Raw genomic sequence first — 70,339 nt, forward strand, 5'->3', positions numbered from 1 at the left:
CCTTCATGAGTAAATTTGCAGAGGACATTAAGCTGGGAGCTTGTGTTGATCTATTGGAAGGAAGGAGGGCTCTGCAGAGAGACTTAGATCAGTTGGATGAATGGGCAGAGTCCAGCAGCATGAAGTTTAATCAGTCCAAGTGATGACTTCCACATTTTGGCCACAAAAGTCCCCTACAACGTTCCAAGCTGGGGACAGTATGGCTGGGCAGTGCTCAGGCAGAAAGGGCCCTGGGGGTGCTGGTGACAGCCGGTTGAACATGAGCCAGCAGTGTGCCCTGGTGGCCAAGAAGGCCAATGGCATCCTGGCCTGGATCAGGAATGGTGTGGCCAGCAGGAGCAGGGAGCTCATTCTGCCCCTGTACTGGGCACTGCAGAGGCTGCACCTTGAGTGCTGTGTCCAGCTCTGGGCCCTCAGCTTAGCAATGACGTTGAGATGCTGGAGCACATCCAGAGGAGGGCAGCAAGGCTGGTGAGGGGTTTGGAACACAAGCCCTGTGAGGAACGTTTGAAGGAGCTGGGGCTGTTTAGCCTGGAGAAGAGAAGGCTCAGGGGTGACCTTATGGCTCTCTACAGCTTCCTGCAGGGAGGTTGGAGCCAGGTGGGTCGGTCTCTTCCACAGGGCAGCACTGACAGAACCAGAGGACACAGTCTCAAGCTACAGCAGGGAAGGGATAGGTTGGATATTAGGGAAAAATTTTTCACCAAAGGAATAATGAAGCACTGGAATGCTCTTCCCAGGGAGGTGGTAGAATCACCATCTCTGGATGTGTTTAAAAAAGCCTGGACATGGCACTTGGTGCTGCAGTTGAGGTGTCAGGGCATAGGTTGGACTCGATGATCTGAGAGGTCTCTTCCGGCCTCATTATTCTGTGATTCTGTGATTCTGTGTGTGTCCATGGCAATATCACAGGTACTCCTGGGCAAAGTCTCTGAAGCTGCTTTTACTTAACTCAGCAGTGTCTGTCAGAAGGAGAGGACAGAAATGGGGTGAAGTACCTGCTAGAAGGAATTTTGGCTTCACTGATAATTCTGACAAAACTTTTATTGATTTTGGTGGACTGCAGTTATCTGTGTCTTTAAGCCCATCTATTTGGTGATGTCTGAAGGAGGTTTGGAATATTTCCTTGTATTTGTTTCTCCTATGTGCTCTGTAATGCCTTTTGATACATACATAGAGGATGCACAAAGATTTAAACTTGGGCTCCTGATCATATCTAAGCTTATATCACCATCTGTAGAAAAATATTACTCTTGTGATGTTTCTAAGAGATAAATACATTATCTACAACAGTATTAATTACATATTATATCCTATTAATTAGATAGTATTTGAGATTAAATTGTGGAACCTGTTTTAATAGAATCCAGAAACAATGAATGAATTGTTCTCAAAACTCTACAAAGAGGCTGAGAAGATCAAGCAGTGGAAACTGACTGTGGAAAGTGAACTAAACCAGAAAGAAAGAAAACTCCAAGAGAATAGAAAGATTATTGAAGCACAGAAGAAAGCCATTCAAGAACTGCAGGCCAGTATTGTACAGTGTACATTGAATAGATGAAGTTCAGTGCTTCCTGATTCAGTATGACACTATTTTGATACAGTTAAATATTAAAGACTGTTGCAGTTTGGTTTGTGCCTTGAGAAAATGATTATTTTGAGAAGTTGCAGGCACCTGTCCTGTGTGAGGGTGGGTATGAAGAATATACCTGTAAGTGTCTCTGTTGCTGGTAAATTATTGTTCATTAATTATTACATCTTTCATGCAAAAGATGACTCAGCATGTAATACCAGATAAAACAGATTTCTGTCTACTGATGCCCCAAATTACTTTTTCATGAGGGATTTGAGAAGTCAAAGTGCATTTCTAATAAATTTTTCAATAACAATGTCTTTTTGCATTTGTTCCCTATGAAATCAGTTTGAAAATGAAAAACTCCATTTGAAACTGAAAGATGAGATATGTGAAAATAAAGATCTCTTGAAAGAGTAAGTAATAGAACCAAGTATATATTTTTGTGGTGGAAATAATCAGTTTCCATGTGGGCAGTTTTATGTAGCTGTTAAATTTTCAAGGTCATTTCCATTGTTACTCCTTAGGTACACAAAGCACTGTGCACTCCTGTGCAAACATGACATTTTTCCCTCCTTTAGAGCTGCTGCTTCGAGACATCTGTGTAATCTGCTCAAGGAAACCTGCACTCGCTTTACAGAGAAGACCAGCAAATGTAAATGCTTTTTTAGTTTTTATTTATCAGAGTAAATGTGCTTCTAGCTTGCTCTAAATTCACAAATAGAAGAAAGAAGAAGAAATTTCTCGTGCTGTTCAGAAAAGTTCTCCAGTTGAGATCGACTGGATGTGGCTCTCAGAATGAGAAGTGAATTTTAAGTGGCTCACAAAATTGGAAGTGAAGCCCCAGGTCTAACAGACCTGTGGTTTGTAATGCTGAATGCAGAGGGCTTTAGAAGGCAGTGAGATTGCTTGCTGCAAGGTTACCAGCCTGGGAGCTCTTTGGGTGCCCAAACAGTGCTCCAGGTTTGAGGCAGTGCCCACAGCCCCGATTGGCACTGGAGCCACTGCAGGGCAGGGCAGGGCTCCTCAAGGCTGCTCAGCCCATTGAAGCTTTGCAGCCCCAGCCACACTCTGGGAATATATTCAGACATAGGAAGTGACACTTCATGCCTGGTTTTAGGCAGTAGAATCTACTCTAAATTCCCAGCACTCTGGAACAAATTTCCAAAGCTGACATTTCCTGTTTTCAGCCATCACATATTTATTGGGAAAAAAGGTCTGAACCCCAAGGTATAATGAGTAACTGGAATTCTTCTCATGAAACTGAACAAGCCAATACAGTTGGATAACTTAATGAAGTTTAAATTATTGAGGTTTTAAAATACGTTCTTGACTGGAAATCCTACTTTATATGCAACTTAGAATTGGTATTATAATCATTAGAATTTTACTAACTTGATCGTGGATACTTAAGAAGTGTCTATTTCTTTTTAGCCTTAATTCTAAAAACACTTGTATATAGATGTACTGTTCTTTTTTGATAGCTGTTTCTTTTACTGTTCACTTTTTAATTGTTTTCTTAGGAAAAAATAGTATCAATTACAAAAGTGAAAGGAAAGAAGGAAAATATGGACATGGAGTGTTGCAATTTTATAATGACAGCTCTGTGGTTATAGGTATCTGCTGATAGGAAGAAATTCAGTGCTAAACCCTAGATTACAGTTTATAAAGTCAAACAGTTTTGATACATTATTATTAAATGGCATTAATACTATAATAATTAATATGGTCACATAAACTGATCCAGAATTACACTTTTCACAGAAAAAATATCTTAGGAAGGAAATTTAAAAGTTGAGCTTGCTTAATGTTTCATTGAAATACACATTTTCCCTAGATTCTGTAACTTTTGGCAGCGTGTTTCATAATGACTTATTTAATAAGAATGGAGTTGATAATTCCTTTTTAAATTTATTATGCTGATTAAGTATAATGACCTGGACAGCTGGCATTCTTGTTCAAAAGAAAAACTTTCTCATATGTTCTTGCTTTGATAGATGAACAGGAAAAGGAAGCAACAATACAATTGTATGAGGAACTTCACAGCAACATAGAAGTAAGTGAGCAAGCTTGATGAAAGGAATGTGAGTTATGTGAGCTGAGCTGAGTTCCATGTTTATATTGGGATACTGTTTGTATCTATCATGTGTGGGTCTCATGTCATGTGTGATGCAGGAAGTTGGGTTTTCAATCCCTTTTCAAGAGTTATTTTTGCGTTATATCAAACACATTCAATGGAGAAGGTGCAGCAGTGTGTGGGATGTAGATCCTGTGGTCTGGGTGATATGTGCTGTGGTCTGGGTGATGTGTGCTTAGTGCTGGGTCACTGCCACAACTTCTGGCTTCTCTTTGGGCTCTGTTTCACCTCCCTGCTGGTTCCTCAGAATGGCTGAGGTGGGCAGCAGCCCCTGGAGAAGTTCCAGGGTTTCCGATATTGAACTTCAAATATTAAATTTTGTTTTTAGAGAATGGCAGTGGCATTTGAAGAGCTTTGTGTGCAAGCAGAGAACGACAGATTGGAAATTAGTTTCAAATGTGAGAATTCTGTTTACTGAGTTTATGCAGCTGGCTCAGTTTTGTACTTCATAGCTTGTGTTACACATGCAGTGTCAGGGCAGAGAAATGTGAAGGGCTGGAATGGTGACCAGCTCACACTGAGACACTGGGACCCTTCTTTTATTCATGCTGCCTTTGTTCACTGCCTGGCCCCTTCTGTTGCTGTTCCACTGGGCCAAAGCTGGAACTTTATTTCTCAAACAGTCACTCAAAATTGAAGTTTTTTCTGTGAAGTACAGTCTAGAGATCAATACTTACTTCCCATAGTTTGTTTATTTAAATGACAATGCACTAGTGTATAGCTGCAGAAACTTTAGCTAAATGCTCTCTCTGTGTATGTATACTCTGGTGTGTTCCTGTTTCATTTTTCACATGCACTTTTCTGTTTGTATTTTGATTATAAAATCAAACATTGCCTCAACAATTACTCTGGGGAAACAAATGGTACAGCTGTACAATTCCAAGCAATCTTAAAGTGGAAGTTGTATTGAACTTGGAGTACATTTCAGCTAGAATGTTAAATATGGATGTTACTGTATCTCCAAAGGAAAAGAAGAAGCAGAAAAAGTGGACAAGTTTGAGAAAGATTGCAAACTGGAAGTGTTTTGCGGAGAAAAGAAGAAACCTCACAACTTTATAAAAGTTGTAAAGCCCGGTATGTTTATTTTACGACGCGCGCCGGACGCAAGTCCCCCAACAAGGCATGCATGCCTCTGAAGACCTCAGGTCGCCTTTTATCCCCCTCCCAAATGCATATGCATACAGTTTCACAATAAGTTCATACATATTCATTCCGCGTGACATTTAGCACTAGTTCTTCTTTATCAGAGGAATTCCTAGGTCTGGGGCAGATCGACCTTGCGGTAATTTCTGTTTTTCTTTCTCTGTCTCCTTGCTGTCTCGGCATGTGGCCTTTTCTTCAGCTTTGGCCCTACAGACCTCTCACCTCTTCCAGGCACTTCACCTAATTCAGAATGGATCCCCACTTCGTCTCATTCCCCCCTTTCCTAGGAAATAAGTAAATTCTTTTACTTAATGAAAACTTTCACAACAGTAAGTGTCTTTTAGTGCTTCACCGTGTGCTTTTGACAAAGATGTTAGTACAGCTATTTGTTGTAGCATTCTCCAGTACCAAATTAACAATATAATAGATAGTCCTAAACTTATCCCAACTAATATTAGTAAGACTACAATGGGGTGACACAACTTATTAAAGATTCTATTCGCAGTTGGTGACCACCCAAAGATCACATCCAATAACCTTAACAAAATTACATATACAGAGATTAGAATGGTTTCTACTAGACAGAATAACATCATTGCTATCAATTTGTACAGCAGCACAAGCAGTTCTCAAGCATACCCCCTTTTCCAGTATATACAAGCACAGTTTTCTGGTCAGTGACTGGATGGACTTTGAAGGGACAAATACTCTGTTCAGTGTCCAAACACACATCCTGAGCATTAATAGTATTGCTTTCGCAAATGAATCCCATCTGTTCTCTAGTAATGCAGGATTCTAAGTTTACTGTCTGCCACTTTCCATTCATCTTTCGTGCCCATACTCTGTGTTCTGAAGGATAGAGTATTGTTTTTTCATGGTTTGATCCTAGAGCAATGATGGGATGGACAACATAAACAGTGGCATTATGTATGGTAAGCACAAAGGCAGTTGCCACATTAGAAACAGGATCATAGGTGAAATTCACCATAGTCTGCCAGGATTGAAACTTCCTTTCAATATCAATTGCATTATCCCACACAATTTCTTGAATTTTAGCTGGAAAATTACCTTCACCCCTTTCCCATATGATCAGAGCTGCTGTTGCTTGTATCCATAACTGTGCTTGTATACAACTGAAAGCTAAAGACACATTATCTTGTACTATACTAAGTGTTTCTACTATCAACTTGTGGTCTTGGTCCCCGGCCTTTTCATACTTCCTTACTTTGGCAGTACTTTTGAAATCTGTCACTGGCTAGTTCCTAATGCCAATAGAGATTACTATAAAGGCTGCTTCAATTTTGTTAGGCTACCTGCTGCAGTGGCCAGTTTATTCACCAGTATTTCTGAATCAATTCCATTTAAAACTCCTAATTTTGTCCCTAATATGCCAGTTAGATGTTTGTTATGGGGAACAGGAACTGCTTTCTGTTTATGACCATCCCTCCCTGCCAGAGGGATGTGCTGGGCTCACACTGCAAATTCAGACACACTTCACAAGTGTATCTGACAGAGGTTTAGGTCATATTTGAGGCAGATGTTTGTTCTGAAATGTAGAGACCTCAGGAATCTCCTTCCCCCTCCAGAGCACCTGATTTCCCAGATGTGTGGCAAGCAGGAATGTCCCTCTTGGTCTACGAAACTTCACCCACCTTGCCCCTAGCTTCAGGTCCAAGCCTCAAGTAAATAATGAAGGGGAAGTCTGAGAGAAGAGCCTAAATTCATTGCAGTGCCTCAGAAGAAACTGGGATCAGGTTTCTGCTACTTGAAACACTCAGCACAAAAGTGATGCTCACTTAGGTTATCACAGACTTCCTGGTGTTCATATACACCAGGGGAGGTTCAGACACTAATTACATCTGGTCTCTCATAAGCTACCCTATTGATGACCTGGCACCCTTCTTTGATTTCTTCTCCTCTGATTCCTTGAAGAGTCCACAGTTCCTGTTCTTGCCATTCTTGCTCCTCACATATCTGATTCTCGTGGATTACTACAGTAGATATGTTTAAATCTTTTATCTCAGAAGGTTTTCCTATGGATCCAGTATACTGATTAAATGCCAGGGACCAAGGCCATTTAGCATTACTTTGAACAGAGGTACTCTCAAGTTCTGAAACTTCAGTTATGATTACACACAATACAACTCTACAAACTAAAATATGAGCTACTCCCGACCGCAATATACTCATTTTGCCCGAGTAAGTTTTAATCTCAGTTCATTGTCTCCTGGCGTCACTCCTTAAGGGGTTTCTGGGCCATCTTCACCCGAGAGTGATGGATCCAGGCATTCTGCTCCTTGATTTTGATTGCAGTGAAGGTGGTGAGAAGTACTCGCAGTGGTCTGTCCCACTGCGGTTCCAAAGTCTTCTCTGTAAGAGACTTAACATATACATCATCCCCAGGCTATCTAACTCCCTGCTCCGAGTTCCAGCCACATGTTTCTCAATTACTCTGAGCTGTTTGCTTAATTCCACCATGTAGGTGGACATTCTGGACATTCCCTTTGTGTTCTATATGGTCTTCTATAAGGCATTCCAAAAGGACTCAGCATTCCTTTAGCTCAAGGTTTAGTTTGAATTTGCAATAGTGCTAGTGGAAGAGCTTGGGCTAGGGTAGATTAACTTCTTGCCCCAGTCCTATGATTTGCTGCTTAATCAAATGATTCATTCTCTCCACCTGGCCGCTTGATTGGGGGTGGTATGGGGTGTGAAGTTCCTAATCTGTGCCCAGATGGCTACTAATCTGTTGCACTATTTTGGAAATGAAATCTGATTCTTTATCTGAGGATATCGTGGCTGGAACTCTGAAGCGTGGTATTATTCCTTATAAAAATAATCTGGTCACCTCTTGAGCTTTGACAGTTCTGGTGGGGAATGTTTCTGGCCACCCTGAAAATGTATCTATCAATACCAGTAAATACTGATACCCCCCTTTCCTTGGGAGTTCTGAAAAGTTAATTTGCCACTGCTGTACAGGCCCATGGCCTCTCCCAGTCTGACCGAGTTTTGGCTGGGGGCTATTTTGGGGTTAGTCTGGAGGCAAGGATCACATTGTCGGCTTACCTGAGTGATAGTGGCATATAAATTCCTGACAACGATACAACGACTGTTTCAATCAGATTTGTGTAATGCACTCTGTATCACTCGCAGCCTTGGTAATTTCGAAAAAGGAGCCACACTCTATAAAAGGCTTCTAAGTAGTTAGGCCCTAGTGTGTTTTCTAGTGCCCTTCCTTCACTAGTAACCACGAAAATGGGAAGGGATTACTAGCTCTCTTTCAATGGTAGCCCACCCCTTGCAGTTGTACGTCTCTTTTGATTAGTATTATTGTATTATGGCTTACCTTCGAGGAAAATCTGTACCTCACCCTTTGCTGCTTTCTTTGCCTCTCCATCCGCCAGCTCATTTCTTTCCTCCAATTTTAAGCTCACTCTCTAGTGTGCCTTAATATGTCTTTTCAGGTAGCTGAACTGCTTCTAGCAGCTGGATTGTCTCTTCTTTCCCTGTGAGGTCAGCAGTCCCCTCTCTTTCCAGATGGCTCCATGTGCATGTGTGACTCCAAATGCATTCCTTGGGTCTGTGTAGATGGTTATTCTCCTCCCTTTTGCCCTTTCCAGGGCACGGGTCGGGGCAATTATCTCAGCCTTCTGCGCAGAGGTACCTGTTGGTAAGGGTCCAGACTCAATTACCTCTCTGCAGGCAGTCACTGTGAATTTTGCAATGTCGCTTTCCTGTCAGTGAACCAGGTCTCTGCATCGTCCGGAGGAGTGTCCCTTAAGTCTGGGCGGCTGGAGTAGGTAGCTTCAATGGTCTCCAGGCAATCATGGTGTACTTCTTCTCCTTGATTCCACTGAGAAAAGAAGCTGGGTTGACAATATTAGTCACCACTATCTCTACATCGTCTTGCTCTATCATGATGGCCTGGCATTTCAGAAACCTCTGTGGTGAGAGCCAGTGGCCACCCTTTACTTCCAGTACTGCGGACACTGTGTGGGACACTAGCACAGTCATTTTTGTCCCAGGGTAAACTTGCATGCCTCTTGAATATTCAGCACAACTGCTGCTACAGCTCTGAGGCAACCTGGCCATCCTTTGGCTGTTGCATCTAGTTGCTTAGAGAAGTAAGCAACTGCCCTTCAGTAAGGGTCCAAGTCCTGAGCCAGTATTCCCTGGGCAATTCCTTGCTTGGGAAAAAGAGAAAGAATGGTTTACTTACATCTGGAAGTTTCAAAGCTGGAACTGACATGAGGGCACTCTCTCTAGCTGGCGAAAGGCCCATGTGGTGTCTTGTGTCCACTGGAGATCTCTGTTTCCATTGGCAATAAGAGCATAGAGGGGTCTGGCGAGCAGTCCATAATTATAAACCCACAGCTGGCACCACCCTGCCATGCATAAGAAGGTTCGGAGCTCCTTCGTTGTCTGGGGTTTCAGGGTTTGGCATAGGGCTTCCCTGCCTTAAAGTCTGCTGCTCAGCACTCACTTCTTACCCCAGGTAGATTACCTTCTGTTTCACTACCTGTGCCTTTTTCTTTGAGACTCTGCGTCCTTGGAGTCCTAGGAAATTCAAAAGGCTTACCGTCCAGGCTTCTCTCGCTTCCCTCATCCGAGTGGCTACTAGAAGATCGTCCACGTACTGCAACAGCCTCCTTTCCTCTTGTGGAGCTTCCCGGGACTCTGGGTCTTTGCAAGCTGTTCTCCAATCGGAGTGGGGAATCTTGAAGCCTTCAGGCACATGGACTATGTGAGCTTGAGTTTGAATGCAAAAATTTTCTGGCTGGCTTCGTGGATAGGGAGGCAAAAGAAGGCATCTCTTAGGCCTAAAACAGTGAACCAGGTTAGCTCAGGTGTTAAACAAGTTAGTAAGGTATATGGATTTGCTACCACAGGGTATAAATTCTGTGTTATCTTATTGACAGCCCTTAGTCCAGTACTATCAATTATTGGGCTGATTCCTTCCTTATCTTCCTTTTGAGGGTACTATTCAGTTCTCACTAGTTGTGTTCTTTCCTTAAACTTGATGCTCATGGGGGAGCATCTTTCACTCTCCCTGGTACAACAGAGGCCCATACCCTTGAAAACATTTATTTACTTATTCTAATATCTCCTTACTAATGTCTCTCTTAATTTCAGTGTCTGTTAATGTTAAGCCTAACATCTTTGTATCATTTGCCTCCAGAATAACCTTTCTCATTTGAGAATGTTTAGCAAATTGAGCGAATTGTACAAAAGCTTTTAGGTACACATAGTACTCATATTACTTTAAAGGTTTGCACAAGGATGCCAGGATGCCTTCTCAGACTGGCCAGTTGTTCAGTTGTTCCCCACACTGCAACATAAACATTCTCCACAGGTACTAAAGTTTTATTTAAAACTGAATATATGGCTATTGTGTCGACAAAAATTCTTCCCTTTTGGGGAGGTCATCTTTACCCTTCCTCCCTTACCTTGGGAGGAGCCTTTAGCAAATCATATGTACTCATTTTGTGAACTGTGATTGCTTTGCATTTCAGCACGATAATCCTTGCCTGATTTCTTACGTTGCTATCTTATGCTGCATGCTGAACAACATGTTTGATTTGCTTTCTCTTTGCCTTGCTTTCCCTTTTCAAGAAATCTGGGTGATTCCTTAAAACACAAAGACATTTCAGCATACAAAACTCTATCCCGTTTATCCTCCTATTTTAAAACAGTACTAACAGCAATGAAGTATTATAAATCTTTTTATTTTCTGAGCTGCTCCTACTGGCAGCCTTCTCCCAGTGAGCCCCTCCCAAAAGGGGCTAATTTAGGAACCTCTTTGCTCTGGTCAGTTCTCATTATTTATTTCTCCTTGCCCTATCTCGCTTCCACTCAAACCTTTTTACAGACCTTCACAGTAGTTTCTCAGTTTTCCTCCTATACACACAGCTCCAGGTGGCAGGTATCAGATGTGGTTCCCACACACACAAGTTCTAAGACTTTAGGTTCTGAATCCGCTTGACCAGAAACCTCTAATTTACATGTGCCCTAACACTTATAAGAACAGCAAAACCAGTGTTTCTCATAAACACCGCACTGCAATAATAACTGCACATCCAGCTTTTGCTCACAGGCCAATCCCGTGTTCCCTGGGGAGACGGGGCAGCCAGAGCTGTCCCTGTGCCCAGGGGACAGCCACTGTCACCTCACACAGCATGCTAATCAAAAACGTGATATAGACACTATATTCTGATCAGACAAAATATCAGTCTTTTCTAGTTCTTTCCTTGCACAATCTAATTAAGCCCTGTGCCTACTTACACTTGTTTTACTGCTTTGCAAAAAGGCTGTGCTAGTCACAGCCGAAACCCTGATATGCCCACAGACAAAAACACTCGCACCCGCACCCCCCCTTTATCTCAAAATCCCTAGAGCCAAGGCTTGAATTGCTGTGAGGGGGGGGAATTCTTGGAATTCCTTTAACTCTATTGTAATTAAGCATAAATCACGGTACTATAGTTCTCCTATGTAAAATGCCACTCTTGTTGCAACAAAATCTTAAAATCTCCACAAACACTACTATACAATCTGAGAATCAAATTACCACAATGCAGCGGAAGAAAATCACCACACAAAACCACTTGGAAAGGGCATATCTCTCAAAGTGCTCATTTTTGTCAACACAACATAGCATACCATAATTCAGCATTTACTCATATCAATTTTCTTGGACACAATCAAAATCAAACATCCAAGGCAAAGGAACTCTCTGAGCTCATACTCATACTCACGGTTAAAATGTACCAGATCTACACAAATCACTACATTTAAACACGATAAGTACCATCACTGACATTCTTCCACTCCCTTCTCTGTGGGGCACTTCTGTCCCTGCCCCCGCAGCCTGTTGCAGCCGGCGCTTCAGGCCTCACTCTGCTGCTTCTAACATGGGTAGTACTGACCCCCCCGCACTGTAGATTTATTCTCTTTTATACACCATACACTTATACACTTGCACGATTAGAAACACAGTGCACCGACCACACAATGCACACATTAACCATACAGTAACACAGTGTCCGGACATCACACACATGCAAACAAAACACACACGGGCTCAACAGTTCTGCTCTATCAGAACTATGAACCCCCAACACACATACATGGGTTCACCCGGCTCACCCCCAGAGCCTCTAGCAGTTCTGCTCTATCAGAACTATGAATCCCCAACACACATACACGGGTTCACCCGGCTCACCCCCAGAGCCACTAGCGGTCTGCTCTATCAGAACGATGAACCCCATCTCTAATACAGCTGCTCTATCAGCTGAACCCAGATGTCTCTGGGTGGTTTACTCCCTTGCTCTCCTTTCCCTTCCCCAGGGCCCCTCAGTACATACCGTATCTTCCTCCGCAGGCCAGCAGGTCCTTGTCTGTCCTCGCAGGTGGCAAGTTGAGATGAGCGGAGCCCCACCAGGAAAAAATCCTAGGGCGCGCCTTGGAGGTCCGTCTATCCCCCCTGCCCCTGCGGGGACAGAGAACTCCTGGCTTGGCTCGCCATAATGTTTTGCGGAGAAAAGAAGAAACCTCACAACTTTATAAAAGTTGTAAAGCCCGGTATGTTTATTTTACGACGCGCGCCGGACGCAAGACCCCAACAAGGCATGCGTGCCTCTGAAGACCTCAGGTCGCCTTTTATCCCCCTCCCAAATGCATATGCATACAGTTTCACAATAAGTTCATACATATTCATTCCGCGTGACATTTAGCACTAGTTCTTCTTTATCAGAGGAATTCCTAGGTCTGGGGCAGATCGACCTTGCGGTAATTTCTGTTTTTCTTTCTCTGTCTCCTTGCTGTCTCGGCATGCGGCCTTTTCTTCAGCTTTGGCCCTACAGACCTCTCACCTCTTCCAGGCACTTCACCTAATTCAGAATGGATCCCCACTTCGTCTCAGAAGTCAGTCAAAAGGAAAAGCAGGTTTGCTCATTTTACCATCTAATATGTAGAGCTTTGTTTGTGCCTAAAGGGGCAATGCAAGAGCCAAGAGGTGTTTCTGGGTATTAGTAAAAAAGACAAAATAACATCTGAAGCTGCATTTAAGTCAAATTCTGCTAAGTTTAGTGATGTTTCAGTCCCTTTAGTCTACTGGAATATATGGTTTGATTTTGAATTGGAGAACTTTTTTGTTTAGAGTAATGTGACTTGATCAATATTTAGCTAAGATTATATCTAGCAAATATTTTCTATCTGTCTGTCTGTCTGTCTATCTATCTAATCTAACTTGAATGACAGCAAAATGTCTGCTTATCATACCTGGGTACAAATGAAAATTAATATCTGTCCCTTCTCCAGACTTCATGATGATATTTCTTGCACTTTTCTAGATTTCAGCTCTTACCATACAGAGAGATGAAAAAGATGATGTCATAAAAGACATCAAGGCTCAGCTGCAGACGTCACAAAATAAGATTGCTGACTTAATGGAAGCAAAATGTAAGAGTTCTGCCTGCTGTGTTTAAATGTAATTGCTTATAGAATTTAAATGCGATTGTTTATGATTGTTTATTAATTATATGTAATTGTTTATAGAAGCATAGGAAACAGGGCTATGATAGTCTTATTCTGTTGCTGGTTGGTAGCAGAATTTTGGGGCCTTGAAGGCCTTATTTTTGTTTGGAACAGGAGCTGCTCATGTGGGAGCAGGACTGGCAGGGCAGTTTTTAGGGTGAGTCAAGCAGTGAGAGTTTTTGAAAATTGCAAGGGGAAAATATGTTGCTTCAGTTTTGCAAATGTACAATCAGGCAGATGTCACTGAGGAAACTTCTCAGAAGTTGATTTTCAATATTTTTAAGCCATCTATATTCAAATTTCATCTATTATTTTTTAGTATATGATGTCAGTACCATTGGTCTTTGTTACGTTCTTTAAATGTGTGTAATTTTCCATTTTTAGCAGCATTTTTAGTAAATAATCCTATTTTTTAAAATATAAACATTTTTTTTGTTTAGTACATAATGAAGAAATGTAAAGGAATCCCAGGGCAGTAAAGAACATTTGAGGGCAGAGCTGGAAGAGGCTAAAATTTCATTGCAAAAGGCAGAGGTACCCCTTGCTTATAGTTTTACAGTACAAATAGACTAGATGAGTATTTGCATAAATAATGTAATAGATACTTTGGACATGAAACAGCTGTAGCTGTTTGTTGCAAAACATGTTTAGAAATGATATCATGTCTGGAAGGTTCAAAAGAACTTGGAAACTGAATTCCAGACTACAGTGAAAACATTAATTTAGGTCACTGGAGGAAAGGAAGAGCAGGAGGAAGAATGTAAAAAAATGAAGGCTTTGCTTGCAGCCCTGACAGAGGAGTTTGAGACTTCTGTTGCCAATTTGAAAAGCTTGCTTCAAGAAGAGCAAAATAGGTAAATTAATGAGTTTAAATTCCAAGAGTGATCTTACAGGTTGCAGTCTATGACGAAATCAATAACAATTGGGAATGAAGCTGAAATTTTTTTCACACAGTGGTCTAAATGCAGAGAATTTAATGTATTTTTTTTTGTTTGTGATAGTTGATACTGTATAAAAAGTAATCTTTTGCCCCCTCCAACTTTCATAATTCTCTTTTTAAGAAATACAGATTTCTGTAGGTATATATTTGTTTACTTTTATGTCTACTGTTCTGAGGTTGTAAAAGTGAAATTTGATGTGTGTTGCAGGCAGATCTATCAGCTGCCTGGTGAAAAGTAAATGTTCTTAAAGTGCTTGTGGTAAGACTTTGTCTTATTGTCCTGTAAGTTTCAAATGCAGTGCTTTGTACTCTACATTTGGGATTTTTAATTTACCATTTCCTTAGATTAAAGAAATCTGAAGACGATTCAAAGCTGCTTACCTTGGAGCTCCAGAATAAATCTGCTGAACTGGGTAAGGCTTGTAGAAAGGCAGAAAATGAGCTAGGCAGTAATAAAAATGTTTTCTGCTCTTTTCTGGAAATGGACTGTCTCTGGTAGTTGGAGAAATGATTTTACAGTGCCTGTACCTGTCAGGAATGCCTGGATTTATTTTTACTCAGCTGACCCCTTTTCTTTGGGGGTCATTGGTGCTGGCAGCAGCCACAGGGCAGTGCTGTGCACAGCTCCAATAGTCAGACCATTCATGCATGAATTCCTCTGCAGGTCATTTTGGTTTGCAGCTCAGAGCAGCCGCACTGCAGGTGCCAGGGGTGACTTCTGCAGCAGAGATAAAACCCTCCCATGGAGGTTTCTGTGACCCTCCCCATGCTGGAACTGGAATGATGCTGGCAGGGGTTGTTTTTAAATATCATCAGTTTGATATCTGTGGTTTCTAGGGATGTGCTCCTTAGTCCCCAGGGTAAGAGCTCTGTCTTGCTGTTGAATACTTGCAAAAAATACCAGAATTGTGCAAGTGCACATAGAAAGCATCTGGAAGTTAGTAACAACTGGTTTCTTTCTCAGCATGTCCATGTGATACCATATCCAGCAGTTCAGGGTTTTTTACTGGAACAATGCAGGTGCATCAATACTTGGAGAATACTCTAGTCTTACAGTCCATGGTGTAGTTGAAGTTATAATTGTGGAAAACATAATAGGCTGTAAATATTATTTAAGATAAATATTTAGTTTTGAGACGAAGTGGGGATCCATTCTGAATTAGGTGAAGTGCCTGGAAGAGGTGAAAGGTCTGTGGGGCCAAAGCTGAAGAAAAGGCCGCATTCCAGAGACAGCAAGGAGACAGAGAAAGAAAAACAGAAATTACCGCAAGGTCGATCTGCCCCAGACCTAGGAATTCCTCTGATAAAGAAGAACTAGTGCTAAATGTCACGCGGAATGAATATGCATGAACTTATTGTGAAACTGTATGCATATGCATTTGGGAGGGGGATAAAAGGCGACCTGAGGTCTTCAGAGGTACGCTTGCCTATTGGGGAGGCTTGCGTCCGGCGCGCGCTGTAATAAAGCATACCGGACTTTACAACTTTTACGAAGTTGTGAGGTTTCTTCTTTTCTCCGCAAAACATTCTCTCTTCAGATACAGATTTGCTAATGTCTGAATCATTTTTTCAAGTCTACATTTAGATTAGGTCATAAATGAGCTTTTCAGTTTCTTAACTTAATCCAACAAGTTTTGAGAACTGGGTATTGCAAAAGGTTTAATGTTTTATACTGCCTGCTAAATATGAAAAATCATTTCTGTTCCATTCATTTTACATTCCATGTGCTGTAGAAGAGATGACTAAAGTAAAATGTGATAAAGAAGTGCAACTTGAAGAGCTGTCAGAAACTCTGGTAAATGTTCATTTTAATCATCTCATGGCATGCTCTTCATATGAAATTCCTCTTGCTTTGTAATTATCTTAAATGCCATAAATAAACTCCATCTAGTCTACCTTAACATTTCTATTAAACTTTCTCACACACAATTTCAGTGTTTTCCTTGAAGAACTTCTTTATTGCCTCTGTTTTTCTTGTCTCCTGTGCTTTTGGTTTTTCTTGTCTCCCTTGTTTTTGGTTTTCCTTCTTAAGGTTTTTGGTTATTTCCTTCTTTGTTCATGCCCATTCAAATGCCACTCCCTCTGGATAAAAAGTTTTCCCATTTTTTATTCCTTCCAGGAAGGTAATTATCTCTGGCCTCTGTGAACCCTTCTGTGCTGTGATACAGGCCCATTTTCTGTCACAGAAGTCTAAGCTATATGAAATACACTCTTAATAGAGGTTTATTTTCATTATGATTTTATATTTACAAGCCTAACAAAAATCTATATCAACTAAACTTAAGATAGTCTGAAATCATGTGTGCATTTTACTGTGTCTGCTTGTTGTTATAATCTGTGCATTGAGTGTTCTGAACTGAGTTTCAGTCATTTTCTAAAATGGGTAAATTGGAGGACTTTGACTGCAGAAGAATTTTGAGGCTACTGTAGAAAATTTGCAGAGAGAAAAAAATGTGGAGAGAGAAATGAAAATGCTCTCCAGATGAGAAAGGTCTGAAGCAGGGCAACAGTAACATGTTTTTAGAAATAGTGCAGTTACACATCATGACTTGGATTCAAGTTTATACATGAGAAACAGCACCCAGAGCAGGGTCCCACCCTAATTGCGCAGCCCAGGTAATGAAACTCACAGCAGGGGACAGACATGAACAGCACTGGTGTCACAATTCACTGTCTCACACCACTTCCAGATCCCAGCAGAGTCTGGAAAGATCCAATCTGGATAATCCATGGCATGGATGTTGTTTGGTTCTTCTGAAAGCCTTGTGCTCTTAGTTCATGTCTGATAACCTGGAGTTTGCACATGGATACTCAAAACTCTTCCTTTTCATTTTGCAGAAAGAATTCCATGGTTTGAAAGCACAGCTGACAAGTACAGCTGAGAAGGAACAAGATTATTTAAAGCTTGTGACTCTGAAAACAGATCTTGAACAAGAGGCGTATGACCATTTTGAAAATATAATATTGAATTAGTTTTGGTGTAATATAGAAGTTGCTTTAATCCACAGTGAAATGAACTATGATTGTTTTCTAATGGAAGTTTTCAACCACATATATGCCATTAATTATATACTTACATTTCTAAATTCCACTTTCTCTATTTGTGTATATTCTATGGCATATGTAGTTGTTCCATATCTCTCTAACTTATTTAACAAGAAGAAAAAGTTTCTGAATTCATTGTTAATCTTGCTTTGAACTACATCAACTTCACTAACCATTATATTTATATAAAAGTTGACTCTGATTTTCTTTCCTTCTTCTGTCATGTTTTTACATCTCTTTGACTCTGCTGCAAAGCTTATATTTGTAGATAAAGGCCTGGACTTTTTTTCAGCATGGAATAACATTTGATAATGGGTAAGTTTAATTTAAAAGGAGGTTTCAAAATGCATCTTACTATCCTTCTTGGCCATTTGGTTTAAATTAAGTTAAAGAATGAACAGCTAACAGTGTATCTCAGTAAGATTTCACTAGAGAAAGAACAAACAGCACAAGAGAAAAATGCTGTGGCTGCAGAACTCCAGAAGCTGCAAGAACAACAAGAGGCAAGTTGTAAACTTCCAGCTTTTTTGAAAGGACAACATTCAATTTGACAAATGACTCAGTTTCACAAATTAGATGATGAGCTGCAACATGACTTGGGTCTGTAGAGTACCTGAGATATTTTTTGTGTTTGAATTGGAAAGGAAGTGTATTTACACTTGTGAACAAGGCAGGCCAGTGTGCTTTGGATGTCTTTGAATTGTTTAAGAAGTCACTTTGAATTTTATTTCTTTGCTGACACATGGGTCTTTATTTAGGATAGTTAGAAAAAAGAAGAAAATACAAAGCAGTTAGTTGAAAACCTAGAAGAGGCAAATAGCCAGCTAAGGCAAGTAAAAACAAATAATAATAACTGATATTGTTAAAGGAAGTAGACTCAGTTTGTTCTGTTCAAATGCTGCTTTCTGGGATTTTTTGATTAATGTTTTTTTTAGATTACATAGCTAAACAGAAACTATTCAGAATTGCTGTTGGCCAAGTAGAAATTTTCTCAGATTAGAAATACCAATTGCTGCAGGAACAATGTTTGCCATCATTTTGTATTACGCAGTAGGAGCTGTCTTGTTTTGCATTAGACATCTCAGGTGTGAAGGAAATTCAAATGGAAGTTGAAGGTTCTGGATTAAATGTGACAGGGCAAAACTGGACCAGAGTTACTCTCTGTATCCCCAGTTGAATAGACAGGCAGCTCCCATGTTTCACAGCTGCATTGCAATAGTCCAGGTTAGGATGTGTTGGGAATTTAGCTGCTGAAGGCTGGAAAAGTACAAAGCTGTGGCTAATTCCAAGTCCTGCACCTGTGAGATAGCGTGTCCTTGGGCCTAGCTGCAGTAGGATAACAAATAGTGAAAGAGACATGAGAAAAGAGAGATGTAACCCCTAAGGAATGAGGAAGAGTTCATGGTATAGTTTAACCAATAGATTGCTTGGCTTACAGAATATTCATGAGCTTATTATTTGCTGTATAAGTGTTTGATGCTTTCTTCAATAAATAGGACCTGTGATGAACCATCTGGTGTCCTGGTCCCCTTCCTACGACAGAACCCCATAACCACATGACCGTGATGGACCTCCATAACCCCATAACCTTGATGGACCTCCATAACCACATGGCCTTGATGGACCCCCATAACCCCATGACCTTGATGGACCTCCATAACCCCATGACCTTGATGGACCCTGAGGACCATGATGGACCTCGAGGACCTTGATGGACCCCCATGACCCTGATTGACCCCCATAACCACAAAACCTTGATGGACCCCCATAACCCCATGACCCTGATGGAACTCCATAACCCCATGATCCTGCTGACCCACCATGACCTTGATGGACCCTCATGACCCTGATGGACCCCCATGACCCTGATGGACCCCCATAACCCCATAGCCTTGATGGACCTCCATAACCCCATAACCACATGGCCCTGATGGACCCCCATAACCACATGGCCCTGATGGAACCCCATAACCCCATCACCCTGGTTACTCCCATGATCTTGATGGACCCCCATAACCACATGACCCCATAACCCTGATGGACCCCCATAACCACATGTCCACGTGCGGGATGTCCACGTGCGGGATGTCCCTGTGCGGGATGCCCGCGTGCGGCGCGAAGCCACCAGCCCACCACAGGAACACCCGGGGCAGCTGGGCCACCACCAGGAGCAGAGCATCACCCGCCAGGACGGGGTGGCAGGACACCGGGGACGAGCCTGGGGGAGAGGGGACATGAGTGAGGAGACCTTGGAGACCTTGGAGACCTTGGAGATGTTGGAGATGTTGGGGTGATGGGGATCTTGGGGACATTGGAAAACCTTGGGGACATTGGAGATGTTTGGACATTGGGGACATTGGGGACACTGGAAATGTTGGGGTGATGGGACACTGGGGACATTGGACATGTTGGGGTGATGGCACATTGGTGACCTTGGGGACCTTGGGTACATTGGAGATGTTGGGGTGATGGGACCTTGGGGACATCTGAGGACCTTGGGGACCTTGGGGACATCTGGGGACATCTGGGGACATTGGAGACCTTGGGGACATCTGAGGAGACCTCGGGGCCATCGTTCTCCCTGAGGCCACTTTGGTGTCCCTCAGCCCATCCTGGTGTCCCCAAGGCCATTCCTGGGCTGGCATTGCCACCCTCGGTGTCCCCAAGGCCGTTCCTGGGGTGGCATTGTCACCCTCGGTGTCCCCAAGGCCGTTCCTGGGCTGGCATTGTCACCCTCGGTGTCCCCAAGGCCACTCCTGGGCTGGCATTGCCACCCTCGGTGTCCTCGGGCTCCATCTTGATGTCCCTCACCCATTGTCACCATTTTTAACCCAATTTTCACCATTTTAAACCGATTTTTCACCATTTTTAACCCATTTTCACCCATTTTTACCATTTTTAACCCAATTTTCACCATTTTAACCCATTTTCACCATTTTAACCCATTTTTCACCATTTTAACCCATTTTCACCATTTTTAACCCAATTTTCACCATTTTAACACAATTTTTACCATTTTAACCCAATTTTTTACCATTTTTAACCCATTTTTCACCATTTTAACCATTTCCCACCCAATTTTTCACCATTTCCCCCCAAATGTTTTCACCATTTTAACCAATTTTTCAACATTTTTAACCCATTTTCGTCATTTTTAACCCATTTTCACAATTTTACCCATTTTCACAATTTTAACCAATTTTTCACCCATTTTCACCATTTCCCACCCCAATTTTCACCATTTTTAACCAAATTTTCACCATTTTAACCCATTTTCACCATTTTAACCCATTTTTACCATTTTTAACCCATTTTCACCCATGTTCACCATTTCTAACCCAATTTTCACCATTTTTAACCCAATTTTCACCATTTTAACCCATTTTTCACAATTTTCACCATTTTCCACCATTTTTAACCTAATTTTCACCATTTTAACCCATTTTCACCATTTTTAACCCATTTTCACCATTTTAACCCATTTTCACCCATTTTCACCATTTTAACCCAATTTTCACAATTTTCAACCCATTTTTTCACCATTTTAACCCATTTTAACCCATTTTCACCATTTCCCCCATTTTCACCATTTTCAACCCAATTTCACCATTTTTAACCCATTTTTCACCATTTCCCCCCCATTTTCACCATTTCCACCCATTTTTCACCATTTTAACCCATTTTCACCATTTCCCCCATTTTCACCATTTTCAACCCAATTTCACCATTTTTAACCCATTTTTCACCATTTCCCCCCCATTTTCACCATTTCTACTAATTTTTCACCATTTCCCACCCAACTTTCCCCATTTTTCACCAATTTTCACCATTTCCCCCCAATTTTCACCATTTCCACCCAAATTTCACCATTTTTAACCCATTTTCACCATTTCCCACCCCAATATTTTCACCATTTCCCACCCCAGTTTTCCCCATTTTTCCACTCTTTTTCCATTTTCACCATTTTTTTCTATTTTTCCCTCTTTTCCCCTCCCTTTCCCCCCTTTTTTTCCCCTATTTTTTTTCCCATTTCCCCAATTTTTCCATTTCCCCCCGATTTTCCCTGGTTTCCCCCATTTTTACCTGTTTCCCCCAATTTCCCCATTTCTCTGCAGTTCTTTCCATTTCTTCACCATTTTTTCCAATTTCCCTCCATTTTCCCCCCATTTTTCCCTGTTTTTTTTCCTATTTTTCCCCATTTCCCCCCCATTTTTCCCATATTTTTTCTATTTTTTTCCCGCATTTCCCCCATTTTTTTCTCACATTTTTTCCTGGTTTTTTTTTCCTATTTTTCCCCCAATTTTCCCGCATTTTTTCCTGTTTATTCCTCCCATTTTCCCCCCATTTTTCCCTGTTTTTTTCCTATTTTTCCCACATTTTTCCTGTGTTTTCCCTGTTTTTTTTCCTATTTTTTCCCCATTTTTCCCACATTTTTCCTGTTTTTTCCTCCCATTTTCCCCCCATTTTTTCCTGTTTTTTTCGGTTTTTTTCCCCATTTTTCCTGTTGTTTTCCTATTTTTCCCACATATTTCCCACTTTTTTTCCTCACATTTTACCCCCATTTTCCCTGTTTTTATCCTATTTTTTCCCCATTTTTCATTTGTTTTACCACATTTTTTCCTTTTTTCCCCCCATTTTTTTTGTTTTTTACCGATTTTTCCCCCCAATTTTTAAATTTTCCCCATTTTTCCCAATTTCCCCATTTTTCCCCCAATTTCTCTCCCCGTTGACCACGTTCTGAGCCAGAACCTCCCCCTCAATTTTTTTTGTTTTTCCCATTATTTCCCCATTTTCCCCCAATTTTTTCCAATTTTTTGCCGATTTTCCCCCTTTTTTCCATTTTTTTCAATTCTTTCCCCATTTTTCCCAATTTCCCCGCAGCTCCGGGGACACAAAACGGGGACTAAAATTGGAAAATTTGGTTAAAAATGGGGGGAAAAGTGGGAAATTTGGTCCAAAATGGGAAAAATTTGGTTAAAAATTGGGAAATTTGGGAAAATTTGGGATTTTTGAGAGACTGGAATGGCCACAGCTCTGGGTACATGAAATGGGGAAAAAACCCAGAAAAATTGGAGTTTTTCACATCAAAATTTGGTTAAAAATGGGGAAATTTGGGGAAAATTTGGGATTCCTGAGAGTCTGGAACGGCCGCAGCTCTGGGGACACAAAATGGGGACAAAAATGGGAAAATTTGGTTTAAAATGGGGAAATTTGGAACTTTTCATACCAAAATTTGGTTTAAAATGGGAAAATTTGGAGTTTTTCACACCAAAATTTTGTTAAAAATGGGAAAATTTGGGAAATATGGGAAAATTTGGGATTCTTGAGAGGCTGGAACAGCCGCAGCTCTGGGGACACAAAATGGGGACAAAAAGGGGAAAATTTGGAGTTTTTCACCTCAAAATTTGGTTAAAAATAGGAAAATTTGGGGAAATTTGGGATTTTTGGGAGGCTGGAACGGCCGCAGCTCTGGGGACACAAAATGGGGGGAAAATGGGAAAATTTGGAGTTTTTCACACGAAAATTTGGGTAAAAAAGGGAAAATTTGGGGAAATTTGACAAAAATTTTGGATTCTTGAGAGTCTGGAATGGCCACAGTTCTGGGGACACAAAATGGGGGAAAAATGTGAAAATTTGGAGTTTTTCACACCAAAATTTGGGTAAAAAAGGGAAAATTTGGGGCAATTTGGGGAAAATTTGGGATTTTTGAGAGTCTGGAATGGCCGCAGCTCTGGGGACACAAAATGGGGGAAAAATCAAAAAATTTGGGGACACTCCCAGCCCCTCCCCGTCCAGTTTTCCCCTCTAAAATCCCCATTTTTAACCCAAAAATCCCCGGACTTTTCCCCCCAGTCCCTCCCAGTACAAACCAGTACAAACCAGTATAACCCAGTCCTATTTTCCCCTATAAAACCCCCATTTTTAACCCAAAAATCCCCAAACTTTGACCTAAAACCACCAAATTTTCATTCCCCAGTCCCTCCCAGTCCCTCCCAGTATAACCCAGTCCCATTTTCCCCCTATAAAATCCCCATTTTTAACCCTTAAATCCCCATTTTTAACCCAAAAATCCCCGGATTTTTCCCCCCAGTCCCTCCCAGTATAAACCAGTATAACCCAGTCCTATTTTCCCCTGTAAAATCCCCATTTTTAACCCTAAAATCCCCATTTTTCCCTTGAAAATCCCCATTTTTAACCCTTAAATCCCCGGATTTTTCCCCCCAGTCCCTCTCAGTTCATCCCAGTCCCTGCGCCTGCGCACTGCAGCCGCGGGGGGCGGGGCCTCGCCAAGGCCACGCCCAGCTGGGGGAGGGGCAACAAACGGGGGTAAAATGGCACCGAAATGGCACCGAATGGCACCAAAGTGGCACCAAAGTGGCGCCAGGTGGCGCTGAGTGGCACTAAAGGGACAAAAATGGCACCAGGTGGCACCAGAGTGGCACCAGATGGTGCCAAAGTGACAAAAAGTGGCTCCAAAGTGGCACTAAAGGGACATCAAATAGCACCAAAGTGGCACCAAATGGCATCAAAGTGACATAAAACGGCACCAGGTGGCACCAGGTGGCACCAAAGTGGCACCAAAGTGACAAAAAATGGCATCAAAGTGGCACCAAAGTGACACTAAAGGGACATCAAATGGCACCAGGTGGCACCAAAATGGCACCAAAGTGACAAAAGATGGCAGCAGATGGCACCAGAGTTGCACCAGGTGTCACTGCAGGGCATTAAAGTGGCACTGAGTGGCACCAGAGTGACAAAAAGCGGCACCAAGTGGCACCAAAGTGACATCAAATGGTACCAAAGTGGCACCGGGTGGCACTGAATGGCACCAGAGTGGCACCAAAGTGGCTAAAAGTGGCACTGAACAGGTGTCAAGTGGCACCAGGTGGCACCAAATGGCACCAGAGTGGCACCGAGTGGCAGCAAAGTGACAAAAAGTGGCAATAAAGTGGCACCAAAGTGGCACCAGCGGCATCAAAGGGACATCAGATGGCACCCAGGTGGCACCAGGTGGCACTGAATGGCACAGAGGGGCACTAAAGGGACATCAGGTGGCACCAAAGTGACAAAAATGGCACCAAATGGCACCAGGTGGCACCAAAGTGCATCAGAGTGTCACTGAGTGGCATCAGATGGCAGCAAAGTGGCACCAAAGTGGCACCAGATGGCACCAAATGGCACCAAAGTGGCACTAAATGGCATTAAGGTGGCACTAAAGGGACATCAAGTGGCACCAGGTGGCACCAAATGGCACCAGAGTGGCACTGAGTGGTGCCAGGTGTCACCTGAGTGGCACCAAAGTGGCACCAGGTGGCATCAGAGTGGCATAAAGTGACACCAAATGGCACTGAGTGGCATTAGAGTGGCACTTGAGTGGCACTAAAGTGACATCAAATGGCACCAAATGGCACCCAGGTGGCACCAAAGTGGCATAAAAGGGACAAAAATGGCACCAAAGTGGCAGTAAGTGGCACCAAAGTGGCGCCAAAGTGGCACCAGGTGGCACTGAATGGCACTAAAGGGACAAAAATGGCACCGGGTGGCACTGAATGGCACCAGAGTGGCACCGAGTGACAAAAGTTGGCACCAAAGTGACACCAGGTGGCACCAAAGGCACAAAGAGTGGCACCAGGGTGACACCGAGGGGCCACAAAGTGGCACCAACCCCCCCCCAATGTCACCAAAGTGTCACCAAAGTGTCCCAAAATGGCCACCAAATTTTAGGGACAATTTTGGGGACAATTTGGGGACATTTTCAGGACATTTGGGGACATTTCAGGACCAATTTTGGGGTAAAAGTTGGGGCAAATTTGGGGGATTTGGGGACATTTGGGGACAATTTTTGGGACATTTTGGGGACAAATTGGGGGAATTGGAGGAAAATTTGGGGACAATTTTGGGACACTTTGGGGACAATTTTGGGGACAATTTGGGGACATTTTCAGGATATTTGGGGACATTTTCGGGACAATTTTGGAGTTGAATTTTTGGCAAATTTGGGGACAATTTTGGGGACAATTCTTGGTTATTTGGGGGAAAATTTGGGGACAGTTTGGGGTCAATTTTCAGAATATTTGGGGACATTTGGGGACAATTTTCAGACATTTTGGGGTCAATTGTGGGGACAAATTTGGGGCATTTTGGGGCCATTTGGGGCAAATTCTGGGACTGTTGGGGTCAATTTGGGACATTTGGGGACATTTTGGGGACATTTGGGGACATTTGGGGTCAATTTTGGGGTAAAATTTAGGGGAAAATTGGGACATTTTAGGGACAATTCTGGGGGAAAATTGGGGCAAACTTGGGGCAAAATTTGGGGACAAATTGGGGAAATTTTGGGGACAATTTGGGGACAATTATGGGGAAAATTTGGGGTCAACTTTGGGGGCATTTTGGGACATTTGGGGACAATTCAGGGTCAATTTGAGGCAATTTTGGGACAAATTTGGGTCATTTTGGGGACGTTTGGGGAAATTTTGGGGACAGTTTTGGGGATTTGGGGGCGTTTGGGGACAATTGAGGACATTTGAGGGGCAATTTTGGGATATTTTGGGGTCAATTGGGGACATTTTGGGGTTAATTTTGGGGAAACTTCAGGGCCTTTTGGGGTCATTTGGAGGAATTCGGGGTGAGTTTGGGTCATTTGGGACATTTGGAATTTTTTGGGGGAATTTTGGGATTTTTTGGGTTCACTCACAGCAGGGTCAGTGCCAGGAGTTCAATTTGGGATTTTTGGAGAAATTCTGGGACTTTTTGGGGTAAATCTTGGGGGTTTGGGGGTCATTTGAGGACATTTTTGGGTCACTCCCAACAGGTTCAGCATCAGGGGGGGAATTTGGGGTGAATTTGGGATATTTTGGGGTAAATTTTGGGGTGAATTTTCAGATATTTTAGGGTGAATTTTGGGATGTTTTATGACATTTTTGGGGTGAATTTTTGGGTAAATTTTGGGGTTTTATGGGGGTGAATTTGGGACATTTTGGGGTGAATTTGGGGGGTTTTGGGGTGAATTTTGGGGTTTTTGGGTCACTCACAGCAGGGTCAGCGCTGGGAGGTGAATTTGGGGTGAATTTGGGATTTTTGAGGTGAATTTTGGGGTAAATTTGGGATTTTTGGAAATAATTTTGGGGTAAATTTGGGGGTGAAATTCGGATTTTTTGGGGGTAATTTTGGGGTGTGTTGGGAATTTAGCTGCTAGAGATTGGAAAAGTATGAAGCCGTGGCTAATTCCAAGTCCTGCACCTGTGAGATAGCGTGTCCTTGGGCCTGGCTGTAGTAGGATAACAAATAGTGAAAGAGACATGAGAAAAGAGCGATGTAACCCCTAAGGAATGAGGAAGAGTTAATGGTATAGTTTAACCAATAGATTGCTTGGCTTACAGAATATTCATAAGCTTATTATTTGCTGGATAAGTGTTTGATGCTGTGATAAATAGGTATGATTTGTGCTGATAAAAATTAAAACAGTAATCAATATTGATACAGTAATTAATATTTGAGAATAATAAAATAGTTAATAGCTAAAAGTTGTAATGCCAAAGAAGAGAGGGAAAGGAGGGGCTCCACCCACCCTCTCCTTCCCAGCAGATGTTCACAAGGACAGGAGGAAAGAAGCTGAAGATACAGTTGCTAAAAATGACCAAGAACCTGGTTGGGTCCAAGAAAATGCTAATTATAAGGGACTTATTGTTTTGATATGTAGATGCACTGATACGTTAGTCTTGGCTTACATTGTACTGGCTTGGTGCGCATGTGTAACCCAAAGGTGAATTAAAGGACAACGAAGAAGACTACAGGGCCTTCATCAGTGACGACCCTCAAAGACTTGTGCGACCACCAAACCGAGTGGTGGCGCATGCGTGATAAAGGTGGTAATGAAGGCGGAGACAAAAAAGTGACGAACCGAAAATAGGAGGAGATGGCGTTTGCACATGGCATATAAGGGGTGACTTCCACCTGGCAAGCTTGTACGTGAAGTGGCAAGGGTCATTGAATCCTGCCCTCTGTACTCCGCGGTTGTTTTTGCTTATGCGCTATTATTTGAACCAAATTATCCCTTGTTTATATATTTTCTAAACTATTTAATTAAAATTGTTACTACTTTTAATACTATTTGGCCTTTTTATGATGGGATAATTGGGCAAACATAACAATGCTTTCTTTAATAAACTGGACCTGTGATGAACCACCTGGTGTCCTGGTCCCCTTCCTACGACATGGGCCCTGCCAAGCTGTCCCTGCCTAACACTGGCCTCGCTTCCCCTGGCTCAAGCGCCGGGCCTGAAGGAGCTGCCCTGTGCTCCAGCCTGCCGAGCAGCCCGGCTCCCTGCCCTGGTGCCCAGAGTGCTGCACACACTGCTAGCCTTTGCAAGGAGGTGCAGGGCAGCTCGCAGAAGAGGAGGAATCCTCATCCAGCCCAGTGGCCCGCGGCTGCCCTTGGCCTTTCTCTGCTCCTGGGAACACTCCAGACGGCCATGGCCTCCAGGCCGGGCTGTGCCCAGCACGGCTGCGCTTCCCCTCAGCAGCAGCCAGCTGCCACCTGGGCTCTGAGAGCAGAGGATTCGCCCGCTCCCAGCAAGAGGCACCCAGGGCCCGGCTGCTGCCTCTTGCAGTTCCAAGGGCCTCCTTCCAGCCTGCCTCTGCCGGGCTCAGGCTGCTCCGGCCTCTGCCGGGGCTCTGCAGGGGCTCCAGCCCGGGCAAGGCCGGGCCCGCTCTCACCTCACAGGCGCTGACAGCTCTGCACCACAGGAGACCTTCCCAAGCACCCTCTCTGATCTTTCTGCTTTCTCACTTGAGCAAGGCTCTCCTCCACCCAAAGAGATTATTGCATTTAGGGATCCAAATCCAACTGGCAGGAACCCCATTGCTCTCCAGTCACAGCTGAAGGCCTGCATCTGCACAGGGTGTTTGGGCTGCCTCATTCTTCTTTTGGTTTTGCTTTCAAATGCCATTGCCCTTTCTGCCTCAAACAGAAGTACCAAAGCTGGCCAAAAACAGACCAGTGGGCCATATTCCAAAGGCAGTGTGGTCTGGAGAGGATGAATGAAGAACATCCTTCCCCACTTTCACACCATGCCAAAGACACTGTGTCACTTTCCACCTTTAAGAAACAACAGACAATTCAGAAGGAATTTTTGAGCTTATTCGCAGAGTGAGAAGGAAGGGAATCTTCAAGGTGAGGTGTGGTTTCAGAAACTTTATTCATTTCCAATTCTACTCTGCAGTCCTATTAGACAATCCTACTCTAACCCTAACCTTAACCTGAACCCTAATCCTAATCCTAATCCTAATCCTAATCCTATTCCTCATCCTAATCCTAGTCCTAACCTACAATCCTAGTCTAAACTGGTTGAGGAATAAATGGTCCTGATGTGATTGTCACGATCTTGTCTCCCTCCTCTTCTTCACTGAAACAATCAGTGGCACCAGGGTGGACGCAGGCTCAGCAAATGTTACAAATGGATGCTGCCCAAAGGAAAAAAAAAACAAATCAACAAAAAACAATGGACCATGACTTTCCAAGCTCAGTGCTTCACGGGATTCCTCTGGCTCCTAGAAGGATACAGGAAGAGGACCAATGGGACCATCTACACCTCCAACTTTATGTGCAGGACTTTGCCATCACAGGCAAACCTGGCCCAGAATCCCACTCATCCATTTATCCAGGTGTCCTCAACTTGCTGAGATTTTAGCCCTGCCAGTGCTCTAGAAACGGTGCTTTCTGTCCTTGGAGTTTCAACTTTTCAGGAAACTCCAAAGCCTCACACTGGTCCCTCTCTTTGAAAGACAGGCACTGTGCTGATTTCCACAGGGAGACAGAGCAGTGTCTACCATTCCATGCCCTGCCCCTCGTGTGCTGGATGGCACCTTCCTTCCCAGCAGGGCCAGCCCAGTGGCACTGGGCCCTGCAGTTCCCTCTCTGCCACACAACCTGGCAGTAACCCTGGCACCGTTCCCGTCTGCTTGAGCGTGCCAGGCAGCAGATGGGGCTGGGACAAGTCCCTCCCAGCTGTCCCTGTTTCCATGGCAGAAACCTCTGAGGGCGGGCTGGGGGGCACAAACCAGGGCCCCTCAGAGGCTCACAGTGAGTCCCCCACAGCCCCTCTTGCCCACAGCCAAATCTCTGACCCCTAGGCTGGGACTGGCTTCCTTGGGTTCCTCCACCACCATTTCATGTCTCTGAACCCTGCATTGCTCTACTTCAATTCTTTTGCCATTAGATAAAACTGAACACCACACCAAATTACAAAAGAGGGTGACAGAAACAGCCAGAGGACCTCTCTGACTCAGGAAATGCAGAGGGAGCTGGAGTTATTCAGTTTTGTGAAGAACAGGCCCCAGGGAGACTTTATTGCCACTTTCCAAGACTTCAGAGTGGCTTTGAAGAAAGTGGGCGACATCTTTTTTAACAGGGCCAGATACAATAGGATGGGGGTGAATATTTTTAAACACAAATAGGATCTAATCAGAACTTGTTTACTCCGAGCATGGTGTGACTCTGGCACAGCTTGCCCCAAGAGCTTGTAGGAGCCCCATCCCTGCAACCATTCCAGCTCCGGTGGCAAAGGGCTCTGAGCAACCTGATCTCTTTAAAGATGTCCCTGCTCATTGCAGGACACTTGCACCAGAGGACCTTTACAAGACCCTGCCAGCCCAGCCCAGTCTAGGATTCCTCACCATTTTCATTTGAAGAGCAGCAAGAGTGGAGGTGAGGAGCAGGGGGGCTCATCTGATGCCTTGGGCTTGAGTGGAGGAGGAGCCCCTCCCTCAGACCCTGTTTCACCTGCAGCCCCTTCACATTTTACCTGCAGGAGCTCCTTGGCAGACCAGCGCCGCGCCTCGTCTCTCTGCAGGCAGCAGCTCAGGAAGTCACGCAGGCAAGATGAAAATAGGTTGGGCTGCTGCAGCTTTTGTCTTCCTCCTGTGGCTATCAGGAGTTGAGGCTGGGGAAAAAGGAGACACCAGGCTCCACCTGCTTCTTTTCCATGTGTCACTGCTCTCCCAGATCCCATTGATTAAGCTCCACTCTGCAGTGGCAGTTTCTGCCCTGGCAGAGACCCAGAGATGACTTTTCTTTACCAACCAAAAACCCAAACCCTGATGCAGCCACAGCCTCTTCAACATCCCACAGATCTTGCCTTGGCAGCTGATTTCGTTGATTGACCTAGTTAGTGGGAACTACATCACCACAATCACATTTCCTTCCCTGAGGATTCATACCAACTTGAGAGGCTTTTTGGAAGAAGGACTTTGCTATACTAACTCTACTCTATCCAAGGGTTAGTACATGAAAAATATCTCTGAAGTGCTTCTTGGTCCCTTAAGCACAGCTGCCATAAAACAAAATGAATCAAGCTTTTTGCTTTGTTCTTGAAAACAATGGGAATTAGAAGGAAAGAAAGGAAATGCACCAGGTATTCCTCAGGTAAGGAAACAAACATTGGGAATCTCATCTTCAACACAGACACATTGAGATGCATGCACAAATGTACTGGCATGAAAACACCTGCTTGGACATACAGGAGCCACCTGCAGCTCTGTCTCTCAGCAGTCTGAAAATTTCTGCTTTCCTTACATGGAAAAGAAAAACCTTTCATGGTCAAATCAGAAGGAGAGGTTCCATCCCTACGGTCACCCTCTGCTCAATTGGCTACTCAAGTCAATGCATGAATGCTAGGCCCATCCCAGAAAGTGCCAGGAAACAAATGGGAGGTTCTGGCAGGCTCTCCACATCACCAGGCTCTGGCTTGGTGACGGGCAGAATGTGGCTTGGGCTAGGAGAGAAACATGGTCACTGAGTGTTTCAGCAGCACTGCACAAGAAGCAGAAGAGACTCTTTGGCCTTTACACCCTCATGCCCAGGTTTCAGGCACGTTTCCCAGTGAGAAGAAACTGCACAGGGGGTTAAGTTCCTCCCTAAAAACCAGTGCCTTAGCAACTTTCTTGTGTTTGGGCTTCTTTTCTTCATTTCTGGAAATGTAACACCACTTCTGAGAGCCTTGCCTTGTGTTTGAGGGGCATCTTCACAGACAGACAAGTGGGAACAACTTGAAACCCAAAGCAAATGTTGCCTGAGAAGAGCTGGGGAGTGTTTGCCTGTGGTGAGGCTTGAGCTGTCTGGCAGTCCCTTTCCATGATGTGCAGAAACATCCAGCTGCTCCCCAGAACTCAGTCCCTCTGGGCACGCAGGCCTCTGGAAACACCTGACGATTCCAGCCTTTCTCCTGCTCAAGAGCATCTAACCTAAACTGAGCTCCAGTTTCTTCAGCAAGGCCAAGGATGCTCACTTCCATGCAGCTGACAGTGTCCATGGAGCTCAGCAGGTCTTTCTGATACTCCTCAGGCCAAGGAATTACAGTGTAGATTGGCAAGACATCGACTGATCATTATCCAGTGTGGTTCATGTGGAACCAAGCTCTAACATGCTGACAAGTCAGAGGGAGAGAGCTCATTCTGCTTTTGCAAGATGGTATTTAGAAACATAAGACATCGACTTGGAAATATTCAGACCTCAACTTGCAGAATCCATCTCAAATACACAAAAATAACAATGGCAAGAGGCCTTGGAGTCTCCATAAAAATGCCCACCACTGTCATGATAACTCTGTGCTCGTGGCACTGAAATAGATGGTGACCAAAGAGACTTTGCTATTATCCTCTTTAACCCAAAGGAGAATTTCAAAGCCAGAAATGGCAATGCACTCCCCTTGTGTACAAATAATTTATGCGGCTTTCTGTCCTTTTCCCACATCACCAGAGGTGACAAAGAGGGTTTTATCCTGACTCTCAGCTGAGCTCAGCCACTGGCCATGGTGGGGAGCTGGAGCCCTCCCTGTCATTAGAACTGTGCAGGCCAGGGATGGCCCTGCTCCTGTGGTAAAGAAACACAGCACTGGTGTCAACTGCCCACGCTGGATCCCAGCCCAGGCACCTGCCTGCAAGCCCATCAACTTGTTAAAGTACCAAGAAACAGCCAAGGGTTTGGCAAACAATTCTAACTGCAGTCGGAGAAAAACACATCCAAAACTTATCCAGGCCACCCACACACATGACTGAACAATGTACAGATGACTCGAAAGCCTGAAAGTTTCAACAACCACAGGATTTGGAAAAGATGCTACAGAATGGAAGAGCTGTGTTTAAAAAATGAAAAAGCAAGCAGAACTGCTTGGGCATTGCTTTGGTAGTAGGTTTTTTTCTCTTTTCCTTTTTTGTTTAGTTTTCTTTTTCCTTTTTTCCTATGTTTTCTATGAAATTTAAACTGGAAAGGTCTAACCTCTATTTCTCGGGAAATTTATCGCATGTTTACCTTGTCCACAGAAAAATTCTTGTACTTCAAAAACAGAGTTCCAACATTGTTCAAAAAACAAGTGGGAAATATCAGGCATGGGTGGAGGCCAAAATGGCAGGTTTCTGAACTGGTTAGGTTTCTGAAGTGCCACTTCCCTTTCTGATACAACCAAAGCTACAGCAGATGCTGCTGTGCTGCAGGGGCATTTTTAGAAGGGGACCTTGGTGGAAGTGGTGCCAGCAGATGGCAATGGGATTTTGTCCAATGGCACACAGAACATGGGACAGGTGAGAAAGACAGTGGGATCAGTGAGTATTTGCACCTTACCAAGACAGGAGTTGCATTCCAGGAAGGAACTTCTCGTTCCACCATTTCAATGCCCACGATTCCCAAAGACCATATGTCCACTTTGGGGCCACATGGTTGACCTGTCACCACTTCAGGAGCCATCCACCCAGCAGCGCCGGCCATGGAGCTCCGTCTGCCCTGCTCAGGGCTGAGCTGAGCAAAGAGGCCAAAGTCAGCTGTGGAGAAAACAACAAACCATGAAAGCCAGCTCCAATTAGGAAACCAAGCAACTGAATTCCCCACTCTCAGGCTAACAATGTGCTGTTGGATCTCCTGGAGAACTGTCCATGCTCGATTTCCTTGGGGCTTTCTAAAAAATCCCAGGTTTCTTAACGCTGCTCACAGCAGTGGACTTCATTCCCCTGAAGCTTTAGATTGTAGCTCCCTCTGTCTGGAAGGGACCCACACAGAGCAAGCCCACTCTTGACTGCTTGTGGCTCCTTCTACCTCTGTGCACGTTGCAACTGTGCCCTCAGCTCGCAGCAGGGGTCCCTGCACTGCCACCAGCACCATTTTTGGGGAGCTGGCAGTCACGCCAAGCAGCCCCACACCCACATCCCTGGAACGCTGCACCTGACCAAGAATATACTGACCCAGCTTGACAGAGCCATCAGTTCTGAGAAGGATGTTGCTGCTCTTCACATCTTGGTGGATGACGTGGTTTGAATGAAGAAAATCCAGTCCTTGCAGGCACTGAGCAAGAAAACAGAAACAGAAGGGCAAAAATGAGTGATGTGATTTCATCGCACAAGAAAGGAAACAAAGAATCTAAAAGATTCCCTTTCCAGGGGAATGGGGAGTAATGGCAGAACAGTAATGGCCACTGAGAGGAAGAGCTTGCTGCTCCAACACTTGCAGAGCAGGACCTTTCTGAGGAAAGGCATGTCCGCTGCAAACCAGCCAGGGTGACTCCTGCAGCAGTGGACATGCTTTTTCCATGCAGAGGACAAAGGAGGGGTTTGGAAAGGAAAAGTCCCTCCCTTTGGTGTTTAGTGGATCACTTTTGGGTGGGAGGCTGCATGGAAAAGATTTTCTTGCTGGCCTCAGCACAGGCGTGTAAGTATCACACCAGTCACCTCCCGGAAGCAAAGAGCATTTTGACTGCACTACTATCCTTTTCAGCTGAGGACTCTGAGAAATGAGTATTTTTTCTTTGCTGGTCATTTCATATCCTGCCACCAGCTCCTTTGCTTTTACAGGCAAGGAATGCAGTGAAGACAGACTCCAGGCAAATCTTTAGAGAGGCAAGGTAGAGAACAGCAAATAAAAATACAAATACAAATACAAGAGACAGAGTGAGAATACTACAGCAGGAGATAAGAGTACTGGCACAGAGTACAGGGAGTGCAGGGGCACTGGCAGGCCTTTCACTTGAGATGCTTTTACTTGCCCATAGAATAGCAGCAACACAGAAACAAAGCTTGGCATGGGAAATCACTCCAGCTCTGAGCCCCCGTTTCCCAGACAATCCTGCCCAAGCCCCTGGAAACACAGCTGGGATTGCTGACCTCCCGAGTGATGGCTGCCATCTCATCTTCAGACAGGTAGGTCTGGCTGATGACATTGCTCAGAGTGCCTCCATCCATGTACTCCATAACCAGGGACAGTTCCTCACCCACAAGGTAGCTGAAAGAAGGAAACAAGGGCATGGAGATGAATGTACATGGCTAGGTTGCTGTTTGGAAAAGAAGGGTTGATTCTTCTTTTCAGGTCCCTTTGAGACAAAGACAAAATAAAGGAAGAGACATTCCCTCTTGGCTGTGCATTGTTTGCCATCTGTGCAGTCTCAAGGAGGAAGGCACAGCTGCAAAAAAGGAGATGTCTTAGATGGGCAGCAAGCAAAATGTGCAGTTTAGTAACAACCCAGATAAAAAACCTGTCATGCATGGTGTTTCTGGAAAAAAAGCACCTAGTCTTCCTGGCATGCATAGCAATGGAAAACAGTGGCAACAATCCAAGGGAAATCCTTGTTAGTTTACCTGGACATAAGAAGACACTTGAAAAAAATCAAGCTCCAAAACAAAGTGGTGGCTGTGAATATAGAGATCATTGATTTAGTAAGACACAACTCATCCAGGTTTTTGAACAATTTTCAAATACCATGTGCCAGCGAAGACTCATGCAGACAAAATGCAATCTCTTCCCATCCACTGGAGATGAAAACAGCAATAATAATTAGCCAATAATTACAGCTCTATTTTCTGCCAGTCACCGAAGAGGGATTTTACCTTGCATGTTTGCAACATGCAAACAAACATTCATGGGACAAAAGCACAACTCACCTGTCTAAACAGTTGACCAGGTTGGGATTTCTATTCACCTTCATGACCATGAGTTCGTTGACTTTTAGTTCCTTCTTCCCCAGTCCTTGAAGCTGTATTTTCTTGATGGCCACCTAAAACGACATTGAAAATCAGTAACTTGAGAGGTTGGTGGCATGAGACCACAAGACACGTGGAGCGAGTGATTTTGCAATGACACAGCTTAGCTGTGCCAAACTGCCTTGTGATTAGGCACTGCAGTAATCAGGAACTGACATTCCAACAGCCCATTTCTCTGCTCCCTTGGGAGCCAGTTACAGGACACGTGGGGCCACTGACATTTTGCCTTGACCACTTGGTAACAGCAGTGTCTCAGCTATCACCCACAAACCTCTGACCACACTCTCTGCTGCTTTGTTTGGGACTCAGAAGAAGGAATCCATGCCTTAATACTCTGTGGATCCATCTTGGGCTATGGGCAGGGCTTAGGGCTTTCAGGGACGCCTTGCAGATCTCTCCCTACGTGCAGTTCCCAAGTGCAGCACTGCAGGTGGCTAAGGAACTACCAGTAACTTTCAGATGGATTTGCTGGCAGCCAGAAATGAGAATTCAGCCCCATAGAGCAGTGAGGTACTCGAAGGCACCACCTTTGTTTTAGCAATGGAGAGCGAGTGAGCGCGTCCTTCTCTGAAAGGAACCGCTGCCCTCCGTGCCTTCCTTCAGGCAGCTGAGGAGGACAAAGTCCCAAATGTGTTCTGTGGGCTGGCACCAGTCTGTGCTTCTTGTGCCTTTTCAGCACAGCTCTGCCCAAAGCTCCAGCCACAGCTCACACCAGAGGGGAAAGCCCTCGAGTGCAGCAGAGTCTGCAGGGGCTGCTGACATTTACCTCTCCTCCTGTGGCACTGTCAAGTGCTTTACAAACATCTCCAAAAGTCCTAGAAACAAAACAGAAGCAGAGAGAGGAGAAGCCATTTAGATCTTGCAGTGAAAGCCAGCCCACACAGGTGATCTGTGCTGTAAGTACCGCAGACCTGCAGGACACTGGAAGCATTGAGATGTGTTTGACAATGCCTTCTGAGCACACTTAGAAATTCTGATCAGCACTGACAATCTAAGCCCAGTGCCTGAACACATTTGCAGCTTGTCTGACTTCACACTTGATACCTATTCTGCCAGCAAAACACCTGATGCATAGTTTTGTACCATTAACATTGCTTGGACTCACCCACTGCCAATATTTTCCAGTTCAATGTATTTTAGATTAGGATTTTCCATCTTCACCATTCTCCCTGAGGGAAACAAAATACAAGATGTTCACTTCAAAGCAGAGATCTCACCTTCTAGGAGATACAAAAGGCAGCCCCACTGTCTGGAGCTCTGAGCCTCCCTTTGTGGACAGCGGGCTAACAACAACAGGAACAGCAACTGGAACAACAAGAAAAGAACAGCAGGCCCACAGCACAAGTGGCTGGCACAGAGACTGATTTCCAGCATCCTTTTAAGTGAGAGACCTCTTGACAGCAGGCACACAGGGAAGCACAGGGAGATACATTCAGAGGAGACTGAGACCAGAAGAGAATACCTACCAAGGCAACTAAGTTTGTCATCTAGAAACATTAAGGAGAGCTGGAACTAACAGTGCCTTTGTTTTCTTGGGAATAAACACTGTGAGATTTATAAAAGGTTTCCTACTTGCTAAGATTAAGTGCACCAGGACATCTAGAATCAATTCCTCTGAACAGATGTCAAGTTCAGAACAGGAGGAATATTGCCAAGTGTTCCCATCTTTTCCACCTTGCAGCAGTTTGCCAGAAGAATGCCTCTGCGTTTGTAAACCAGAGCAGCTCATGCCAGAACCAATCCCCAGGGGGCTTTCAGCATCAGGACCCTCACCCTTTATGAGCAGGCTGAGCCCAAAGACGCCCTTGCCCATGCCCCATGTGAAGAACCGCGCCGATTCTCTTCACCCTGACAGCGCGGATCAGTCGCTCCCATTGCACTCGCCCTCTCGGCACCGCACACGTCCCCATCTTCCCAACTCGGCACGGCGGGCACGGACACAGAGGACAGCAGAGCTCCTCAGGCGTCCCTGTGACACAGAGAGCTGCCCAGAGGAGATGCTGACCCTCTGGTGAGCCCAGGCAGTGCGAGGCAGAAGCCGGCCCAGAGCAGGGGCGGCTGCCTCAGGCAGCTCCGTGCTGCAGCAGCCGGGCAGCAGCGAACCCTCCCAGCTAAGGAAGGCTCCAGCCCCTGCATTGTCACCAGCCCTCAGGGACAGGGCAGCGACCACAAGTCTGGCAAAGTCCAAGCATGAGCACTGACAGGCACTGATGGGAAGAAGCCAGAGTGAGCCTGAGCCCCAGACAAGCTGTTGCCCCCATTCAGGACACAACAGGATGGGCTTTGAGATCTGCCGAGGCGCAGATCAGTGCCCTTTTTGTCCCAACAGCTGATGGTAGACACAGAATCCATTGGGCTTTCATCTCAACCCTACCAGATCTTATCTGAGAGCACAGCACTGGCAGCTGTTAAGGGCAAGAAACAGATCCATTGGGTTGTGCTGCAGAATCACAAAGGGCTTGATGTGTTTTCCTAGAGAGTAATCTCAGCAGGGCTTCTGCCAATGGCTAGGACTCAAGCAGTCACAGCCTTCTGCTGATCCAGGAACAATCCCTGCTTCTGCCTTCGGGAGAGAGAAGGGAAGCCCAGGAAAACTCCAGCCAGTCTAAGCTGCCCTCAGAGGCAGCAGGAACACCCAGAGCTCTCTCTTGCTGCCTCAGAGCAATGCCAGCACTTCTGTGACACTAAACTGAGCAGAACCCTTTGGTACAGCTGTGCTGACACGTGCACACAACTCACTGTCCCTCAGATAAGAAAGATACCAGACGTACTCTGCTGCTCCAGGGAGTCACCCGCCATCTCCTGTTGCTGAGCAGCAGCTGGGTCAGCACGGGAGGTGAACCAAGGGCTCAGGCTCCACTTCTTCATCTGGAGAGCAAAGGCTCCTTGGGATGGCACTGCTGCTTCTGCAGCAGCTTCAGTGTCAAAGTCAGTGTAGATCTGAGACAAGAAATGAGTTGATGTCAGGAAGGTGTGGCAGAGATTGCCCTGAAATGCAAGAGAGATTGCCATTTGAAATGCAAGCCCTTAGGAAGCTGCTGTCAGCCACATGCAGAGCTCTTCAACTGGATTGCTTTGGATGTCCACTTGTGAAACCAAATGGTCAAGACCAAAGGCTGGTTTTACTCGAGTTCATAGCCAGTTTCTTGTTCTAAAGGATGACTGCAGCAATGACTGCTCCACTTCCTCCCAAAGACTCCTTTCCCCCTCCTAGGTCTGCAGATACATTTGCAGCTCCTCATTCTAATATTCTACCTCCTGCCATGAAATTCTCTTTTTCTGCACCTTCCTTGGGACGTGCTTATCCTGCAGCATCTCTGGATGGGTCAGTTCCTGGGCCTCATGCCAGCCTCGGGGCTCTTGGTTGCCCGTCATTTGCTGGAACTCTCTGCAGGCTGCCAGGTAGGATGGCGACACTTCCACCTCAAGTCAAACAGAACAAAGCAGTCAGAGACTACAGCTTGTGCCTGTCAGCCAGGAGTCATCGACTGGGAAGAAAGGAAAGTACAGGAGCAGATTTGCAAGGGATACAGACAGCTTGTAGCTCGTATTCCAAATCTATGTGAGTGACCATGTTCACCTGCAAAAACACCTCAAGAAACAAGGTCACCTGGAAGAAGCCAGCAGGAGTTCATTTGGATGACTGCTGGCTAAATGGCCAAAGGAGTAATGCCACTGCCTAGAGCATCAGCTGAGATCCAGCAGAGCAGGAAGTGTCCCTGAGAGCAGCTCTGACAGAGACCTCATCAGGATGGCACTCAGAGGCATCACCCACCCCTGCTGCTCTGCACTGGAAAGGCAAGGAGGGCAGAAACCACCCTTGGGTGACTGCAGTGCTGATTGCTATTTCACTCGCTTTTCTAGAGCCTTTTGCTCCTGAAGGAGGTGATTCATTTTCTCTTTGATGATTTTAATTTTTTCATCTAGCCTCTTCTTCCTTGCCTTTATCCTAGTCTCAGTTTCTTGCAGCTGTGCCTCCATCTATTCGTCAATTTTCTGTAAACAACAATGGAAAGGCCTCTCTTTCATGAGTGGAGTGGCTGCCATTCCTTCATTCACCTGTTTTTGTTGATTGCCCCTCTGCATAGGGAGATTCTTCTCCTCTTGGATGTCTTCATTCCTCCTCTTCACTGCCATGATGGCACTCTGAGCTTCAGGCAGCTCTGCTTGTGGCTCTGCCTTGATGTTCTGTGCACACAAAAGCAGAGCAAGTGACTGAGAGCTGCCATCAGGCTCATCTTTTCCCTCTTTTAGCCTCAAAATAACATTTATTCAGCCCCTTCTTTCTGCTTTTCCACTCAGCTCTGCTTCCACTGTAACCTTCCTGTCCTGGTGCTGATCTCTGCAGATTGCAAGGCTCTGTGCTTCCATTGCCTGTGGGACTCCTGGCCTCCTCAGTCCCAAGAGCTCTGGTTTATGCCCCTCTTCCTACCCTTCCCTCTGTGCCCTGGCCAGTCAGGCTTACCTGGCCATTCTCCTGTGGCTCTTCCACCTGCTGCCTGAGCTGCTCTTCCTGCTCTCGGGCAGGGAACAGCTCTCCCTGAGTCTGGCATGGCATCTCAGATGAGGCAGTGTGCTCCTGCTCTTTCTCTAGAAGCACCTGCACAGAAAGCAAGAGAAGATGGGTTTCAACTTCCCATACGCCCTTTGTGGGCCAAGACTCACAGACTGCTGGGCTCATGCGTTCCCAAAGCACTGTGCTGCTGCTCTCCTGGGTCGTTCTCTGCCCGAGGGGAGGCACAGATTCCAAAGTGACCCTGGCCCTACAATCAGGGGTCATCTGGGACTGAAGCTCCAGCAGCCTCTCAGGCAGCTGACAGGGAAGGGGTGGCAATTCTCAAGGGTCTGGTGAGAGCCTCCCTCTGCTTCTGCCATGTCCTGTTTGTCTTTCAGTAGTGACTGACACCCTGCCCTGTCCCACAGCTCCATCCTGGCTCTGCAGGGGCTTCCTGGGTGAGCTCACTCCTTGTGAGAGACACTTCTGGAGTTCACCTTCTCTTCAGGCCTGCACCAGCATTCCTCCCTCCTGACATCCACACTCTCGTTAGAAAACTGGGTCATTCAGGAGATAAGGATGCATGCAAAGATCTCTGATGGAAGTCAGAGAATCTCTATGGCCACCTCAGTATATGCAGGAGGACTAAGGTGTTTCTTCTCCCTCTTTTGTCAACTGAGAATTCTGATCAGCAGTAACAGAGTTTCTGATAAGGCCCCATTAACGAATGCACTTACACAGCCCTGGGGATGCCAGTGAAGGAAACCATGTGTCATGTAATGCAAACCATGTGTCATGTATGAGCAAAGTCACCAGACCCCAGCTACAGCATGGGATAGTTCCACTCCCTCAGGACATGCAAAAATTTAAAGGATAAAAAGAAGGCTTCAGGGCACAAGAGGCTGGAGGAGGAAAACATGAGGGGAAAAAACAACCATCTCTGGAGGGGGAAACATCTCTGCCTACTCAGCATCAGTCAATGGAACTTGTCTCTACTCCTCTCCTGAAGGGATGCCTTTAGGTGAGCTTTGCATCTTCCACTGGTTTGGAGCTGAGCCAGGAAGATTCAAATAGATAGATAGACAGATCTCATTTTTTTAATCTCTCTTTACTGTGCTGTGGCATTTACATTCTTTGAATACAGAGAGATATAGTTCCTCTCTCTCTCCTAGGTTTTTTTTAAGGGAAGGTAGTGAGAAACTTAGAGAAGAAGAGAAAACAATTATCTCTACTGGCTGTTGTTGTTTAGTACATGTAGAATGTGTTATAGTGATTGTTTACTGAAAGTGATTTGTTAATTGGATTTTAGTGGTAGTTGTTTAGCTTGATTAGCTAATTAGATAAAATCTGTGTTGTGACTGTCTGGAGACAGTCACGAATTTTTCTTTTGTAGCTTTTTAGTATAGTATCTCTATAGTATAGTTTTAATATAGTACTAGTGTAATATAACATAGCCTAAGAAAGCATTTGTTTAACCTTCTAAATCATAGAGTCAAAGCACATTATTCGCCACGTGGGGGTCACCCTGAATCAATCCTGTCCTTTCTGTCGCTACACACATCAGCACTCGGTAGCAGTGCCCCGATCAGCAGCCATCCTGAACTTGCTGTCCTGTTGCTTCAGTAACCCACACTCTTGGGGAATCTGGAGTGTGTGGGTCCTTATGGAATGAGCATTGCACTGGGAACGGCTCTCTTTGTGCATCTGTGCTCGGGCAAGTTCTTCGCTTGGACTCGACCACACTGATCGTGCTAAAGTGGCTTGAATCAAAAATGCAGCCCAGCCCCTCACAGCACCTCTAATCTCTGAGCACCAGCTGGAATGCAAGGGCATTGATTTCCTGCTCAATTCCCAAACACAACACACACTGATTCCCTGGGCAGCCTAAAGACACGGGAGTCATTAACCTGAAAGTGATGTGTTTCTGCCAGTGCTGGAAAAGGGCAGGAAAGATTGAGTAAAAGCTCCCCGGAGAAGGAGAAATTACACAAGGCTTCTCCTTCTAGCAAACAAACAAATAAACAAAATATGAAAGTGTTACCTACTCCAGTGTCTAAAGCACTTGGATGCAGTGAAGAGATGTTTGGCAGGGAAACAGCCCTCGTGCTGAGCATTGGCTCTATGGATCCAAGGCAGGGATCAATGGAAGTCTGCCTGAAGGTCCCTCATGAGCCCCCATGGTCCAGGCTAAAGCTCCCTCAGCACCTCCTCCCTGGCCTTGTGCTGCACCCCTTGCCCAGCTCCCCTGTCCCTCTGTGCCCACGCTGCAGCCCCTCCATGACTTTCTGCTCCCCAGGGCCCACAGCTGCACACAGCACTCCAGCTGTGGCCGCAGCGCTGCCCAGCACAGGGCCATGCTCCCTGCCCTGCTCCTGCTGCCCCACTGCTGCTGGCACAGCCACCGTGCCCTTGGCCTTCTTGGCCCCCTGGCCCCACGCTGCCTCATCTCCAGCTGCTCACGGCCGCCAGCCCTGCGTCCTTTGGGCCCACGCAGCTCCCCAGCCACAAAGGTGCCCATTGCACTTCAGATACAGCAGGCACCATTGCAAGATGGCCTTCCTGTTCTATAACCACATCTTCTAAGTAGATATCATAAAGTTTGATAGGAATAGAATTCTAAGGGACTCTGACTAAATTAAAATGGTCTAATTCAACTGTACAGGAAATTGCTCCTATGTAAATATTCCACCCTACCTGCCGTCAGCAAGCAAGGTTCTCTCTTCAAAATTAGGTTTGTAGTTCTTCAAAGCTCTGATATAGAAATTTAAAATATCCATTTTGCACTTTGTTATTTTTCTTCAGGCATGAAAATGGATTTTCTTTTGGCCTTCCTAGCTGGCCCTCCACACTCTACTGCTACTGGCCCAGCTCACATCATGTTCTACAATTCTTAAACACCAGGAACTTGAAATGTTCCTTTCTCACTCACCTCAGGATCTTCAGCACTGCTGAATACACGCTTCAGGTGACCTGTAGTGGGAAGGGAAAATGAACCAGATGCTGTCAGAAAACTGCCTGGGCTGTTGAATCCCACAGAACAAGTCACCCCAAACAGAGATGATTTCCCGTTTCACAACATCCCTCCAGCAGACACATTTCATTCACACAGCCAGCAAGGGATCAGGACAATATTCTTGCTTGTGCGTACAATTTGGCCTGTTTTGCCAGTAAATGAATACAAATATGACCAAGAAAATGCAAATTGTTTTTTAACACTCAGTGCTCCTGTTCTACCAAAGACATAAAACAGCTTCTGAAATCCTCTCCTTGAGGTTCTTTTTTTTTTTTAATCAGTTGCATGCACCGGTTCTCATTAACTTGCTTGAAACAGTTGCTCAGAAAAGCTTCCCTAAAATCCCCCTTAGCTGTGGCAGACACTCACTGCTTTGGAGTTTTCATTTCCTTGCAAAGGGAATCACTATTTTAGTACTTTGAAAAAGGTCAAGTTAGACAGTCAAATCCTTTCATGACAAAAGTTAAAAAGAAATAAGCTTTCTCTGAATTCTGGGAACAACTGCAGAGTTTTTAGAAGGCCTTCCAAGAAGCTCTGCCAGTCTACAATCTCAAAGGTGTCTTGCTTATCCCAGCAAACTGAGGAAATGACAGACTCTGCTGCCACAGACTCTCCCCTGGAGGGAACGGAAGCCCTGCAGGTTCCCCTGCAAATGCTGCCCCTGTGGCTACAGACACCCCCTTTTAGCTGAACCTCTTGACAGGAGCTTTACCACAGCAGTGGCATCCTAATGCTCTTTCTCTTTCAAAATCAGAAACTCAGCCACCAGCAGGAAGACATACAAAAGCCAGGTTAGGATACACCCTAACCTAAGTAGAATGGAAAACTCTACTTACGTGCAAAGTGTGTAACGTAATACGCGGAAAAACAAACACCATAAGCAGCAAAAGCTGCTGTGGCCAGATGGTGGATCATATTCCCAGAGCTGTGCCAGTCTTCTCCAACACTAGAAAAAAAATGGCCTCTCAGAGTGCAACTACCCACTGACCAATGCTCCAACCAGGAGGGTTCTCCCGATGTGAGCAAAGCCTAGGGCTGCTCTGACACTCAGGCCTTCTGTGCACCAAGGCAACCTTCTGATGTCACCACAACGATGTGGCAACCATGCCGTGACATCACAAAGCAAAGTATGACAAAGAAAAGCATCACAAAGCATGTTGGTCTGTGAATTTATGCAAAGCAATAATCAACCTTCCCTACAGCAAACACAAAAGAGTCTGGGAAGTTCTTCTCTGTCACAAAGCAGCACAAATTCCCCTCATGGGCCAAACCCTGTTGTTCAGGGGATCCAAGAGGAACTCCAAGAGTGCCTCAAGCACCTACAGCCTGTACCCCAGCTGAGCACTCAGATGGGACCCAAGCAAAGGAAACCAGACCAAGACAATGGCCCACAGCATTGCACATGTGAGAAATGACTCTCACTTTTAACATTTTAAAGGTTTAGTAAACCTTAACAAAGGACTGAATAAGGAAAAGTTGCAGCATTGGGAGTCTCTGTGACTAGCAGCCACGTTCTCATCTACAAAAAGGATGCTCTGCCTTTTATACCCTCAGCCCCTCCAAAAGTTTTGTCAGTCAACTCTTTCTCTGCTGTCCTTTGGTGGAGATTACTTTCTTGCATCCTGACTGGAGGTCAGGTGTTGTTACACCCTGCCTGCTGGTCACAAGCCAGCCCTCCCCAAATGCCCTGACTACCAAGGCTATTACAAGGGGGACGGGAAAGAGGACTATGGGAGGATATATTACAATACCATCACTACACATTTGAACATCCACATAACATCTGCTTCTTAATTGTCAGAGCCAACCATTGCATTACTTGTCTGGAACACACAGAACCAGGAGAGAAGCCACTGTTGGCATCACAGCTGAAATGTTTCCTAACAAATCTCTCCACATATTTGCACCTTTATTGGACGTGCCCAGGGCTCCGGTGCGGGTACATCTCTGCCTTTCTTCCCCTTTGGCAGCAGTCGAACTGGCAGCATCTGCCCGCCAGCAGCAGCTGCTCCCAGCTGGGAATGCCACTGGCGGTGCTGATTTCCAGAGGCTTCTGTGTGCCAGGGGAAGCCAAGGCAGGAGCGGGTTGAACGGTGCTGGCGCTGCTGCTGCTCTGTGCCAGAGAGCCCCGGCTGGGCAGGGCACGGTGCCCACTGTGCTGCGGGCTCCTTCTCCTGCCACAGCTGGGCACACCTGGGAACAAGGCATGACAACCTGTGGGCAAGCCAAGGGGTTTCTCTGGCTGCACTGCTCTGCACACACCCAGCACACCTGCAGCACACAATTTTAACCCTCAAACAGGTAAACCAAAGGGAAACAGCTGGAAAAGATTTCATTTCAACCATTCTTTATGCTTCAATAGAAATGACCAAAATGAACATCACCGAGCAGGGCCCAATCCACACTGCCAGCTCAGTGTGAGAAAAGAGGCATTACTTTATTTCAGTGCTGGGTGTGTGAGGAATCACTTCCCTGAAACATGCACACCCACATGTTAAGTATCCATGGAACTAAGACATTACTTTCATTACTTTTATTCATTACTTTGCTGAAACTCACAGGCTAAACATTCTCACAAAGTGTTTGACATGTTTAAATCACTTCCCCAAAATTACTGACATTTAGAGTAGGGATCTCTTGAGGGTCTCTGCTGGTCATGGGGTGAACATCCTGTTCCTCAAATTCTCCTTCCATGGTTAAGAGCCTTCTTCTGCTTGAATGCATTGCAGCTACCTCCTCAGTAGGCCAACTGTCTTTATTCTCAAGGCTGACATCCACTTGCACACATTAACCACTGGTGTGAGGGAAGGTACGACTAAGCACTGCCTGTTAAAGCTTAACAAATTCACAATTTGTTGCAGGTCAACACTTCCCCAACGTCTCTCGTTCCTTCTCTGGGCATCAAACACAAGCATTTTGTGATCCCTGAGCCCAAGGCCACCTCCAACCCTCCTGTCACCCAGCAGCCCTTCTCTCCTCACAAACAGCAGGCCCAGCAGTGCCTTCCCTCACTGGCTCAGTCACCAGCTGTGTCAGGAGTTCTCTGTCACACACTCCAGGACCATCCTGGGCTGTTTGCTCTCCACTGCACTCTGTTGCCAGCAGACATCCCCACCCTGTTCCATGCCCTGTGCAGAACCCTGCACCTGCTGTCCATGGGCACCTGGCAAGGGGAGGCACTCACGGCAGAGATGCACCAGCTGCCCTGGGCAGGAACCAAAACCCTCTGGCGGCACAGCTGCTGGACTGGGTCTGGCACAGCTCTGCACACCCCACTCCTCATGGGCTCTGGGCTGGAAATGCAATTGCACTTTCTGCCTCATGGAGAAATACCAGGGCTGCACAAACAACGGCCAGCAGGCCACATCCCAAAGGCACTGCAGCATGGAGCTGAGAAGGAAGAACACCCTTCCACAATTCCTAACCATACCAAAACCAACATATTGGGGACTTTCAATCTTCTGAATGTAGAATTGATTCACAGGGTGACAAGGGAATCTTCCAATGGAGTTGAAGTTTGGTAGAGTTTTTATTCTGAGTCCTACTCAGACTGTTGATTTGAAAATTTATTTTAAAATAGTTTTTAAAAGGCTGTGCAGTCATATGGTTTTGTTCTCATACCAAAATGGCTAGATGAAATGTACTGGCATTTTAATTACATCCAAACTGATTAGTCTGTAAAAGCTTTCCTGCAGAATAGCCACTAAACAAGAAATGAAAATCTGTGGACTGTTGACTTTGCAAATTTCTACTAAACTTAGCAGACAATGAGGCATTTTTAGGTAGATCATAGAGCAAATTAATTCCTATGGATAACTTGATTTGGATAAACCTGTTGATTTCAAATTAAAACTGCCAGCACATACTAAGTGGAAATCTGAATACTCACTTCTATGAGCTCTGAATTATTAGATAGTCATTGTCTGCCATATTAACGAAAATTATCATTCTGGCTATTTTTTTTACTTACAGCCAGCTCTTCAACACTCTTTGTAACACCAGAAAGAGAGTTTGTAGCAATGTGAACCATGGGTTGGTGGAGCATTGCAGAAGGCTCCTATGTCAGCACTAGATGTTCACATTTACCATAGCATCACTTCTCGCCTTTAATTTCAAGCTACAGCTCAGTTCCTGCAGTACAGATTCACACTTGTAGTCTGTATTTGCAGGTAGTTCTTACTTCCCTGTCCAGAAATAAATCATGCTTGGCTCTCAAATCAAAATAAAATGAGGAGAGTCAGGTTCTGGATAGGTATAGAAAGAACTAAGAGATTTTTTTGCAAATATGTTGAGAAGTTGTTTGTACACACTGCAAAACCAGCAGATTAAAGACTTGCACTCTAACTTGCAAGCTGAGCTTTGCCTGTTCTTTCTGGACTAATTTCTTGAGGCCAGAAACTGAACCTAATCAGTAAGAAAATCCAAACCACAGGAGTAGTTTGGAGAATATTGTAAATTATTCTGTCATGATGCTTTTTGCCTAAAAGTTCTGGCCATCCTCTGATTGGAGTAATTAGAGGAGATCGAAGCCATCATACTGTGCCTGTGCACACAATTCCTTCCCAGGAGTAATCCGTGAAGCAACACTGACAAATCCACACCAGCAGCTGTTGCCACACAGTCATGAAGCAGAGAATATGTATTTCTGCTACACTTGGACATCTGAAGATGCCTCTGCTGAGCTAATTTTAGTGACTGCCCACCACAGATGAGACCTTGTGGTCAGTCTCCAGCAAGTCAGGGCAGTTAATATTCTGCCTAAATGAAGTGAGTCTAGCAAAACATAGACCATGGAGCCTGAGGAAAGCCAGCAGCTGTGGGAGATTTATTTTGTTTCCGTATCTTTCTTTTTACTAATTTATTGCAGTCAATTATTTAAGGAATGCAATCTTTTTGCATACCATTGGCTGGAAGGTTGGTCAGTCTTCCATTCATGACTCCTCTGAAAGCATCACCCCAGTTTTTTTTATCAGTAGCTCTTCCATCATCATGGCTCACACAGCATTTCCTGCAGCTCTTGATGGAGTCAGGGAAAGGCACCAGGAGAAGGGGGAGAAAGCTGTGTGCAGAGACTGTGTCAGCTACAGAGACATTTGTTTCCTCTGATTTGACTGAATGGCTGCAGGAACCTTGCTGGCACTGCTGGGGGGGTGGCCTATTGCAGGGCTGGGCAGAGTTTGGGGCCCAGGATCCCTCCTCTCGGTGGGACACCAGGGTGAGCAGCCCCTGTCCCAGGCAGGAGCAGAGGTTCTGTGGCTCTGCCCTGGGCACAGGGACCTGCCACTGCCACGAGCTCCTGCCGCGGCTCCTCTGGGGCAGCTCCTGCTCTGCAGTGATGATGGGCGCAGCTGGGGGTGGCTGCAATGGAGGGGGGCTTCCAGTGGGCTCTGTTGGTCTGCCACACTGGAGCCAGCAGAGCTTCTGGAAGGAGTCTCCTCTTGTGAGCTGCTGGAGCTGGAGCTGGCACTGGCCACAGAGCCGCTGTGCTCATCCCTGACAGGACCAGAGCACAGCAGCCTCTGGGCCTCCTTGCTGCACGATGGCAGTGAGGAGGCCATGGCCCAGAGGTTCAGTATGTGTGACTCAGTTTCCTGATAAACTGTGCTAAGAAAACCCTGCATCCCTCCTGCCAGATCTAAGACACTCCAAGAAATCTGTTGACACATTGGGAACTCAGAATTGTTTGCATTTTGAACAATTGTCTTATGAGTGCTTTTGATTGTTTTTGTCATTTTGTGTTGATTCAGTTGATCCTTCAGAGAAGCTTTCCTAATAATATAAAACAGGAGGAATTGTGGAGACCCTGAGGGGGCATTCCCTGGTCTAGAGAGGCACAAGAAGCTTCCCTCAAAAAGCTGTTAGACCCCATTGGCTCCTTCCCCTGTTCCTATGTCTGTTCCTGTGTTCCTGAGCCACACCTTCCCTATTCCCTGATTTTCCCCCTTATCTTTGTACTGCCCCAAGATCAGGGTCAGCCCCCAGACCCCCGTGGAGACAAAGTGAGACCCTCTGTGTGTGGCTGCTGGCACCTGAACATCTCCCTGCACAGCTGAATAAAACATCTGTGGAGATTATGCAAAGGTCCTTTTTGCTTCTTTGCCCTGGACTGTGCTAGCAGCAATTCAGACTGCTACAGAGGAGAAGCTGCAGTACTGGCACCAAGAGTTTGGCAACTTGACCATAGGCACAGAGGGCGTGCAGGATGCTGCTGTATGAATTCCTTAACCAGCCATCTCTGGTGCTGGCATATTCCCTCCAGCTTCTGGTGCAGCCAGGGCCACCTTTGGTCCAGCAGATGCAATTGTTATTTGAAAAATTCGGCCCACACCTTGGGCAGGAGGCCATCCACAGGCTCTGGCCCTGCAGCCCCCTGCTCAGCTGGGGACAGTGTTCCCTGTGGGGAAGATGGAGCAGCCATCACAGGGTCTGGGGGGCTGCTTTCAGCAAGGGGGTGTCAGGGTCCGTCCTAGTGAACAGATGACCTGATGGTTCGTAGGAATGATCTCAGAGTGCAAAAACCAACACGGTACCAGGGGGTTTGTAGTGATAATCAAATAAAATGTGGTTTTATTGAAATAACTACAGCAAAAATGCGATAGAGGGATTAAGGGAGAGAAAAAGATAGAGAAAGAGAGAGAGAGAGGGGGAGAGGGAGAGGGGATATAGCTACCAACGCAGAGACGAAGTGTATTGGTCCAGTCCAGCCGAGGATCTGCCTGCTACGCTGGGGAGATCTCAAAGGCTCTAGCTGACTCAGAGGTTTTTATTACTGAAAATTGTGAGGGGGGGGGAAACAGATACAATAGGGAACAGATGTAACAGGTAGTCTATGTTCTCAGCAGTAAATGAAAGCCATTGTGTTCTCGGTCCAGTGGTCACAACCTGCAGGCAAACATCTCGCTTTGGTCAGCTTGCCTCCCCCCACACACCTCCCCTGGGCTGGGGGTTTCAGTCCCAGTCCTTGGAAGGAGCAGAGGGGCCTTTTAGGAGTTTCATGTCTCAGTCCTTGGTGGGGAAGCGTCTTACATCTCAGTCTGTCTGTCACGGTGGTTGTAGAACAGGTGAGGATCTTCTGTGGGAGACCACCTGGAACTCAGGAGAAGTCCAGCCAGGCCGAGAGGTGGGACAGCTTCCAAAGCTGCTATTGTTGCAAACGGGGCATGGTGCCCTCTTTTTAGCATACAGCAAACACACTTGTGAAAACAGTAGCTTAACACTGAGCTTTCAGGTCTCAGGGCCTGTGGCGTGTGACTTTTCCCCTTCAGAGCCAGATTCTAGACAGGGGGGGCTTCTCTTCAGTGGTCTCCCAAGGACGATCTTGAGGCAGATGAGGGAAAATTCTGACAGACTCTCACAGGGAGCCAGGCTCTCTCCCTGCTGGGCTCTAGCAATTGCTTGGGGGAGCTGATGGCAAATTGTATGTAGTCCTGTTGATCCTACTCAGAAAACGTAACAGCTTCTATCATTCCTCTGCAGAATGATAGAGTTGGCACGCTGGATTTCTCTTTGCCCACTGCAGGATGCAGCCCAGGCAGAACTGGTGGTGACAGGGCAGAGAAAAATTCACATCCTTCTTAGTGCCCTGGCAGATGGGGCAGCTCCAGTCTGTCCCCATGGCCATGTCTGTCTGTCCCAGCAGGAGGGAGGAGCTGAGGACCACTAGCTGCTCTCATCGGCAATCTTGCTTGGCCAGAGCCCAAGCTCGAGGCACAGTGGTCCAGGCTCTGTCAGTGCCCAAACATAAGCAGAAAGGGATGTTGTATCACAATGCATTCCTTGGTGAAGGATGTCCATAGCAGCCTCAAGAGGCACCTCAGACACTCAACAGTCAAGGCAGTAACATATGGACAGGACACAGATGGCAGTTCATGGCTGGGAGAGCATTCGTAGGCATATCCAAGGACAAATTTCCCAGGAACTCTCCACAGCTCTGGGATCAGCCCATCAGCTCTGTCAGAAGCTTCAGCAGAACAACCAAATTCCTAAAAAGCAGCTCCGAGACACTTTTCCTACCATCCTGCCTGAGTAGCTGGGTTGCTTGCTGCAAAACACTCTTTTTCTCCTCTTCCCCAATGCCCTGTGGACACTTGCAGCCAAAATAAAAAGCTCCTGGCCCTCTGTGTGATGTGATAATACAGTTTTTATATTTCCATGCTGGGATGAAAGAAAGCTGTGCTGTGGGTCAGGAGAGGCCAGGACCCACTTGGCCTTCCTGCAGGCTGAGGGGTTCCCAGCAGACATCCTGCTGCTTTTTTGAGGAATGTGTGAGGGGAAGGGAGGGGGTGACAGAGAGGCCGAGATCATAGAGTGGAAACTCAGCTCCAGAGTGGCAGTGCAGACTCTCCCTGCTGAACGCCTGCTGGGGCTGGCAAAGAAGGAAAATGCCCCAATAACAGCCCGGTGGCACTGTATCTCAGGGACAGGTACAGGGAGGTGACAACAAACAGCAGCATGGCCTGGTCTCACAGCTCCTAGGAAGCAGTGACAGAGGGGCCTCATGTGCCAGAGATTTCAGAAAGGCTGTCTTCTCAAATGGCCACTCTGAAACCCCTCTCTTTGCCTCTTGGGTTTGTGAATGCTTTTGACAGCCACAGCATCCTGGGGCAACACGTTCCACGATTTCATTAAGCGCTCCTTGAAAAGCACCTCACATTGTTCAACTGAGCTGCCAGCCTGGTCATTTCAGAGGGAGCTGCCTTGGTGGAGAGAAAAATCAATCTTCTGCCTTTCAGGGAGCTGAAGGAGAAGGGACTCTTCACCATCAAACACCTGGCTGGGTCCCATTCAGAGGTCCTGCTTTGTAGACTTGGTGAGGTTTGCTTGGCAGTTACCAGCGAGGTGAGAACATTGTTCTGAATTGTCCCCCATACTTCATACACAGTGTGTAGAGTAGGTATGTACTTGTTCATCTCCATGTGTGCTCAGGGTCTGCCTTCATTTCTGGTTTAGACCTGATATTTCCAATGTCTGTCAGCTGTCTGTAGGATCTGTGGGTACATGCAGCTGTATTTACTGGCAGGTCGGGTATTTGACACTCATCTTTGAGTGTGGTGCCTTTATAATGCAATGTGCAAGTGCAGAAACTGAGACACTAATGATGTTATTTGCCAGAGTCCCAGTCTCTGCCCAAGATGTAATTCAACACTGCAAATTATTCTGTAGACCTGAGCCTTTGATTTCTGTTTCCTGGCTGAGTGCTTCAGCTGCTGGTGTTGCTTTTTGGAACAGGAGCACCTGACTCTTTTATCTTTATGACTTTTGCCTTCATGATTTGAAAGCAGCTCTTTATTTATTTTCTAGTAAAAGGGCCTAAAAACAAAGATGTGGACATTTAAGAAGGGTTAAGTAGAACACTTAATGAAATTTTTATTTACGCCTGCAGTGAGCAGGTCTGAAGCCAGAAATTGGTGCCAGAGTAAGTGCCTTTCTGTGCTTGTGCTCTCCTGCTCTTCCTGTCCTTGTATGCTCCTCTGGACACAGTGGGATGTGTTGTCATTTTCTGGGACTTCTCCTGAAGGCAACTGGTTTTCTTTCCAAGGTGATTCTTATGTTTCCCCTCATGGCTTCCCCAGGTGACCAACCTCGGTTCCAAGGTGTCCTGCTCTGCCATTGTCACTCTGGGAGAGCTCTCTGTGACCTTGAAGAAGGACATGGACTCTGAGGTGGATGAGGTTGCTCAGGTCCTTCTCCAGATGGTGTCCAGCTCCCCAGAATTTGTTCAGAAAGCAGCCAGTCAGAGCCTGGGGATCCTGGTGGAGAATGTGACTCCTGCACGAGCAATGACTGCTCTCATGGACATGGGAACCAAGTAGGTTCTTCTTCTTTTAGTGATGTTCTTCACCTTTGTGTGTGTGGGAGGGAGAAGGGATGAGACAGAGAATGGGAATGGTGGGAGGGAAGAATCCTGTATCCTGCATCTTCTGTGGACTCAGTGACTTGATTCTCCAACCAACCTCACTTCTGTCCTCTCATCACCTATTTCTGCCCTCCTGCAGCCCATTAGTTCTCAGAATCACAGAAGTGTAGAATATGGGGCCCATCAGGACCATGGAGTCCACCTCCTGGCCTTGCCCAGAACAGCCCAAGGGTCACACCAAGTGCCTGAGATTGTTGTCCAAATGCTCCTTCAACCCTGTCAGGCTTGGTGCTGTGACCACTGCCCTGGGGAGCCTGTTCCAGTGCCCAGCCACCCTCTGGGTGAAAAACCCTTTTTCCTGATACCCAAACTAAAGCTCCTCTGACTCAGCTTCCTGCTGCTCCCTGGAGTTCTCCCAGTCTGTCAGATTTTCCTAGATGTGGTGATCAGTGGGGAAGGGAAAGTGCCTGCAAAGGCCAAGGATACAGCCTTGTGCTTTTGTGGGCAGAGGGAAATTTGCAATTGCAGCTATGAGCAGTGTTTGGTATTTCACAGTGCTAACCAAAGAGGACAGGACAGGCTGGCTAAACTGCCTGCCACCCTTGCCTCAGCTTTCAATAGGGTAAAACATTCAGATGGATCCGTTGCCAAGCCCCACAGAAGAAATAGGCTGCATTGCTGGATATTCTGCAGCTTCATAGCCCACAACGTGTTTTCCCTGCATTTGTTGTTTTCCAAAGTTCTGCAGATTTGGGGATACATGGGTGAAAAGAGCCTCAATCCTGCTGCAGGTCTCTGTGGTGTGTATCTGCCCCTGCTCTCTCCATTGCCCTTCCTACTCATGGCATGGGGGGCCTGAAGCAGCTCCAGGTTGAGGACAAGGTGAAGGCAATCATGGCTCAGCCTCACACAGAGGTGAGGGGGGAGCTGGGCCAATCTCTGGTGGGAGGAAGGGTCTTGTGGCAGCCCAGAGAGGCTGTGCACATTGCCAGGGAACAGCTGTGCCCTGCATGTGCCCCTGCAATGAGCTGTGCTGCTGCCAGTGCCCCTGGAGCTGTGGGGCTGCTGAGCTGTGGGGCAGGCAGAGGAGCAGGAGGGTGCATGTGCAGCTGAGCCATTCCTGGAGAGCACAGGGCTCTGGGTTCCCTGCTGTCCCAGGGCAGCCCAGAGGCCAGGCTGTGCCTGTGCCAGCTCTGGGCAAGTGGCTCAGGGTTTGCCCTGGCCTGCCTCAGTGTCTGCCAGCAGGAGCATGTTTCCCTGTGCAGCTGTTTAGACATTTCCAGGAAATGTGTCCCAGGAATTATGGAGCTTCAGCTGCTTTAGGTTTGCATTGTGGCCTTTGTTAAACTTTGTGTCTCCATTTTGCAGATCTGACTGGTTACCATCTTATCGAGAAGTTTTCTCTGGACACTTCCGATGTTCTCTCACCCACAAAGTCCTTGTCTCCCATCCAGAAGAGCTCTCTGTCCTCCAAGCTCAGGAAGAAGCTGCCGCCTGTATGGAGAGTGTTTGAAGAATAGGACTGATGCGTTAGGCTTGATAGTTACAGATGTACATATGTTCTGATCTTTAGATGTAGTTTTGAATTAATGTGTTTTGATTCTGTCTTTAAGTTTTGGTGACATATTTTTAATTGTATATATTTTATTTTGATGATGAAAAAAAAAAAATAAACCAAGAGGAAAATGTGAGACCAGGACCTGCTGGCCTAGAGATTATGGGAGTGCAGCTCACTCAGTGTGCCAGTGTCTCACCACATCTTTTCCTCATAGGGCCTCTCCTCTTCCTCTTTGGCCATCTTTTCTTTGTGTCATTTGTGCTGCTGTTTTCAACTAGTCATTGTAACAGGGCCACACATTCACATGTTTGGGGGACAATGGATCCAAAAGATCCTGTCTAGTCAAAGGTTTTCTACCTAGGTGTGTTCTGTGCTCACCAAAGGCCTGAGCAAAGAAACCAAGAGAAGTGTGCCCAAATCCCAAAGCTTTGCTCCTTTGCAATCTCCCACAGATCTGGCTCGCAGGTGTCTTCAATCACAATTCCATAGGTAAGAAGAGGTCATGTATTTCACTGGGAAATGATGCACTGCTTTGGCAAAGTCACCTGTATGTATATTTACCGGGGACAGCAGTGCAGCTGTGTTGTTTGCACCTTGTTTGCAGAAGGATGAGTGCACTGGGAGGCCAATAACAAGTGACAAGGGTTCCTCAAATCTGCACTGCAGCCTGGGTGCCATTCAGCCCAGAGCTAGGGGATCATTTGTTCCCATGGACCAGTGCTTGCCAGTGGAATGAATTCCTGCACAGCTGGAAGAAGCAATTCTGGATTCAGCTCCAGCTCTTGGTGGGCTGCATGATCATTGACAATGCTACCCTTCCAGAAATTATTCTGCAGTTTCCTTTCATAGTAATTTGAGGCTTTTAAACTTCACATTTCAAGTTGCTTTGCCTTAGGGAAAAACAATTCTGGGCCCAGTGCAAACTGTAACCTTTTGGCAGCAAAGTCCTCATGGTTGCCAGCCTCTGATGTTACACAATGTCACCTGGCTGCATGTGCTTGCTCAGCTCTGGGTCTAGTCCCGGCCTAGCAAAGCCCAGGCAGGGTGGCACATTGCAGGGAAAACTGGTCCATGAGCTTCTGGGGTTGCCATCAGCAGCAGAGTGAAAGTGCCCTTTGGGGATTCCTCTGGAGACAAAATTAGGGACCTACCCCATGCCACAATATTCTCTTAGATCTTTCTAAAATATCCTAGAAAAGGCTGTGAAACTTCACATCTCCTTGCAAACCCACTGTTTGGAGAGGGGCATTTTTGTCCCTCCTCAAAGTCATTGCTCTTGCACATCAGAAACATGAACATCCACCCACAGGAATGATGCATGGTCCTGCTGCTGCTGCTGCTGCTGCAGAGCTCTGGGCAGTGCAGACCTGGGTGTTACCAATATGAGCACTTAATGAGCATTTCATGCTCCTTCAAGCTGTCCAGATCCCAGGGCTTTTTGTTTCAAAGCAGACACTGCACCATCTCTAGGGAAGAACAGGAAATGGGAAACAGCGACTGCCAGCCTTGCAAGGGTGTAGGGGAAAACCTGAGGTGTCTGCATCAAAAGATGAATGGGAAGAGTGTAATTGCTAAAGCAAATGCTTCATTAGGATAGCAGGACCAGTTCTTTACTGCATGCTTGCATGAAGATCATTTGGGATCTCCTTTTTGTGTCTCATGCAGAAAAGGAGCTCTTAATAATACCACGCTACCTAAACCAGATTGGGACGCAGCTCTGTAGTGGTTCACAATGAAGCAGACGACCTGCTTTGTCACTGCCAGCCCTGCTGAGCCTGCGAGGGACCATAGTGTATCCCATGCCTGTTTTGCCTCCAAGCAAAGCTTGGTTTTCCTTACTAGTGTGGAGTAAATACAAGAGTAATAAAATGGACAATTAGACTGGCCACTTTGGAGGATATGCTCATGCTTTCGCATGTCAGTCCTGTACCTCATGCACCCAAGGCTTGTTACTCATCATGAAATATTTTAACAAAAAACCTCCGCTCTCATGTTACATCTGAATAAAACTGCATCAGATCATCAAGAATTCTGCTGTCAGGAACAAGACAAGAGCCTTCCGACACTCACTTGCAGCTGTCCCGGATTGCTGCAGCCCTTTGTGCAAAGCTGCTGCAGACAGAGTGTTTGGAGTTGGTTTGGGCCTTTATGAAAGATCTGTGGAGCAGTGTGCAGGGCTCTCCTGGCAGGAAACTGTTTGTCCAAGCCCAGGGACACGGTGCCGGCAGGAGCGGAGCGGCCCCGCTCCCAGCCCGAGAGTCTGTGAGCTGAGCCACGCCGGGGAGACAAGGCAGCGAGGGGCTCCAGCCCAGCTGCTTCACTGCCCTGCCCGCTCCATGGAGCTCTGCCGTGGGAGAAAGCCGACACCGGATGAGTCCCCGAGCTTCCATCAGCTGCTGGAACTGCTCCGTGACAGCTCCTGTTCTTCCGAGAGAGACCCCGGCGCCTTCTTGGAACGCGTGTCATAGGGGGATTCTGTTTGATAATAAACTGTTGGGGGTTTTCCACTTCCATCCATTAGTAATAATTTCTTATTGCTGGAAAAGGATTGTAGGCACACTTTAGAGGAGACGACTTCTTGCACAATATCCTGTTTGAAGTTGTCTCAAACTGTGTGAGACAGATGGCTTCACACAGGAGCATCCCCAAGGCTGCTGAGGGGAAGGCACAGAGGAAGACAAACCCAGTATTTCTGAGGAAACTCCTTGACACAAACCCAACCTGAGCTGTCAAACAGCAGACCTGATGTTTCGAGACATGGGCCACAGGGGAAACCTTTCAGTGTGTTTGGTCCAGGCTGGGCTATGCTCGAGGCAAAGGTGTGTCAGTGTGTTGGATAATACCCTTTTCTTGACCTAGAGATGGGGCAACTGAGAGGTGTTTTAAAAACTTCTATTCCATTTTCAGTCTCATGAGAAGGGTGAGACAATACAGATGTTATAATACGTGCCATCACAATCAGAAGCCAATTAATTCCTAATTATAATACAATATAAGGTTTCTTGGTCTATCAGCCTTTTGCCATGCCATGTTGTAGATGCCTTAAAGCCAATTATTTAAAACTACTCTTTGCGGGTCCCACTACAATGCATCTTTCATAGCTCCGTTTTTCCAAAATCTTATTTGCAAGGCCATCTTTTGAAACTTTTTTCCAGCTGACCTTCTCTCTCAACAATATCTGTCCTATTCCATGGAAATTTTAAAGTTAGCATTTCTTGTCTCAAGATTTATATACAGATTCATACATTGTGGGCCTTCTATTAGGCTCTAAAAACTTTCTACAAATCCATTTCCCACATCAGTGCACTTGGCTCCTTCTCTCCTCATTGTGCCTGTCAAGCACAGGAGCCCAGAGCTCCTGCAGAACCCATCCCAGCACTCAGTGGGAGCAAACTTGTGTCCAGTCCTCACCTGGAGCTGTGGTGCCCAGCATTCCACCACACTGCAATGAGGAACTGTTGCTGCTCTTTCAGAAGGAGCTAAGGAGCTTTGGCCTTCAGATCAATTGTCTGCAGGCTCCTGCAGTGCCTGGTGCTGCTCCCTTGCCAGAGGCACCCCAGGCCAGGGGGGCACATCTGGGCTGCTGTGTCTGGCTCTGGGGCTCCCTGTTCTGGGCAGTGATGAGGAGCTGCAGAGGCTCTGCAGGACTGACAGGATGGGCTTTGGGGCTGGCAGGAGAAGCTGAGGGACCTGGGCTGCTGGAGCTCCTGAACAGGAGGCCCTGGGCTCATCGGTCAACTGCTCCAAGGGTGGTTTCAGAGAATCCCAGGAACAGCAAGGGTGGAACAGGCCATGGAGATCATCAAGTCCAGCCTGTGCCCTGACACCACCTTGTCTCCCCTGAGCCTCCTCTCCTCCAGGATAAACAACCCCAGCTCTCTCAGCCGCTCCTCACAGGACTTGTGCTCCAGACCCCTCCCCAGCCTTGTTGCCCTTCTCTGGACACACTCCAGCCCCTCCATGTCCTTCCTGAATTGGGGGCACCAGAACTGCAAACAGCACTCTAGGTGCTGCCCAAGCAGTGCTGAGCACAGGGGAAGAATCCCTGCCCTGCTCCTGCTGGCCACACCATTCCTGAGCCAGGCCAGGAGCCATTGGCCTTCTTGGCCACCTGGGCACACTGCTGGCTCCTGTCCAGCCTGCTGTCCATCAGTGCCCCCAGGTCCCTTTCTGCCTGGTTGCTCTCCAGCCACTCTGGCACCTTGTTGAGGGAGGGATGCAGGGAGGGAACGGGTCCAGATCCAGTTCTTCCTGAAATGTGGTGTTTGCTGGCACTGCCAGTTCCCAGATTTTGATATTTCCCTATTCTGGCACAGCCCAAGTGCAGCAACTTGCTGGCAAAGAAAGCCAAAACCAAGCAAAGACCTGGTACCTACAGCAACCCGATCTCAGATTTGCTGACACCCCCAGTACCCAGATCGGGAATGTTTCAGATGCCTGCACAGCACAATTCCAGCAATTTGCTGGCACAGAAAATGAGCCTCAGGAAATTTCTCAGTGCCGGCTCTTCCCTCACCCAGATCTGGTGTACACTGGCAATGCCTGTGCCCACATCTGGCAATTTCCCTCTTCTGGCACCACCGATATCCAGAATTTGCAGGCAAAGAAAGCTAAAACCTGGCAGTTTCCCTTTGCCAGCACTGCCCAATCGGGATTTTTTTGGCAGCAGGATCCCAAGAAAGATGGAAGGAAAGAAGGAAAGAAAAGAGGAAGGCATCCAGACCCAGTCCTTCCTGGAGCCTGGAGCCTGAACTGGGCTGTTTGCTGGCACTGCCAGTGCCCAGATCTGGAAATTTCCCTATTCTGGCACAGCCCAAGTGCAGCAATTTGCTGGCACAGAAACCCAAAACCTGTGGCAGCTTCCTGCTACTTGGTCTGGCACCACCCCCACATCTTGTGTTTCCTGCACCAGAACCCAGATTTGGAAATTTCTCAGTACCAGCAGAGCCCAAATCTGGCAGATTTCTGTCGCTGGCAATGACACCACCCAGATCTGGTGTTGGCTGGCAGTGCCAGCGCCCAGATCTGAAAACTTCCTGGTGCTGGCACAGCCCAAGTCCAGCGATTTGCTGGCACAGAAAGCCAAAATTTGGAAATCTGCAGGTTCTGGCACCAGCATCATCCAGCTCTGGTGTTTGCTGGGACCGCCAGGGCCCAGATTTGGAAATTTCCCAATGCCTTCACAGCCCAGGTCTAGCAATTTGGTTTTAGCTAGCTTAGGAAGAGAAGTTCCTCGGACTGTGACTTTCCTTTTTCTTGGAACTGTTTAAACCTGCTCTGGACTGAAAACCCAGACAAACACTGGCAGCTCACACCTGTGGCCCACCGAGCTCTGGGACACTGCATTCCAGCACCAGAGGGACTTAGAAGAGACCGAGTGAGCCAACTACAACCCACAAAAAGGACTTTCTGAATTTGCCATCTCTTCAGCACTGTCAGAGGTTTTATTTAATATTATTCATTTTTCATGCTTGTGAATACTTTACTTGTTAAATAAACTGGGGGTTTTTCCACTTTTCTCGAGGGAAGTCTTTTCCTGAACTAGTAGGGGGAGGGGCCATTTGAACTTGCTTTCTAGGCGGACCCCTTTTGGAGATTTCCTCCCAAAATTTGCCCTAAGCCAGCACAAACAGTCACCATGAAAATTTCACCAGTGGCATTATTTCCCGGTAGCAAATCTTGTGACAGAAACTTGACCTTGTTCTCCATGAGAGATTCTTGGGAAGAGCAGACAGGAGAAGATTCCTGGAAAACTGAAACAGCTTTCCAGAAGGGAAATGAAAATGAGAGAAACAATCCAAGATGTTTTCCTCTATTTATTTCTATGCTTCCCTTTTCTATGTTGCATCCCAGTAATTCCAGATGTACCTCACCTCTAAGATCGGTGCCTTAGTGATTTTTAGACACTAAAATACCATAAGCCACACACAGTTTTCCTTCCCCTGTTTTTACAGGAAAGCAACACTGGAGATGTAAGTGCCGTGCTGGGGTCAGGTAGGAATCCTACCCCAAGGGAAGGTGCCCCGACAGTGTTTGCCCCTCAGCAAGGACAATGCCCAGCAGCAGGCGAGGGGATCGCTGTGCCAGTGTGCAGGAGTCAGGGCTCTGCATCCGGGCTCAAGGCTGCAAAGTTCCCGTGTTTGGACAGACGGAGGGGCTGTCCCCGGGGCGCGCGGGGCTCGAACGTGGGGCTCGTGGGGCGAGCGGGGAACGGACACGGGGTCGAACGGCCCCGGTGCTTCAGTTGCAGCGGCGGCAGCGGCGGCAGCAGCAGCGGCGGCAGCAGTAGCGGCCGCAGAAAAAAGAGATATTTTGAATACTCTCTTTCTTTCTCTTCTCTCTCTCTTTCTCTCTCTTTCCCGCTGTCGGGCACCCTTCTCCCGCGGTCCCTTGCCCGGCGTCCCTCTCCTCTCCCCGCCTCCCTCTCCCCTGCAGGGCAGGGCCATGTCCCCGGCCCGCCCCCGGCCCCGGGCGGGGCTGTCCCGTGCCCGGCCCCGGCCGTCCCGCCGCGGTCTCGCCTCCGCCCGGCTCTGGCCGTACTGGCGGTGGCGCTGCTGGGCGGGCATCAGTGCCTGGGGCGGGGGCGGCATCGCCGCCCTTCGGCTCCGCCTGGCCCGAGCCCGGCCCCGGCCCCGACCCCGCCCCCGGCCACAGCCTCGGTCCCGCCTCCAGCCCCGGCCCCGGCCCCGGCCCCGGCTCCGACCCCGGCACCGGCTCCGGCTCCGGCTCCTCCCGGGGCCCGCGGAGCACACACGCGGCGCGGCCGCTCCCGCCGCCTCCGCTGCGGCTTCCCCGGCCCGAGCTCCGCCGCTCGGCAGCGCGGCCGCCGGCCCCGAGCCTCCCGTGTCGCGTTCCGAAGAGCGAACGCCTGGGCATGGCCGGCCCGGGGCGGGTGAGGGGCGCTCGGGGGCCGTTGCTGGCCCCGGGCCGAGCGCTGACCGCCGCGTCCCGCCCGCAGGGACGGAGCAGGAGACCCTGCAGGAGCGGTACCGGCTGGGATCGCTGCTGGGGCGCGGCGGCTTCGGCAGAGTCTTCGCGGCCACGCGGCTCTCGGACGGCGCCCCGGTGAGCGGCGGGGCCGGCGGCGGGCGCAGGAGGAGGGGATGGAGGAGGAGGAGGAGGCGGAGGGCGGAGGATGGGGCTCTCAGTGCGGGCGGCGAGCTCACCCCGCTGCTGCCCTTGGCTTGCAGGTGGCCATCAAAAGGGTGCCACGGAACCGCGTCCGGCACTGGGGCGAGCTGGTGAGTGAGCGGTGCCAGCAGCCGGGGCTGCCGGCCGGGGATGAACCGAGGCCCGGCAGGGTGGGAGCCGCCAGGACGCCCCGAGGGAGAGCGGGCGTGGGGCCAGTGCGGGGCGCAGGGCATCCCGGGCTGGCTGAGGGCTTCCCCAGGCCTGGCACGGCATTGGCCCCACTGACAGCGTTGTGCTCCTCCCGCAGCCCGACGGCACCAGCGCACCCCTGGAGATCGTGCTGCTGGCCAAGGTGTCCACTGGCTTCCCCGGTGTGGTCCAGCTACTGGAGTGGCTCGAGCTCCCCAACTGCATCGTGATGGTGCTGGAGCGGCCAGAGCAGTGTCAGGACCTGCAGCGTTTCATTCGGGCACGGCGGTTCCTGCCTGAGGAGGAGGCGCGGGAGCTGTTCCGCCAGGTGCTGGAGGCCGTGCAGCACTGCACCAGCTGCGGGGTCCTGCACAGGGACATCAAGCCAGAGAACATCCTGGTTGACCTGGACACCGGGCAGGCCAAACTGATTGACTTTGGCTGTGGCACCTACCTTCAGGACACAGTCTACACTCACTTTGCAGGTGAGCCTACCCAGGGCTGTGCTCCCGCTGCTGACATCTCATGGCCCAACATCTCCCAGCCCAAGCTGGCTGTGGCAGCGGGAGTTCTCCCTTTTGCTGCCAGTCAGAGCACTGAATCTTCAGCTGAGTTGCTTTAGAGCGGGGCTGGGTGGGCAGCCATCTTCCAGCCCTGCTGGCAGCCTCTGCCAGCCACTCTGCCCAGGACTGGGGCTGGGCTGGGGCAGCCAGCCCGACCAAAACCCCCGTGGGTGAGGGTAGCAGAGAGGGAGGGCGGAACATGTGCCCCAGCCACTTTGGTGTGCAGATGAGAGGAAGGGCTTGAACTGCTCCACTCGCCCTGTTTGCCTTGGCTTCATTATATTTTTGGGGCAATGCAGGCAGGGAGGATAAGGGCAGGTTTTTTCCCCAGCATGGAGTGGGTTTTTCCTTTGCATGTCATGGTCGGGCCTAGCCAGGGCTGCCCTCTTCCAGCACCAGAGGCTTCTTTTCCAACCCTAACTTTGTGCACAAGTCCCAGGTGCTGGCGAGAGGGCAGTGGTCACCCTGTGTGCCCCTGATGCAGCCCCTGCAGGCGCAGGGATGCTGGGGCCAGGCTCTGGGAGCAGCAGCATCCCCCTGATGAACTCCATCTGTATTCCATAGGAACACTGTCCTACAGCCCCCCAGAATGGAATGACTTTGGCTGGTACCATGGCGAGCCAGCTACCATCTGGTCCCTGGGCATCCTGCTACATCAGATGGTCTGCGGGGAGCACCCTTTCAGGAGGGGCCAGAACCTCAGCTGGGGCCAGCTCCCGCTGCCACAACGGCTCTCTCAAGGTGGATCCTCTTCTCTGGGCACGGGGGGAATCCCAGTGCTGGGAGCCAGCAGCGGGGTCGTGGGCATCCTGCTCTGGCAGCTGCTGAGGAGGTGGCACATGTCCTGCTCTCCTCCAAAACAGGGAATTGATGGGAAAGTTTAGGCCCAGCTATGAGCACATCCAGCATGGCCTGGGCACGGGAATAGTGGGGTAAAGCGGACAGGAGCCTTCTCTGGCTGACCGTCAGTTTCTGCTTTCTCTCCCCAGAGTGCAAAGATCTGATCAGGTGGTGTTTATCCGTGAACTCCTTGGACAGACCCACACTGGAAGACCTGTTCTGTGATCCTTGGATGTGGGATATTCCTCTGCCATAGAAGAAGGGAGAGAGCCACAGGCACACTTTGATCCAGGGCCCTGGTAAGTTCCAGCTCCACACATGCCTTGGCAATGAGAAGCAAAGGAACCCAGAGATTTTTGTGCTGCCAGTGTCACTGCACCAGGCTCATGGGATGGGAACACACAGCCCTTGTGCTGGGGCTGAGCTGCTCTGCCCAGTACTGGTGGCCGCCATCCCAGCTGGTTTTGCTTGTCCCGGTTCCCTGACAGCTGGGGCCCTGAGCAGAGCCCTGAGAGCCTGGTCTGCCCCCAGGGAAGGGGAAGGAACCTCTGGAGAAGCTGTACTGGGTGGGGATGCTGCTGCTGCTGCTGCTGCTGCTGCTGCTGGAGACAGTGAGGGTGACATCAGGGATGACAAGCTCTTCCTCAGCCTGGCCACGGGAGGCTGAAGGTGATGCACTTTGATTCTGGCACCTTCTTCAAAGCCAAACTCCACAGGGAATTTGCAGATGAGTCCCACCCGGGGAAATTCTGCCAGATTTGGGCATGACCCAACATGGCGGGGAACCAAAGGCTCCCCCTTTGCTGGGGTAGATGCAACTCATTCTTCAGTCGGCTGCCCAGCTGCTTTTGGCAGGGCTGGGAGGAGGGGCTGGGGTGGGTACGAAATGGGAGTGGGCTCCTGGCCCTGCTAACAGCCCCCAGCACCCACCGTGCCCCGGGCTGGGGCTGGGGCAGCCAGCCCGACACAAACAAACCCCATAGTGGGAGCAGAGGTGGGGCTCCAGAACCTGTGCACAGCTGCTTTGCTGTACAGGCAAGGAAGGGCTGGGCTGCTCCACTGCCCTTGTTTGCTTCAGGATCACCGTGATTTTGGGGGGCAGTGCAGGGGGGAAGACAGAAAGTGTGGGTTTCTCACAGCCATGGCTGGGTTTTTCCCTACCATGTAGGGGTTGGGCCTTCCTCAAGGCCCTGACAGACATAAGAGTTTTTAGCGTTTTTCTTGTTTTCCCTTTCTGTCTCTAACCTCTTTTCAATAATGTGCTGTTTGTTTTTCCAGAGGAAATGTTCCAGGTGGTCCAGTGTGGATGGGGAAGTGCTTGGGAGCAGCTGTGGCATGGATGGGCCGTGCCCTTGGAGAAGGCTGAGGCCATGGTTTGGGAGCAGCTTTTCTTGCAGCCGTGGCTGGTGTGAGGTGGGTCCCTGTGTGCTTGGCAGGGTGGGATCAGAGCTTTTGGGAGCTGGCAGCGAGCACAGGAGCATCCTGCTCTGGGCAGCTGCTGAGGACTGGATGTGCCCTGGCTGGCTGCAGGCTGGGCACATGTGCTGCCCTCCTGCTCTGCTGCCAAAGGCAGCAGCGATGGGCAGCTCTGGGCACAGCTCTGGGCACAGCCAGCATGACCTGGGCACCGCAGGCCTTGGCACAAGGGCACAGGAGCCCTCAGCTGACGGGCACATTCTGCTTTCTCTCCTTGCAGCTGGGCTCTGCAGGTGCTGAGGCTGCTCTGGGCTCTGCCAGGGCTCTGCTGGGCTCAGCCCTGGGCCCAGCGGGGCTGGCTCTGCCCTCACATTGCTCTGACAGCTCTGCATCAGATGAGCCCGTTGCGAGCACAGCACCTGAGCTTTCTGCTTTGGCAGGTGAGTGAGACTCTGCTGCAGGCCCAGAGATTGCAGCTGGGGACACACATCCAATTGGGAAAGACCCAAACTCTCCACAGTCCCAGCTGAACGCCTGGATCTGCACAGGGTGTTTTGTCTGTCCCATTCTTCCTTCTTGATTGGCTGGAATTGTGCAATTGCACTTTGTTCCTCCTCTAGCAGTGCCACGAGTGGGCCAAAGGCTGGCGAGTGGGCCGTGCTCCTGAGGCAGTGCAGTCTGGAGCTGGTGAATGGAGAATTGCCTTACTGCACTGCCAAACCAGAGCAAAAAGCTGTAAGTGGGACTTTGTGTCTCTAAGAAACTCCTGGCAGTTTCAAAGGGAATGTGCAGCTCATTTGCAGGGTGAGAAGGAAGGTGATCTTCTAAAGGATTTGGGCTTTGACAGAGTTTCCATTCCCAGTCCTGCTTGGAGCTGGAAGGGCACAAAGCAATTTCCTCTTGCTTCGAGCACAATTTCAAATACCAGTGTTGGGAACAAAGCCCAAAATCTTTTAAGAGGCTGCTGAGGTCAGTAAGATGGATCCATGCCATCAGCACATTTACAATGTAAAGAACTGAGTTCTCTTTTGAAAAAGATCATTTACCTCTTAATGCAAAGAATGTATCTTTGCATTTATGTTTTGGTTTTTTCACTAACATTGTGTTATGTTTTTTCACTAACACTTGGATTTTATTCTTATCTTTTAAAATTTACCTATTTTTTTCCTGTTTCATTTTTTTTCCCTCTAAATAGAAAACATGTCCTACAGAAGAAATGCCATTTGCTCCTGGTTCCCGTGTGGAGCAGCTCCCTTCCTGCTGGCTGAGCTGCTCAGGCAGAGCCCGGCAGCTCCTGGCCCTGCAGGGCTGAGGCTTTTCCCCGTTGCTGGGCACAGACTGATGGAGCAGCGCTGCTGAACACGGGCACACAGAGGGACCAGCAGCAGCAGCCTTTGGCCACCTGAGGCTCCAAGGCCCAAACTCTGAGCAGCCAGGGCTGGAAGAGACTGGCAGGATCTGATCCCTGACTCTGGGCCGGGGCTGCACAAATGACCCCACAGCAGCAGCAGCAGCAGCAGCAGATGGAGCTGACTTTGAGCACAGCCCCTGCCCCTCTTCCCTCCCGTGTGCAGCGGTGTCACAGCAGCCTGAGGCACCTGGGAGCCCCCAGGGCCAGCAGGGACTGGAGATGGCAGCCCTGGGCTCCTGGAGGCTGTGCAGGGAACAGAGCTGGGCACTCCCTGTGCAAGGGGAGCTTCCAGATGGAAAAGGCTGCTGTGCCCAGGCAGCTCCAAGGGCACAAAAAGGAGGCTCTGGAGCACTGGATCTGTGCCAGTGCCACAGTCCTGGGCAGCAGCCAGCGAGCCCTGGGGGAACAGAGGGCACAGCAAGAGGGACAGAACCAGGCAAGGGCAGAGACTGGAGAGAGCCAGGCCCGGGAGCAGGAGCAGCTGCTCCATTGCACTCTTGGAGAAAGCTCTTGGCTGGTTCAAAGCATTGAAAGGCGTGAAGGGCAGAGAGGAGGCCACAGCAAACAATGCTCCTGTTTGCACAGCCTCCCCTCTCCGTGTCCCAGAAGGAATTGCATGGACTGTGTTCTTCTCTCTGAGCCGTCTTGTTCAGCATGAGCAGCTCAGCACCAGGAGCTGAAGGAGCTGAAGCCTCAGGCCATAGGAGCTGGGCAAGAGGGAACTTTTGGAGCAAAGGAATGCTGCTAAAATAGACCCAGCTGAATGCAGTGGATAGAATAATGGAATCACAGAATCCTTTCTGTTGGAAAAGCCCTCTGAGCTCACCCAGTGCAGCCGCTCACCCAGCAGTGCCAAGCCCAGCACTAAACCACGTCCCTGAAGTGCCAAGGCCTGGACACCAGCCCTGAGTGAGGCCTGGACAGCAGGCCCTGAGCCAAAGGTGGCCTCTGGATGAACCTTCCAAGCAAAGGTTATCTTTGTATCTGCTCCTTAATGAAATATGCATGGTCATTAGCAGTGCGATAGATGTAGCCACTGCTTAGTGAAACATGTATTGACCTTTGTGTATTTAGAAGCCAGACAAGGCCATGAAATCTGACATCTGGCCTTGTTTGGGGCTGTATGGTCAAAGTCACCTCCCTTGGTTCCTCCTTGAGCCCTGGCCAGGCTTTGGGAGGGACCCAAGAGGAGGATGAAAGCAGATGTTGCCACACTAGCAGTGCTGTCAGTTTGTTCATTCAGCACTGTCAGAGCTGGGCCCTCTCCCAGCGGGGTTGGAGCCTCACCTGGGGCTGGAGGCACCTGCAGGAATTCCCAGTGCCCAGGAGTGGCTCTGCAGCCCTTGGCTGTGACAGCTTCCCCAGCTGCTGTGTGGGTCTGGGGGATGGTAAAGGCTGAGGGAAAATGCTGCTGGATCTTTGTTAATCACTGCTGCAGTCTTTGGTGGGGATGGTTGGGTGCATTGCTGAGCTGCTCCTTTTGTGATTCTTTGCTGCTCTGAGCTGCAGGAAATGACACTGATTCCTTCAGCTGGAGTCTGTGTCTTTGATGCTGACCCTGCCCACTGGCAAAACAAAACTGGCACAGTCTGGCCAGATCCCAACAAAATGTCACTTGTTCAGTGTCAATGTGAGGAATCAGTCCCATCAGAAATTCCCAGCTGGGAAGCCCTTCCCCGGAGTTCCCTTGCTCTGGAGTGGGCTGAGGTTGGATCCCTGTGTCAGCAGTGGAGCAGTTGGGTAAAAGAAGCTGCACCCCTGGATGGCTTCAAATGCATCCAAAAATTGCACATGGAAAAGGAAAAGACCTTGTGGGTTTGGGCAGACAAAGATGAATTTCTTAAGAGTACATAGGAAACAGCACCTTCAGAAGAAACAATTATGGTTGGAATGCTCCCACATGGAGCAAGAGAAGAAGGTTTTAATCTTGAGCTCTGATGCATTTGTGCAAGTGCAGTATCTATATACTAATAATTATATATGTATTTATAGTATAATAAGACCTCAGTATATCTATTTATATACATTTATTTATGTCTGTATCTATCTATATTTCTATATCACTATCTATGTATAAAATTTTATAATGATGTGAAATAGTGCTGACAGTGCTAATTTGGTAGCTTTGGCTGCTCAGGGATGTAACACTAAATACCCTACAGAACAGGATTGGCCAGGACCCTAATGTCAGTGGTCAACTTTTTGAGATTGTATACAATGAAAAAGGGAGGAAGGGAGGAAATTGGCTATTTTTGCAGGAGTTGCTGATACTGTGATGCAGAGTGCTTTGTCTGTTCCTGTGAAAAATACAGTGATTTTGCCTGCAGGGTTTTTCATGTACCACACTATCCACAAGCTGCAGGATTGTTTAAAAGGGTTAAGGGGTTGTTAAAAGAGCAGTTGGAAAAATGAGGAGATGGGAACCTTTGTCCATGGAGAACCCATCTCCCAGATGTGCTCCATGCCCTTCACAATGGCCCACTGGGGAAATGGAAACCCCCTGGCTGTGCACGGCTGCCCCCAATTTGCAAATCCAAGCCTGGGCAGTGAGACTTGGGCTGCCTGGGAAATTGTTCTGGCTGTGATGGTCCCTGGCAGGGCCAGCCCAGAGGCTGCAGGGCTGGGCCTTCATGCATTGGAATTCATTAGGAAAAATTCAAGGCAAATGAGAGCTATCAGTACTGAAACAGGAATTCAGATTCCTCCAGGACACTTTGATTTGGTAACTGCTCACTTGGAGCTTGGCCTTGCAAAGTGTTCCTGTCATGGCAGGAGGAAATGATGCAGAATATCCAGGAGAAATTACAGTAATTCTGTAAACAATAACAAACAAGATTGGATTATTCAACCCCATGACAGACTAGCACAATTATTGATCGTGCAATTTTAAGAACAATTGTGAAAAAAGGAGATCCAGCTCCAGTCACCACCATTTGTGGAGATAAAGGGTTTGGATGCAGCAGCCCTAATAATGGAGCAGCTCCTAGGAGAGACAACTCTGAGTCCTGAAACCTGGGCTGGAACAATGGGAATGTGTCCCTGCAGCCAAGGATTCTGTGTGAGTCAAGTAGATCTGCCAGGATACTGTTTTACACATCCTGCCAGACCAGATCTCCCTGTTTGCCCCAAGGGCCCCTTTGGAACATGCTCTGATCCACAGGGCTCCATGTGAAGGCTGCTGTGACACTGAGGGACTTGCACAGGAATTCCATCCAGGAGCCTGGGTGCCCCTCATGGACTGGGACCCGGCCCCTTCCAGCCAGAGGGGAAAGGGCCCCCCAAAGCCTTGTTAGCCACAGACAGCATGGTAAAGCTGAACAGCAAAGGGCCTCGGGGCATTATTCTGGAATTAAAAAGGTACCAGCTCCATGGACAACAGAATTGTTGTTCCTAACTCGAATGAGATTGAAAAAAAGGAATGAAGAACAGTGTCACTAAAGTACTACTGATGCCTGTAAGGTGTACCTTGATAGTCAGCAAGAATCTTTGTCTCCACAAACACCTCTAGTGTTTCACCAAGGGATTGGTCATCAAAATGTAATGATGGGTTATGATGGATTGCTGAGCTTCTTTTATAATTCTTTGCTAATGATGATGTGCTTTTCTGAGCTTATCCTTTTGTAAATCTCTGCAGCTGTGCATGATATAAATGACACAATTCCTTCCGTTGGTGTCTGTGTCTTTGGTAGTGACCCTGCCCACTGGTGAAACAGGGCCCCCTCTTGGTCATGTTCCCTGGGAAGGCAAAAACCCTCCCTCCAAAATTCCCCCCTTCCTCCCTGTTCCCCCCTTTACACCCTGAGCATGATGTGCTCTGGTCTGGGGTATGCCCAGGGTCAGTTGGGGTCCCCTGTCCTGGCTGTGTCCCCTGCCCAGCTCCCCCGCAGCCCCAGCCCCTCCCCAGCGTGGCTGGACGAGGGGCAGGACAGGCCTTGGCTGTGCTGCAGCTCAGCAAGAACAAAACCATCTCTGCGTGCTCAGCCCTGTGCTCAGCACCCGGCCCAGCAGTGTCTCAGTGCCAGGGGCTGTGCCCTCAGTCCCTGCCGGGGGTTTCCATGGCAACTGCCAGGCCAGGTGACCCAGGTGTCCCCCCCAGTGCCGGCTGCCATGGAAACAGTGCCCAGCCCTGCCCCTTTCTGTCTGGCTGACCTGGCCTTTGGCCCTGGCAGTGCCGGTGGCTGCTGGTTCCTGGTGCCAGAGCAGCCAGCGCGGCACAGGGCAGGTGGCCATGGCACAGCCCCCAGCAAGGGATCCCCTCTGGCTCTGGGCACTGACACCAGCCAGCCCTGAGCAAGGGGCCAGGGCAGCTTCCCATGGCCACCAACCATCACAACAGCTCCGGGCATTAGTTGCCATGGCACCAAACCAAGGAACGGGTCCCAGTGGCTGTTGCCATGGCACCTGGTGTCACCAACAAGTGTCACTGCAATTGTACCTGGAGCAGCCCTGGCACCGCTTTGTCCCAGGGTTGCCATGGCA

At 47.7% G+C, this 70,339-nt stretch overlaps 3 protein-coding genes across 3 annotated transcripts; 2 read left to right on the forward strand and 1 right to left on the reverse strand.

Moving 5' to 3' along the window:
* The first annotated feature begins 14,134 nt into the window (after positions 1-14,134).
* On the forward strand, positions 14,135-17,330 carry LOC132077256 (synaptonemal complex protein 1-like). The gene is made up of 4 exons (XM_059478800.1): positions 14,135-14,236; positions 14,668-14,735; positions 16,056-16,117; positions 17,161-17,330. Exons 1-4 carry the CDS (start codon positions 14,151-14,153, stop codon positions 17,293-17,295), a joined length of 351 nt encoding a protein of 116 aa, XP_059334783.1. The 5' UTR covers positions 14,135-14,150; the 3' UTR covers positions 17,296-17,330.
* An 11,562-nt stretch (positions 17,331-28,892) lies between these two features.
* LOC132076970 (serine/threonine-protein kinase PAK 1-like) lies at positions 28,893-35,473 on the reverse strand. The gene is made up of 6 exons (XM_059478405.1): positions 35,290-35,473; positions 34,516-34,633; positions 33,601-33,700; positions 32,987-33,183; positions 30,196-30,311; positions 28,893-28,920 (listed from the first exon to the last, which is right to left on the reverse strand). The coding sequence occupies exons 1-6, from the start codon at positions 35,337-35,339 to the stop codon at positions 28,893-28,895; spliced, it is 609 nt and encodes a 202-aa protein (XP_059334388.1). The 5' UTR covers positions 35,340-35,473.
* An 18,125-nt stretch (positions 35,474-53,598) lies between these two features.
* On the forward strand, positions 53,599-63,289 carry LOC132076971 (serine/threonine-protein kinase pim-1-like). The gene is made up of 6 exons (XM_059478406.1): positions 53,599-53,667; positions 60,746-61,375; positions 61,501-61,551; positions 61,749-62,115; positions 62,758-62,934; positions 63,183-63,289. Exons 1-6 carry the CDS (start codon positions 53,599-53,601, stop codon positions 63,287-63,289), a joined length of 1,401 nt encoding a protein of 466 aa, XP_059334389.1.
* The last annotated feature ends 7,050 nt before the right edge of the window (positions 63,290-70,339 follow it).

Source organism: Ammospiza nelsoni, chromosome 9, assembly GCF_027579445.1.
Source record: "Ammospiza nelsoni isolate bAmmNel1 chromosome 9, bAmmNel1.pri, whole genome shotgun sequence".
Lineage (NCBI taxonomy): Eukaryota > Metazoa > Chordata > Aves > Passeriformes > Passerellidae > Ammospiza > Ammospiza nelsoni.

What these genes read in the sequence shown, in the direction of transcription:
- LOC132076971 (XM_059478406.1), top strand. Translation starts at nt 53,599, where the DNA reads ATGGGGGGCCTGAAGCAGCTCCAGGTTGAGGACAAGGTGAAGGCAATC. An exon ending in GGCTCTCGGACGGCGCCCCG is followed by an intron (nt 61,376 to 61,500) that starts GTGAGCGGCGGG and finishes CTTGGCTTGCAG; the next exon opens with GTGGCCATCAAAAGGGTGCC. An exon ending in AGTCTACACTCACTTTGCAG is followed by an intron (nt 62,116 to 62,757) that starts GTGAGCCTACCC and finishes TGTATTCCATAG; the next exon opens with GAACACTGTCCTACAGCCCC.
- LOC132077256 (XM_059478800.1), top strand. Translation starts at nt 14,151, where the DNA reads ATGAAGGCTTTGCTTGCAGCCCTGACAGAGGAGTTTGAGACTTCTGTT. An exon ending in CTTCAAGAAGAGCAAAATAG is followed by an intron (nt 14,237 to 14,667) that starts GTAAATTAATGA and finishes CCATTTCCTTAG; the next exon opens with ATTAAAGAAATCTGAAGACG. An exon ending in AAGAGCTGTCAGAAACTCTG is followed by an intron (nt 16,118 to 17,160) that starts GTAAATGTTCAT and finishes TTCATTTTGCAG; the next exon opens with AAAGAATTCCATGGTTTGAA.
- LOC132076970 (XM_059478405.1), bottom strand. Translation starts at nt 35,339, where the DNA reads ATGGTCATGAAGGTGAATAGAAATCCCAACCTGGTCAACTGTTTAGAC. An exon ending in GGAATGCAACTCCTGTCTTG is followed by an intron (nt 30,312 to 32,986) that starts GTAAGGTGCAAA and finishes CTTTTTCCCCAG; the next exon opens with CCTCAACTCCTGATAGCCAC. An exon ending in AGAGACGAGGCGCGGCGCTG is followed by an intron (nt 28,921 to 30,195) that starts GTCTGCCAAGGA and finishes GTATCCTTCTAG; the next exon opens with GAGCCAGAGGAATCCCGTGA.